Source organism: Papaver somniferum, unplaced genomic scaffold (assembly GCF_003573695.1).
Source record: "Papaver somniferum cultivar HN1 unplaced genomic scaffold, ASM357369v1 unplaced-scaffold_158, whole genome shotgun sequence".
Taxonomy (NCBI): Eukaryota; Viridiplantae; Streptophyta; class Magnoliopsida; order Ranunculales; family Papaveraceae; genus Papaver; species Papaver somniferum.
In genome coordinates, this window is record NW_020625264.1 from 1,100,486 (window position 1) to 1,171,881 (window position 71,396).

At 37.7% G+C, this 71,396-nt stretch overlaps 7 protein-coding genes and 2 pseudogenes across 8 annotated transcripts; 2 read left to right on the top strand and 7 right to left on the bottom strand.

Annotated features, from left to right (window-relative positions):
• The first annotated feature begins 133 nt into the window (after positions 1–133).
• Positions 134–1,836, top strand: LOC113337062. Its single transcript, XM_026582753.1, has 4 exons — positions 134–509; positions 816–927; positions 1,045–1,100; positions 1,754–1,836. The coding sequence occupies exons 1-4, from the start codon at positions 134–136 to the stop codon at positions 1,834–1,836; spliced, it is 627 nt and encodes a 208-aa protein (XP_026438538.1).
• A 12,403-nt stretch (positions 1,837–14,239) lies between these two features.
• On the top strand, positions 14,240–17,857 carry LOC113337064. Its single transcript, XM_026582754.1, has 5 exons — positions 14,240–14,536; positions 14,790–14,885; positions 15,069–15,214; positions 15,430–16,735; positions 17,174–17,857. Exons 1-5 carry the CDS (start codon positions 14,240–14,242, stop codon positions 17,855–17,857), a joined length of 2,529 nt encoding a protein of 842 aa, XP_026438539.1.
• A 5,681-nt stretch (positions 17,858–23,538) lies between these two features.
• LOC113337011 (E3 ubiquitin-protein ligase AIP2-like) lies at positions 23,539–26,214 on the bottom strand. Of its 2 annotated transcripts, none has more exons than XM_026582712.1 (5): positions 26,078–26,214; positions 25,509–25,772; positions 25,037–25,237; positions 24,798–24,917; positions 23,539–24,263 (listed from the first exon to the last, which is right to left on the bottom strand). In XM_026582712.1, exons 2-5 carry the CDS (start codon positions 25,725–25,727, stop codon positions 24,228–24,230), a joined length of 576 nt encoding a protein of 191 aa, XP_026438497.1. In that variant the 5' UTR covers positions 25,728–25,772; positions 26,078–26,214; the 3' UTR covers positions 23,539–24,227. The 2 variants fall into 2 exon arrangements, with proteins under 2 accessions (XP_026438497.1, XP_026438498.1); XM_026582713.1 differs by having other exon boundaries at positions 26,097–26,205.
• A 928-nt stretch (positions 26,215–27,142) lies between these two features.
• Positions 27,143–28,143, bottom strand: LOC113337065 (B3 domain-containing protein Os01g0234100-like). Its single transcript, XM_026582755.1, has 3 exons — positions 27,988–28,143; positions 27,786–27,906; positions 27,143–27,687 (listed from the first exon to the last, which is right to left on the bottom strand). The coding sequence occupies exons 1-3, from the start codon at positions 28,141–28,143 to the stop codon at positions 27,143–27,145; spliced, it is 822 nt and encodes a 273-aa protein (XP_026438540.1).
• A 281-nt stretch (positions 28,144–28,424) lies between these two features.
• On the bottom strand, positions 28,425–34,546 carry LOC113337010 (annotated as a pseudogene).
• Positions 34,547–38,001: 3,455 nt separating this feature from the next.
• LOC113337066 lies at positions 38,002–42,644 on the bottom strand (annotated as a pseudogene).
• A 9,709-nt stretch (positions 42,645–52,353) lies between these two features.
• LOC113336997 (glycine-rich cell wall structural protein 2-like) lies at positions 52,354–53,656 on the bottom strand. The gene has a single exon (XM_026582695.1). The coding sequence runs from the start codon at positions 53,443–53,445 to the stop codon at positions 52,669–52,671; it is 777 nt and encodes a 258-aa protein (XP_026438480.1). The 5' UTR covers positions 53,446–53,656; the 3' UTR covers positions 52,354–52,668.
• Positions 53,657–54,461: 805 nt separating this feature from the next.
• LOC113337239 lies at positions 54,462–58,129 on the bottom strand. The gene is made up of 5 exons (XM_026582947.1): positions 57,992–58,129; positions 56,690–57,655; positions 55,470–55,670; positions 54,989–55,184; positions 54,462–54,882 (listed from the first exon to the last, which is right to left on the bottom strand). Exons 2-5 carry the CDS (start codon positions 57,638–57,640, stop codon positions 54,701–54,703), a joined length of 1,530 nt encoding a protein of 509 aa, XP_026438732.1. The 5' UTR covers positions 57,641–57,655; positions 57,992–58,129; the 3' UTR covers positions 54,462–54,700.
• An 8,886-nt stretch (positions 58,130–67,015) lies between these two features.
• On the bottom strand, positions 67,016–68,466 carry LOC113336993. The gene is made up of 2 exons (XM_026582689.1): positions 67,833–68,466; positions 67,016–67,738 (listed from the first exon to the last, which is right to left on the bottom strand). The coding sequence occupies exons 1-2, from the start codon at positions 68,241–68,243 to the stop codon at positions 67,238–67,240; spliced, it is 912 nt and encodes a 303-aa protein (XP_026438474.1). The 5' UTR covers positions 68,244–68,466; the 3' UTR covers positions 67,016–67,237.
• Positions 68,467–71,396: the final 2,930 nt, after the last annotated feature.

Genomic DNA, 71,396 nt, shown 5'->3' on the forward strand with positions numbered 1-71,396 from the left:
TTACCTTTCATTATCCAGCTAGCATGAGTAACTCAACAGATTTTTTGTATATCGATATCTCTCATTTAAAGAAGTTGAAAGTCCCAAAGAAAGAAAAAATCTTAAAAGAAAAAAGACTCGCAGAGGGTCTGTAATGGCAGAAGGCATTTGTAGCAGTGATTTACTCCAAGTTAATACTAGTGTGGGAGATAATCAGTGTTCTTCTGAAATGAGTTTTTGTGAGATATGTACCGAATCTAAAGCAAAGAATGAAACAAGGAACAGTACTAGCAAATGCTCTCATATTTATTGTTCTGAATGCATCACCAAACTCATCGAAGCTAAGATACAAGAAAACATCAGCATGATTACATGCCCAGGGACCAATTGTAAGGAGACATTAGAACCTTATTTATGCAGAGATATCATATCAGTTCAGGTGTTAGATCGGTGGGAAAATGCCTTATGCGAGTCTTCAGTTATTACTTTGCAGAAAATTTACTGCCCATTCAAGGACTGCTCGGGTGATCGTAAGGTCCTCAGAGTGCCCGTTCTGCAATAGGCTGTTCTGCGCACAGTGTAAGGTCCCGTGGCATTCTGAATTGACATGTGACGAGTTTCAGGAGACAAAAAGAGGAGAGAAAGAAGACATGTTGCTGATTAACCTAGCTAAGGATAAAAAGTGGACAAGATGTCCGAGTTGCAGGTATTACGTTGAAAGGACGACTGGTTGTCCACATATAACCTGCAGGTATGTAACAATTACTATTGGTGCAGATTAGCTTGTCTAATTCTGATAGCTAACTTATGTGTTCTATGGAAATGTTATGTCACAGGTGTTCAAATCAATTTTGCTATAAATGTGGAAACTCATGGACTCGTTGTCAGGGAGGCTGTTAGAGAGTATGAGATTGCAATGTCTGCGGTCGAGAAATGGTTGGACTTCGGGTATTTTAACGGGTTATTTTTTATGTAATGCATTTAGTTATAGTATATGTTTTTCACTGCTAAATCTCGGCTATATGCAATAAAATTTTGATGTTTAAAGTAAGTTTTAATTTTCAGAATGTATTCCTTCTTCATGCATCATTTTGTTCACTGCAAAGAGATTACAGAAGGATGTGCTTAGAATAGGACTCAACAGATATCCAATCTTAAGATTTTATATACATAAGAGTATAAAAACTCTGATAGTAAGACCACTCTTGGTTCTGCTATAGCTATCGACTATTGTATTTGCATTTTAAAATTCAGTAAATTGCTATACAAAGATCTAAGTTAAAGCTAATTGAGTCTCAACATACAGAATTTAGCCTCTTTTTCACTCTCTTTCCAGCTTTCATACGCTTGATTATCTGTTGGAAGTTCTGTTAGACTTTCATCATGCTTATTAAATTAAAACAATTCCATCATGAACCATGATCTAGGCTATTCATGAAAGCTACATATCAATCAAATAGACGGAAAAAAATTATAGATGCATTAAGTTACATACCTTACAGTTTAATTGCTTGTATTCTTTATAAGTTCTTTTCTCACAAGACCAGGGATGATTTTTGAAAATCTCATTCACTGTCAAGGATGAATTTTATACTTTTATGCTAAACTAGGTGATTTCCTTTTCAAGTTCTAGTTTACATGATTTCTGTTTTTCAGTCTTGGTGTTGTTTTAGGAATCATTGAAGCCTATAAATAATAACAAGGTCTAGCTTTGTAGAAATGCACATCCACCAAATTTCTACTTCCTGAAACTGTTTTTAATTTTTGTTATTAGTTCAAGGATCATCAATGGAGTCTCTTCCCTCAGATATCGTACAAGATATCCTTTCTCGTGTTCCAGCTGAATCTGTTTTGTAGTGCAAATTAGTTTGTAAGAAATGGGTGACACTCATCCAGGGGGAGTAACTTTTCTAATATGCACCTCAGTCACCAGCTTAACCATATGTACAGTGGCGACGACGACAATGAAAATCTGGCTGCTAATATGGAGTCATGTTTCGTTCTTGCGTGTTGGACTGACGACCCTGACGTCTACAGAGCTTTACTTTTCTATGGAGGACGAATCGGTGATAGGATTAGCCTTGAGGAGAAATACATTTACAATCAAAATCTGAAAAGGATATATCATCCTCCTATGCACAATGAATCTTTATATAATTTCTTAGTTGGCTCATGCAACGGTTTGGTTTGTGCATTTCAATGCCACCATTTAGTTATACGTCCCATCTACGTATGTAATCCCCTTACCAGAGAATATGCTTATCTTCCTGAACTAGTTCTAAAACAAGAAGACTTTGATCCTGAAATTATCGAGGAAGGAAAGATTAACATGTATAATCGTATAGCATCTGGATTTGGGTATGTTAGGTTAACCAATGAGTACAAGGTTGTTAGAATCCATTACCTCAAATACGGGTACCCTGAAGGAAACGTTGAAGTATATACACTTGGCAATGGTGGAGGGTGGAGAGGGATAGGTGGAGTTTCTCTTCGACTGAAGCATACGGGTACCTATTGCAAATGATGCAATTTGTTGGACTTCGGGGAACAAAGTCGTGGCCTTCACTTGGTAGATAGAGAGTTTGGGTTTCTGTCTGTCCCTCCTTGTATGCAAAACTTTCTGCATGGAAATAGACGTGGACTTGTTGCACTTGGAAGGCATTTGTGTATTTATATAGATAACAAAGTACGTGTGGAGATCTGGTCCTTGATGAAAAGTAGCGACTTGAAGGAAACCTGGCGTATGGAGTTTAAAATAGATTACGAAGCCTTAGTAGGTTCTCGTTCTCCTGAAGGCAGCTTTAAGCCTATTTTACTTTTGAAGAACGGACAAATCATATTTTTATATGATTATTCTGTTCTATATAGTTATGATACGAAAACAACATTATTGAAGTTGATTTCCAACGAGGCATCAACAGATTGTTTCGAAGGTGTTGAAGCAATTGCTCACGTAAATAGCTTAGCAGCGTTGGAAGCAATGGGATACACGGTTCGTGCCCGCAGAATTCGTACCCCATGGGATGATGTTATTGATGAGTTAGATCGAGTTGGTCTGGGTGAGAATTTTGATACGACACGTTTCAGGCTCAGGTGATCATAAATTCATAATGACTCATCCTCTCATCTGCCTGGGTAAGATGATATGACGCATCTCTTCGTGCTTTTTCAGGATCTTTCTCACTCTCTTTCCATCTTTCATACACTTGATTATTTGTTGGAACTTCATGTCTGCAAACCAGGCATGAGTTTACGCTTGTCCTGTTGCCCGTTTTTGTTTATTTTTTTCTGTATCCTTACTGCATAAGTGACATCTGGAAACTAATTGTATCCCTTTTTCCTGCATTTTTTCATCTGTTGCATATACTCCTTTCACTAGTTTCCAAATATGACTAGAAGTGTTAGGATGTAAACAAGAATTCCATACCTTTTTATGCCATGCAACCTCTGAGTAGTGCTTACTGATCAGATGATAAGCTGATTTTACAGTAAAAACTCCAGCCATAGAGCCATCCTAATACTACGACTGGAGTAAAGATTTAAAATGATAAGCTGATTTTATCCCAAACATCTAACAACTAAACTTCACACCACATAAAGATTTAAAATCATTAACCCATAATTAAACGAGAGTAATTTTTCCATTGAAGAAAATATTTGCATAAGGGGTTTTTAAATTTACTTCAAAATGGCCATATTTTCTTTCTTTTGCTTGTTTTTGGGGCAAAACTTGACCAAGGGTTTGAGCCTAGTCGTGAGCGGTAGCACATGTCGCCTTGCCTCATGCCCAACTCAGCCTATCTAAGTTATTTAGGTTTGTTAATGAAAGGATGGTGACCGCGTTGTCTTGATTGCTATGTTTTACACATGAATAAGGTACCTAACATGTTTTTAATGTGACACAAAAACAACGTTAATGTTTCTACCACACCAACCAAAAATGGAATAAAAATTCTAATCTTGCCACCACATAAAACAGGAGAAGATATTTACTAATAGTAACCCAAAACGAATAGACCAAATACAGCCATTTACATGCAACCCTATATTTACTACTGGTAGAAATATTTTTTTTTTTGAGGCAGTAGGTCCCACGCTAAATGACATATACTATACTAATAGTTATTGCCGCGATAAACTGAAATTTAGCTTTATTTTTGATGTAAAAATTGACGTTTAAATGAGTCAATTCTTATACGAACCATTTAGTCCAAAACGCTTTTTCTTCCATGTCAAAAATGACCTTCCTATAAAATTCCACTAGTACAATAAGGGGTTTTAGTCACGGTTTTATGTAAACACGTGACCAAAATTGAGTTCGTCTCGGGGATATAAAGGTCCGGGACTATTCACGATATCTTTAGTCCCGGCATTCATTTTAGCCGAGACACTAGATTTCTAGATACTTAATAGACCCGGTTTTACAACCGTACTTATCTCCAGAGACGTGTAAATTGGGCACGTATTTAATTGATAGCCGAGACAGTAAATTGGACACGTATTTATCTCCAGAGACGTGTTGTGGATTTAGGACCTTGGTTTCGATACAAACGAAATTCACAAACGGGGAGAGAAGGTTCTAGCCTGGAAGATGAAGAACAACTCCCGTTTCTAAACCTAATTTCTCCCCTGTTATCAATCCCATTCTCCCCTGTTGCCAAATTTCAATTCGAAATCAAAACCCATTCTCCCCTGTTATCAATCCCTAACTAATTTGTCCATTCAGCTAATTCTACCGAAGATTTTATTGATCGATGAGATCTCACGGAGATTTTTTATTGGACACGGCTTACATTAAATCGTGTCTGATGCAACTGTTTAATACCCGCGCCTATGATGTACCCATTTTAAATTTACTGCCAATTTTGGTATCCCACGATCAACACCACTCAACTCCCTATTTTCTCTCCATCATTTCCTTGTTTGAAACTGCAGCAGTTTTGAAGAGATTACGTGAAGCCAACTGCAAGTTGTTTTCTCTATCTGATGTTAATCAAGCAAAATCCTTCCATTTCCCTGAAACTAATATATTGAAAGGTGAAAGCGTAAACAGTTGATTACAAGGTATTCCCCTCCTAAAATCAAATCTTTCTCTTATATTTGTCTTGGGATCATTCTCCGAATTCGGTATCTTATACTACTCCGATCAATGGGCCATGCATACAAGGTGCTTGGTGAAATGTCAAATAATGGGATACTGCCTGATTCTCACACTTTCAGTATTTTAGAAAGAAAAGATTAAGTGTTGTTACCTTTGGTTTTGCGTTTCTGTATTTGTTGTCTTTTATATCCGTTGCATCTCTTTCCTTTTAGTTGTTTTTATAGGATTTGAATAAGTTAACTAAGGGGTTAGTGATATCAGGTGTTAGGGAGACCTCTGCATTGACCACAATTAAAGAAGAAAAGGAAGACAGGGTATGTAGTGCATACTCTAAGCTGTTGCAGGACGTGAATTTCGTACCAGTTTAAGTTGAATTCTTCATTTGATTGCTAAATGGCTTTAATGGTTATGATATTTGGTATAGTGAAAGTGCTTCATTTTAACAAATACTAGCCGGTCTCTCATTGGTTAACCACATTTTTTCATGCTAAAATTGAATAGAAATCTATTTTCATTAGTAATAGCAAATACTAGCCGATCTCTCATTAGTAATAGCACCTTGGATATGTTTGTAATTTTTTATTATTGTCTTTACTAGTAATCTCGAACTTCAGATATTATCTGTTCTTGGATATGTTTGTAATTTTTTGCTCCTAACAGCTTATATATTATCTATTCTTGCAGCTCATTTCATGGATACTTCAGACACGGAGTCTGATGGCGGGCTTCAAGAGTATTCAGATTCCCACAGCGAACAGCAGTCAGTTTCCCACAGCGAACAATTAGGTTTGTTGTTTAACTGTTTTCTTGCAGTATACATGGTTGATTGGACCAAAAAAAATTGACAATATAAAGCTCCTTAAGGTTGTACCGCGCCAAACACTTATTAATTCGTTTTTCTTTTCTGTTTTGTTTGATCTCAAGTTTCAACTGTATAACGTGGATGCAAATAAAGGAAAGCGGGGTAAGACAAGATTACCAAAGCTTTTAAGGGATACTAATGGTGAAAGGCGGACTGTTACTTATGATGAAGCCAACCAAGCAACTGGTAAAAATGGTTGCTTGCTCTCAAGTTACATAGGCAGCGAAGTTGGTCCAAGTCTTGGACTGAAGTATACTTGTTGGAAAGAAGTTCCACCTGTAGTGAAGAAAAAGTTATGGGAGGACGTAACGGTATGTATTAATTAATGAAATGCCCAATGGTAAAATCCCTACCAATGTTTTATATATGTATATACCACTTAGTCGATGTTTATTTACCTCCAGTTTAAGTTTGATCTCAACGAATCAAAGAGGAAAGATGTATTGAGACAATTTTCTGACTTGTGGCAAGGATGGAGGAAACGAACTGCTGCAAAGCATGTTACCCCATTCGAAAAAAGCCGAAAAAAGCTTAAGAATGTTCCTTTAGATTTAAGAGGTTTTGTAGAACAAGAAGAATGGAAAGAGTTCGTAAAATGGAGATTGAGCGAGAAAGGCAAGGTATGTCAATTGAGCTAAACAAAATTGGGTCGAGAATAATCTTGTTACTATATAGAACCAATACATTTTTAATTTTCAGGAGTTGTCTGAAATTGGCAAAAAGGTACAAGCTCACCACAAATATCCGCATAGGATGGGACGAAGGACCTATGCTGGATTAAAGGACAAACTGGTTTGCATTCATAAGCTTTTTTTTTTTTTTTTCTAATTTGTGAAGTTAAATGTTGAAATTAATTCCTGAGAGAGCTCGTGTATACATTCTCATTTTTTTTCTTCTGTTTTTTACTTGAGTTCGCTATTTGCTTCCAAAGTTTCTAACTTCAATTTTGTTGTGTTCTGTTGACATAAGCTTTTAGATCAAATATAGTGTTATACAACATAAGCATCAAACTGATATTAATGTATTTGCTGTACAGAAAAGAGGCGGAAAGTGGACAAGTGATGCACCCCCTCCACGAGAATTATTATGGATACTTGCACGCCAAAATGAAAATGGGGAGTATAAGACCGATGAGATCGGTGAAGTTGCTGCTCAAATTGTAAGATACACAACTTCAATTTAATTATACACAGATTCTATTTTAAAATAAGTAGCTATCCAGTTTAACTCTTTATGTGTGCAAAATTTTGGCTTTGTAACAGGATGACTGCTCAAAAAAGATCAAAGAGGGTGCAATTGTCTGTGAACGTAAGACAGATGCCCTTGTAAAGATTTTGGGCGAAGAACATGGTGGAAGAGTAAGGGCTGCAGGTACAAGAGTGACCCATAGTCAGTATTTTGACACTCCTCGACAGCGTGGATCATCAAATAAAGATAATCTGAATAAAATCAGAGAACTGGAAGAGCAACTAAGAGCGAAAGATGGGCAAGCAAGAATAAGTGAAGAGAACTTGAGAAAAGAATTCCAACAACAATTGGAGGAACAATCACTAGACACAGAGAGAAAATTGCAGCAACAATTCCTTCAGTTCAAAGAATTATTGAGCAAATCCCAATCTGATACGATTCAGCCACCTATGATGTCCTCAGAAAATGTCCCTGCCTTAGTGAGTTGTTTTTTTAGTTCATATTTCTAATTAAGTAGAAATGTAAATAGTATGCTGAACATAGAAAGTTATGAAGAAGTAAATACAAGTTAATGTTTGTTATGATGAAGTTAATTATGGTATCTTGAACCCGGATGGATTGGGTTAATCTGGTTTGATATTTTTTGAACACCTTAATGGAAATGGCATTGCAAATTTTTCAGGGTGCTGAGGTTAAGGACTTAGCTGAAACCTGGGGGGAAGCTGTTCACGATCCGAAAGGAAAGGCCCAAAATATTCGGGTTTGTCAAAATTTGAACTTTAGACATATACTTATTGTTCTTGTGTACGACGTACCTTTGTCGTAATCGAGTTGCAGTAAGTAATCAGGATATATTGAGATTGATGAAATTTTTTTCGTTGGATATCAATTTTTAGAGACATAATGGGGCCAAAAGCTCTAAACTGGATGCTAGAAAGACCTCTCAAGAATTGAACAGTACATCTGTCCCGGCCTCTCTTCAAGTGCCAGCCCAAGTGAGTGTTTTATTCGGTTTCTTTTCTACATTTGTTATCCTCAAATGTTTGGAATCTTGTACCTAATTATGATATGGTGATAAATCATAGTTAATTTTGTTGATCCTGATTTTGTTACTCATTTAATTTATCTAGGTACCTAATTCGATGCAGTCCTCAAAAAAAGTGGTTGCACAGGTGAGTTGTTTAATTTGTTAGAAATCAAACCAGATTAATTGATTATGCAGGACATTCATATGTTATTATATGGCGCCTGCAGCCACCAACAGGACCACCTCATCCACCTTCTAACAGGGTAAGTTTCTTAATCTAAAGACCCCCTACTAATGGCGTTCTCATCTGAAACTAGATAACTCCAAATATAATTTTAATATTTGTCATGTAGAGCCACCCGTGTGAATTGTACGACAAAATCAGCAGGGTTGTTGCGCTGGGACATGTTATTCACAGCGACTCAAAAATGATCCATAGAAAAAAAATGCGTGATGATTGTTTGCGTGTGTCGGTGGATCTTGTGGAGATAAAAACTGCAATACTTCCATATCCATCTGGTGATATTGTTACTGTGTATGATGCCCGTGAAAGTGTTGTTCAATGGCCAAAACACTTGGTGGTCCTTGTCGGAAATGTATTCTAATCTCATTATTTCTTTTCAATTATACAATCATTTACAGCATAGTTTAATATCTCTTTTAGGTGTTGGTCGTCTTGTACTTGAACTTATTTATTGGAGGAGCGAACGATATTGGACGCATTTGATGAATTTCTTAAGAGAGCAAAAGAAGTGTTCAGAAGCAGGGCTATGATCGAAGTTGAGTTGCATCGCAATGTGTTTGGTCAAACTGTAGATGTGCCTATACATATGGCACTAGAAGATATTGAGTTTGTTTGCACGTCTCAGAAACTTACGAACAATGCTATAGTCTTATTCATCGGGCAAGTCTTTGTTGATTGTTGCTTTCATAAATAATTGCTTCTTGTTGACTAGCTAAGGGTATTCTATTGGAACTCGTGTTTTTATTTGTTCCCAGATTTTTGTATGAAAAATTGGATTGCGATGCACGGAAAACCAAGTTCGTATTTATGAATCCAGCGGCAGTTTATTTTTCAGTCAATAAAACAGAATTCGTGAAAAATGTATTAAATAGATTGAAAGATTCTGTGTCGAGTCGAAAATACATATTTATTCCTTGTAATACAGGGTAAGCGGAAAATGCATTACATTATTCATCTCGAATTTAGATATATTTTTTTCTTCTGATTTTAACCTTAATTTGCATATCAAGTAAAAAAAACCATTAGAGTTAGGGTTGTTTTCTTTTTTTTGAAGCATAGTTAAGGTATTCTGTGATATCATCTGGTGTTGCTGACATTGCTTTTGCATATCTTGCATATACTAACTTATTCTCTGTTCACTTTGTAGAATTCATTGGGTACTAATTGTATTTTCCGATGGGGTATTTTATTACTTAAATTCGTTGGATGAGAAGTGTAGATACAAACTAGAGGAGCAAATGAGCATGTAAGTTGATTTTGGGTTTGAACTTTTTTGTATGCATAAAAGGTAAAATGCTTGAACTCATGGCAGTTCCATTAAAGGATTTATGAAACTAGTATCCAGTTTTTAATAAAATACATCTCTTTGTTCTTCACCAGTGTTTCAAAAGCTTTAAGAAAATTAGGTGTCAAGCGAACTGCAGACAAATTATTCTGGGTGGACCTGAAGGTAAGAAAAAGGAACTTAAGATTAATACCGTTATTTTACCATTATTTTGTCAACTCTTAAAGAGTATGTTTGAAATACGTAGAATTGATACATGCAGCACAACCCTAAACAAAAAGGAGATTGGGAGTGTGGATTTTTTGTGATGCTATATATGAAGCACATTATAGAAAGTCATGACACTTCAATGAGGAACCCTATAGAGGTAGTGATTCAACTTTTTCATGCAGCTCAATATGTTTCCGTGATGTTACAGTAACAATGTTTTTAACAGAGCTTACATGTGTTTCAACTCTTTGACTGCAGATGTTTATGTCCGGGATGAACTATGGTACGACAGAAATTGATGAAATCAAAAGAGAGTGGATGGATTATATTTCACCAATTCTTGAGAAGTATGAGAAAACAATTTGATGTTTTTTCACCAATTCTTGAGAAGTATTGAGAACAAAAATTGTTGTTTAGCTTGAATTAATTAATTTAATGACGTTTTAAATATTGTCTTCCTAGCTCCTTATTTTAGTTTGAACTTTATAAGATTGGTGCAACTATGATGCAAATGGTGTTCCTAAGTCTTAACTGTCTGATTAGGTTTTTCTTCTCTCTTCTTTCTGTTTTAATTTTAATTTAAATTTATAATGCAAATGGTGCTCATAATTCATTTTGAATAGGACATATCTTCCCTGCTGGGGATCTGTGTGAAGGAACACTTAACAGGTTTCCGTGATTACTTGAACCAAAGATAGTCTTATTTAGGTGCCCTTAGGATTTTACGAGGCATGTACTTTTTTGAGTGGGAATGCCCAAATTTTGGGGGAAGTTTAATTGAGTGGGAATTTTTTTGGTCAAAGTGCTCAATTTTGGGACCATGGAACAGAGTGTGGGTCATTGCTAAATGAGTAAAAAAAAACAAAGATACAGACTAGACAATCAACATACTTCAATTCATCCAAATCAAAATAGTGATTACATATTCGCTTACAAGAATAACAAAAACATCAAAATACAAGATAATCAAAACCCTAATATAAATAAGGACATCTATAAGTATATCGCGAAGAGAAACAACGATAAACCGCAAAGATATCCAAACCCAGGGTCATGAAGAAAGTCTAGATTAGACTTTCTACTTTACCCCCATTTAGTCATGTCATCTTTCTACATGACTTTCATCCTTGCATTGGATATGAAAATTTGGTGAATATTAAATTCTTTATGTCATACTTTTTTAAAATCTTGACCCGTTGCATTGGAGTTTCTCTAGCAAAGTTTATGTTTTGGGTTATATTGCCCAGTTTTTGAATCACTTGATGACTTTGGGTGAATAACCATACCTCTGGTCTTGTGAGAGGTTTCATGTCACAATGTCGTATTTTGAACGTAGGTTTTGGGTTATGAGGAAATGCTTGAGACAGAAAGTGGATTTTGGGTCACATTACTCAAAATTTCTATTGCGTGGATGATTTTGGGTCACAAATTTCGAGTCTGTATAGGTTTCGAAGGACTTCTTCCTTCTTCTTTTTTTTCGTGAGAAATACACCTTAGATTTAACGAAGCAGAGGGTTCATTAAGGGTTCGTTAAGATTTCTTCCGGTTAAGGGTTCCTTTCTAACAAGACTATCCAGAAAAGAAGGAAAGGAGACCCAAATATCCTTGACACAGTATTTTCTAGCCTGACGTGCAAGCCGGTCTGCTAGATTGTGTTTTAACACGCTTTATAATTATATACACAATTTTAAAAGAATGACAACTAGAAAGCAAATTCTGACAGCCTTCAAGAAGATCACTGCTTCTCCACGCAAAATTTTTATTGTCTTCATTCACAAAATCCACCAACTGAAGAAAATAACTAACAAAGATGACTTTAGAAAGATTCATCACTTTAGCCCACGAGATTGCCAAAATTAGAGCAGACGATTCAACACCAACTGCATCTGGATTCATCCCAAAGTCTGAACGAGTTCTTCTTATTTTGCTTGCAATACCACACCAAATAATACCCAATCCCATATTAAAATTATAGAAGGAACATCTATGAACATAAAGTGCTCCACATCTGCTCTAAGAATTTTAACATCTCTATTCACTTTTTTAATCAATAAAGGGGGAGCAATATAAGTGTTAATCATTCTTCTAGCATCAATAATACCTTTTTTCAAATCTATAGTAATACTCTTGAAGATTACATCATAGTTTAACTTCCAAATGAACCACATAAAAATAACACCTATACTTGGCCAGCTAATAGCAAAAGGGGATATGCCAAGGGTATGATCATGCCAGTACAGAAATAACTCATCAATCTAATCCAGATCAGTAATAACTAGATGTTGCAGAGAAACCCCGAAAATATGAGATGCAATGGGACACTTAACTAATAAATAAATGCATAACAAACTCTTCCTCATTTTAGCATAAAGGACATTTATCATCCACGTAAGGCTTATAGAACTTAAGCAAGGAATTAGCAGGTCGCATATGAGCAAAGATTTTTCATCGAAGAACTTTATTTTCGGAAGACAATCAATTAACCAAACTTTCCTCCATAAACAAGAATCTTCCAAAGTACTATTCTCATTCATATAAATCCTATAAGTTGATTTAATCCCATTTTTCTCTTCCTGATTACTTTCAATTGTGATCCAAATCTATCGGATTTTATCTGATTTTTTCAGATCTTCCAGATTGATCTGGGTATAACCATTATTTACTAGTATTATTAAATAAATCATCGTTTTCTCAAACGATTTTAGGGTGTAAATATGATTATGGTATTTGTATTTTGTTATTAATTGATTTCATATCTAATAGCTCTTATATGCCAATTAAAGATTATATTATCCGTAATGTGGAATTTTAAAGGTGGAATTTATGGGTCTATGGGATTTGGTAGAATTACGTTTCCCGCTCTATGTTTGGTTACCCGAATCCTTGGAATCATGTTTCCTACGGGATTCAGTTTTCCAGCAAATCCTCCACATGGAGTCAGACCCTCCCCCTAAGATTTGTTGGGAAACTTATCAAGGGATTTATGGACCCACTTTTTTTTAACTGTAAATCTTATATACAGACTTGAAAGTAATGCCAAACGATATAAAGACTTTAACACAAAAAAACTCTATAAATTCTAGGAATTTTTATTGAGTTACCAAACACACGAGGAATTTACACGAATCCTGGAATTTGTAATCCCATGAAATTATAAATTACTGTAAACGGTGTATTATGCATACAAACCAACCATAAATTTGTGGTTGTTCCTAAAGACCTTCTTTACTCTTCTACTAAAATTTATGCCTTAATATTTTGGATTACACGTGGGATTTTGTGCTTGGTGTGAGAATTTTTATTTTTGCCAAAATGTCCCATAACATATTTATACACTTGCTCGTTCTAATGTATAATTGTCTTAAACTGCAAACTATTTATTTCTCTTTCCATTTTTTTATTTTATTAATTTTATTAGGAGAGAATACACCGTGGTGACTAATGTATTCTTAATCCTCCCCGATCGAAGAATCTAGAAGGCACCTCCCCCGGTTTCCCCATTAATTTTTTTTTTCCGGTTTCCCAAAAAGAAGTTTTCCTTCGTTCTTCTTTCCCCACCACCAATTTCATCCTTGTTTCGAGTACTCGAATTCGAGTAAGATTTAGTTTTCCTTCCTTCTTCTTTCTCCTTGTTTCGAGTACTCGAATTACTCGAATTCGTATGTTGATAGTGTTGGGTTTTTTAATTTTACAGTGAAATCATCTCCATTATAACTTCCGTCAACAAGGTTAGCTCTAAATCTTCAATCTAACTCATCTTTTCTTTTATATATGATTCATTTCTAACCCTTTATTAGATTTACTTTTCTTAAATTTTAAATTTGATTTTTTGCTTATCTAATTTCGTGTTTTTGTTTACTCATTGTTAGGGTTTTTCTTCTTTATTGTATTGTCGTGAATCCCCTTAACTGTGCTCGAGAAGAAGAGGCATAAGCTCTTAATCATTCCCTTAACTCATCATTTTTTTAAGGTATGCGTTCATAACTTGTTTTTTTTTCTTTTTTTTACTATTTAAATTTTGAAATTAATGTTGAGAGAGCTTGTGTATACATGATTCTCATTTTTTTTCTGTTTTTTACTTGAGTTTGGTATCTGCTTCACAGTGTCTTTTTGCTGATGCTTATTTTCGATTGCATGTCTGATTTGAGCAGTGACTTCAGTACAGCATATGAGTTATATAGTTTTACTTTTCTAAAATTTTAATATTTGTGTTTTTGTTTATCTAATTTGGGTGTTTGTTTGGTGATTGTTAGGATCTGTCATACAACATTCATTTACACAGAATCCACGAGAATAAACTTGATAAGAAGGGGCATTAGCTCAAGCATTCAATTTGGATGAGAATGGATAGATTATCACCCGAATACAGAGCAGGAGTTAACAATTTTATCAAAGTTGCTACCCAGGATGCACGGAGAAGGAAACTAAAGAAAATCTTGTGTCCATGTGAAATATGTGTTAACCATTGTCGTAAAACTGAAAGCCAAGTAAGATATGATTTGTTCCGCTATGGTATTGACCAGAGCTATACTTGTTGGACTAAACATGGAGAGAATGTTGATGCTCTTCATGATAGTAGTTGTACTATTAATTTTGAAACTCAGACTTCTACAGAACATGAGTTTGAAAAGGGTCATAAGGTGATATTCCAGACAGTACTATAGATGATTCTCCAGACTATGTTGCAGAGGCAACAAAGATGGTCGACGCGATACTAGAGGACTTTCCAGGTGATCGTAGAAAGTTTGAGAAGTTAATAGAGGATGCTAAGAAGCCGTTATTTCCAGGAGACTCGAAACTTACCAAATTGTCGGCAATAATCAAGATGTACAACTTGAAAGCGAAGCATGGAGTATCAGACAAATTTTCAGTGAGCTTTTAGATTTGTTGAAGAACGAGATGCTTCCTGATGGTAATGAAATTCCTTCTTCTACATATGAAGCTAAGAAATCCATTAATCCGTTAGGGTTGAACTATGTGAAGATACATGTATGTCCTAATGATTGCATACTATATAGGAAAGAGCATTAAAAGAATGAAGTATGTCCAACATGTGGGGAATCAAGATGGAAAAAGGATAAGATAACATTGAAGGAGCGCAAGGGGGTGCCTGTAAAGGTTTTGTGGTATTTCCCGATCATTTCACGACTGAAACGTTTATTTTTGGTGAAGTACATAGCAAGAAAATTGATATGGCATGATCGTGATAGAAACAAAAATGGGTTGCTGCGTCATCCAGCAGATGTTGAAGCATGGAAGGCGATTGATGAAAGATACCCTGATTTTGCTAAGGATCCTAGAAATATTCGCTTAGGAGTGTCAGCTGATGGAGTGAATCCATTTCGTGGTAATAAGAAAAATAATAGTTGCTAGCTTATCTTAACAGTGGTTTACAACCTTCCTCCATCGTTATGCATGAAGAGAAAATTCATGATGCTCAGAATGTTAATTCAAGGACCAAAAGAACCAGGTAATGACATCGACGTTTTTTTAGATCCGTTTATTGATGATCTGAAATTTTTGTTTGGTGAAGCGTCGAAGCATATGATGCCTACAAACAAGAAAGGTTTACATTAAGGGATGTAGTTTTGTGGACAATAAGTGACTATCCTGCACTCGGTAATTTGAGTGGTTGTACTGTTGGTGGATATCATGCTTGTGCAACTTGTGGTGTGCATACACACTCCACATGGCTCAAGTACTCTAGAAAACTTTCATACACTGGTCATAGAAAATGGTTACCATCTGGCCATCGTTACAGATATCAAATGAATCCATTTGATGGCCATCAAGATTTCGGTTTGGCTCCTGAACCAGTGAGTGGGTTACAAAGATTTGAAGAGGCGAAGTCAAATGAAAATTCATGGGGAAAGAAAGGTAATGGCGGTACAACATTGGGAAAATCAACAAGGTCGGAGTTTGAGGACGAGGATTCAGCTAATCTGAAGAAATTGTCAATTTGGGCAAAAGAGCTTGAATACTTCAAATACAATCTTGTCCAACATAATTTTGATCTAATGCATATAGAGAAGAATGTGTGCGAGAGTTTAGTAGGGACATTGCTTAATGATCCTAAAAAAACTAAAGATGGTTATAAAGCTCGCATGGACTTGAATGATCTGAAGATAAGGCCTGAGTTAGAACCTGTTGTTGCAGGAAGAAGGATGTATCTTCCGCCTGCCTGTTACACATTGACGAAAGATGAGAAGGTGAAGTTTTGCAAAACATTGTACGAGTTGAAGGTTCCACAAGGGTACAGTTCTAATTTTAGCAGTCTCGTGTCGCTGAAAGATCGCAAGTTAATTGGTCTCAAATCACATGACTATCATGTTTTTATGCAGCAATTCTTGCCACTTGCGGTTAGATCGATTCTTCCGAAGAATGTAAGAAATACCATCATTAGATTGTCATCCTTCTTTAAGTCAATATGCAAAAAAGATATTGATATTGCTGAATTGGATAATATACAAAAGGACCTGGTGGAGACATTATGCTTACTTGAGAATTATTTTCTACCGTCATTCTTTACCATCATGATTCATCTCACGGTGCATCTAGTCAGAGAAGTGAAACTGTGTGGACCAGTCTTTACTCGATGGATGTATCCATTTGAGAGGTACATGAAGATTTTGAAGGGATACATTCGAAATAAAAATCGTGTTGAAGGTTGTATTGTAAATTGTAGCGAGTTAGAGGAATTTTTTGAGTTTGCTGCCGATTGGTTGTCTGGCGTGGAAACAATTGGTATTCCTCCTTTAAAGTGTACTGGAAATAGTGCTTCGGAGGGTTCAAGTATATTGTCAGATGGAAAACCAATACAAGGTGCTCATGAGGATGAGGTAGATGGCGTATTATTGTCCCAAGCCCGCCTCGTTGTGTTACACAATACTGAAGAAGTAAAACCCTATATAGAGTATGTCCTCCTCTTTTTCATTTGATACTAGTTTATTAACTCAAGTCGGTGGAACTAACGACTTCTTTCTCACTGCCAGCCAACACATGTCCGAATTAAAGCAACAGTGCGGCAAAAAAAACTAGAAATGATGTATGGCTGCAAAATGAACACAACAAAACGTTTCGTCGATGGTTGCACAAAAAGGTAATCATTTCATTTAATTTTCAGTGGTTTTACGAATATTCCATTTTCGTAACATCTTTGTGCAGTTTAACTATGTTCTAATCAATTGGGCATCTCTTTCTATCCCTGATTAGTACCTACAGCTATTTGCATTATAACAGTGTTCCACGATATCCAATCTAAAATATTAACTATGTAGGTCGAGAAGGAGTTGGACGACGAAGATGACACCATGGCAGAGGAGAAACGAATCTCTAAATATCTTAGGTGGATATCACAGGGCCCGCATCATATAGTTGTAAAGTACAATGGATATGATATAAATGGATGTCGGTATCGCACTAAAAGGCATGATGTAGGCGTAAACCAAAACTGTGGGGTTAGCCTAGAGGCGTCAGGAATGCACATTGCTAGTGCGAAGGACAGTAACCCAAAGATTGCTACATCGCGCTATTATGGAGTGATAAAAGAGATTTGGGTTCTTGATTACAAGTGCGTAAAGATACCCGTTTTCTTGTGTGATTGGGTACACAGTGGTTATGGTGTCAAAACTGATGAACTTGGTTACACACTGGTCGTCCTCAACAGATTAGGGCATAAAAAGGATCCTTTCATTTTAGCTGTGCAAGCTAATCAAGTTTTTTATGTAGAAGATCAAGGAGATCCAAGGTGGTCTGTTGTTACATCATGCCCTTTAAATGACTATATTGATGACGATGATGTCGATGAAAATGCTGAGGATGAGCTAATGTTTGAGAATCGTCGGCCAGAAGATAATATGGCAGTAGATATGAGCTCACTTTATGTGAACGACGATTCCGACACTTCTTATTTTCGCGATGATGGTCAGGGGATATATGTTGATCCCAGCTTTGAACAATAAAATGGTAGTGATAGCTGGTAAGAGACCCACTAGTTTCAGTATGTTAACTGTACAGTTTCGAAGAAGCTAAATTTGTTTTCAGTTTGTAATTTCACAAGATGGTAATGTGCCCATAAATCTGATTATCTTTCATCCATGCTTCATTCATGCAGGTAACTCCTCTTGCTTGTTATTATGAAGGGAGGATGGATTTTGTGTGTAGTTGTCGTGCTACGGCAGATTCAAAATCATTTACTTCCATATTTGCATTCTATTTGCACATATATTTAAGTTCTTATCTTGTTTTACTTGTTAATTATGTTTTGTAATCCGTTGTACTGCCTTGGCAAGAATATCTTACTAGCTTGAATTACCAGCAGAATTTTGATGCTAGATAAGGGTTTCCTTGAAATGAATAGAAAGTGTTCATCAATATTCTGTCATATTCTCCCAGTGATGTTCCATTTTTTTCAGTGTTTTCTTATTGATTTTTTGATTCTACAGTTAAGACTATGATTGAAGTTCAATCTTCGCTTCTTGTTTAGTGTGTTATGGCAGTGACACTCTGTCTATACAACGGACATCATAGACTTACGATGTTGACCTTTACTATAATTTCTGCAACGTACATAAGCATCAAGAATCAAGGGCAATGAAGGTCATGTGCTAGCAGCCAGCTGGGGGTATGGCAACCCCTGGTAAGTCTTTTTTTTCTTTTCATTTACCTTTCCATTATCTATGTTGGATATTTTCATGTATGGCTTCACCATTAAATTCTTAAAACCTATTGAAACAAACCAAAATTACTTTTTGCGAGGTAAAGAAAAGCAATGAAGATTTTTTCAGTTAACGGCAAGTACTGTTTTAAGTGGCTTGGAAAATATTATGCTTAACATGTCGGATGCTTCTTCTGTTAATATTAACCACCATCCAAGGTCAGTTTATCTTCTACTTCTGAAAACTTACCAAGATGTGGAGAATTACTTATATCTCGTGATTTAGAATTTTGCACCTCAGAATTTAGGATCTTCCGACACATGCTATTTACATTTCTACTACCCCAGCTAATAGGAAATGGGTCTCTGAGGAGTTGGGTGTTGTTACCGAGTCTATGGAGGTGGCTGGGATTTCATCACTGGGGTTTTTGATCAGGTAATTTTTATTATAATGTACTATTTTGATTTTTCTTTGTTCTTCGTTTGTTTTTCTAATCCCTGTTTATCAGGTGAATATGTTGCTTGTAATATGAGAAGTTTGGAGTCTTGGTCACTGATTATATCATGCTAGCCATTATATTATTTCTGAATGTGAATGTAGAATATCTTTGGGAAGTTAATTCAATTCAGATGCACCCTTTGTCTCTTAGATGTATTATAAATATCGAATCTACTTAATTTTATCAATTCAGATTGATTATAATTCTAATTGATTTGGCTGAATTGATATTCCTCCTGCATTACTGTTTTGAGTTTCACTGGAGAGTTTATTGCGATTGCTTCGGCGAGGTACAACTAAACTAGATTGGAGGTGTACATTATGATGGATTGTCACTATTAGTATGGCATATACATTGTGACGTCAAAGTTTTTTTATCACGTTCAGGCATATTGCTTTTTACTAGAAGCGAAACAGATACATATGTGCTCCCTTTGTGATTTATTTGGAGAGATGGATTGAATTGAAGGATTTTACCTATGCAGACGAACATACTTCTTGACAGCGATGGAATAGTGAAGCTTTGAGATATCGGTGTTTCAGCTTGTGTATTTGACAAGGGTGACAGCCAACGCTCTTTTGTAGGAACTGCATGCTCATCAGTTTTTTCCTCCTTTCTAACAAGCTTTTTCTGAATGCAAATCTAATATTTCTTCCTTATTTTTTTCCTTTCATCATTGTTGTACACAATTTGAATTTAGAAACGTTCCCATGTTTTACTTTTACAGGATGGCTTAGAAGTTTTGCAGCTGGGAAGTGGATACGATTTCAAGTGAGTGGTTGATTCCTATCTCTTACTGTACTGTATAACAGTTTTTACTCGGCAGGTCTAACTACTGATACATAGAGAACCACTATCTACTCTTGTGAAGTTTCTTTGTTTATACATCTTGCAAAGCTGATATCTTGTCATTTGGGATAAACTGCTTTAGAGTTTGCCCATGGTCATGCTCCCTTCTCGAAGTACCCTCCGATAAAGGTAAAACAGTATTTTGAATGCTTCTCTAAAACTATTTCAGTATTTCGGAAGATCTTTTGACTTGTGTCTCTCCTAGTGGTCTTTGTTGAATATATTGCATCAAAATACCTTCATAATATATATTGTATGGATCAGCTTCTTCTTGACGGCTGTAGTTCCCTTTGGTTGAATTGATTATAGCCACCTACATGTGACCAGAGAATAAAGAAAACAGTCAACTTGGTTACTCAAGTATGGTGTCTTGGGTAGATTTAGCTTAAACAAATTAGAGTCAAAATAATTTTGCTACTTCCTCAGGTGATTGGAGCTGCAGAAGTGGTGAACGGTTGACTACCTGACTTAGACCTACAACAGTTATCCGCAGTGAAAAGCAGTTCGCTCAGGTTATATTCTGATCATTAATTTTATAAACTGAACTTACGACATACAAATTGTTTCTTTCATTATATCGTTGATATATCAGACCAAGAACTTTAGTTGTAGTGTTTGATCTAGAAATATGATAAAATGGTGAACCACACAAATTTGGTACATTTCAGGAATTTCTGGTAAAGTGTAAAGATATGCAGAGGCAGCATGCCATTCGATTCCAGGCACACCAAGCTGCTAATGGAGATGCCACATATAGGATGTCAGAGACTTAAACACACTAACTAAATTCATTTAAAGCATTTCATTAATCTATTCCTATGATCTCACTGAGGTCTTTTTGGATAAAGAAACCACACCATTGAAGCTGTGATCACTTCAATAAATGATCTCAGTAAGGCTGACATGGAAGTGTCAGGCATTATGTTGGGAGTGAGTGTGTGCACAACTATCACTTCCGTGATTAGATTCCCATTGGATAATAGTCATTATAAGTAATATCAGTATTGTAAATAGGGATTTCATCTTTCGTTTCTTGTTTAGTCTTTGTTAACAGTAAGCATCATCTGTATATATGCTTATGGAAATTCATGTCAAGGATAATGTTGTTTGATTAATAATTAATAAAAATCCAATTTAGTGTTGGTTACCACTTTGGAGATTTTTCTGGGAACGATATTAATAATAAAAACTGTGCGCGACTTCATGGAGATGCTTGATTTGGACACGGTAGTTTTACAAATCCGTGACCATTACACAGATTGGTCACGGAGGGAAATATATTCCGAGACCAATGAGCAAATTTGGACACGGTGAATCTAAATGTTTCGTGTCCAAAACACAAACTTGTCACGGGTGAAATAAAATGACGAGACTAAAGAAGCAGTTGTCACGGTGAACTATATTAAATAGTCACGGGATTTATCCGTGACCAAATGACATACTTTTGGCCTCGCAGCCTTTGGACACGGTTTCTTAAAAATGAATTACCGTGACCATAGACCTTTGGTCACGGTAAACTACCGTGATGAAAAGCCATTTTTGTACTAGTGTTCGCATACCTTTGTTCACGAATCATTTCTTCACTTCGATCCATCATTCGGCACTGCTGTGCATCGATGTGCACATTTTTGTACAGCTGCTATTGTTAGCGTGTACATAAATGTACACCTGATATTGTTAACGTGTACATAAATGTACACTTGTTGATTTTAATGTGTATATAGTTGTACATATTTTGATTGGTAATGTTTTTGAATTCTTAACGTCCACACAGTGGTACACATAATTCTTAATGTGTACATAATTGTAAATATGTTGTACATGTGTTTCATTGGTGTTGTGCATGTTTTACAGGAGTGTACATATTGGTACACCTGTGTAAATCTTATGAAAAAATACAATTTCTTTGTTTTAAAATGGTGTATTTATTGGTGCACCTTTGGGAATATATAATAAATCAGAGGGAATATCATGTTGTGTGCATTTTGAAGTTGTATTTCTCAGATTTGTAGTGTATATGTACAGGTTTGTACACCAGTATGATATTACAGTTGATTTATGGCATGTAGTGTGTGTTTTGCAGTTGAGAAAAGGAAAACGACCCTTGCAATATACCTATGGTTGGTTGTACAGCTTTGTGTAGGTTCTGCATTTTCTTCTTCTTCAGGAAGAACACTTGAATCAATATCCATGACACAAAAACCTGAACAATGTCTCATTCTTGAATCTCTGCATTGAGAAAAGGTTTATCATTCTCATTCAAACCTTTGAAACCAGATTACCTGACCCTTCATTACCTAGCATGAGAAACTCAATAGATTGTTTATATTTATTAGTATAAATAAGCCTTTAACATCAAAAAAAAATAAAAAAAAAGATAAATATGTACAAAACGACGATATAAAAAAAAAAAATAATAATAAGTCTGTCAATTTTTTCTTCAGATAGAGTTCATCCTGGAGGAGGGCAAGAAGGCATGCTTCTGATTCAACTGGCTGATAAGACTAACTGGAGAACATGACCTTGATAACATGCCTAGATTACAGCTGCAAAGAGACATCAGAACCCATTTACGCAGAGATATCATATCAGGTCAGGTGTAAGATCGCTGGGAGAATGCCTTGCGTGAATCTGCATTTTTTCCTTCAGAAAAAATTCAGCATAGAGGAGACTGCAGGGGATGAAGAATACTTGCTACTGATTCAACTTGCTGAGAAGAATAAATGGAGAAGATCTCGAGGTTGCAAATAATACGTGGAAAAGACGATAACTTGCAGGTATGTAAGATGATCAACCATTGCTTAATTAGGGGTTTTCTAGTTCTAACTTCTATGAATTAACTCCTTTGCTAATGTTAATTTTGCTCGGAGCTGTAGATCTGAATTTTGCTATGGCTGTGGAGCCGACTGGAGTGACACTCATGAAGCTATCTGTGAGAGATTCTAAGATTCCCAATGTCAAAATTGGTTGGACTATAAGTGCTTTAGTGTCTCTGCTGTTGAAGAGAACTATGTCAATAGATTAGTTGTTTATGTTATCCTGAAATTTACATTTTAAGAGATATCTGATTGTAAGAGTATTTTAGGTCTCCTATCAGCTATTGTAATAGGTTTCCAAAATTCAATAGACTAACTGCTATACAAAAAAAATTATGATACAACCTACAATAAGAACGATAAGAGCAAGCAAATGTAAAATTCAGTATTTGTTAACGAAGTGCGACTCCATGCCAAAATAGTCATTGGTGCAGTAACAATAACAATGGCAGTCCAACCTGCAGGATTAACATAGACTGCTACCCAAGGTTGTTCCCACAAATTCGCAGATGTAGGACAAATTCTGCTACCAAACAATGCAAATGAATGATGGATGGCAATCAGCATCATTCTCCACTGTCAGATAGTCTAGTAACTGTAGTCTGGCTGTATTAAGTCAGTGAGATTCACATTGTGAGAGTGAAAGTAAAAGTCCTTGTCATGAATATTCTAGTAGGTAGACAGAATTTAAGCATTTTCTTCTCCTTAAATAAATTCTAAACATTTTCTTCCTAGATCTCTGCATTGGGAAAAGGTTTCTTAATTAATCCAGTTTTCCTTCCCAAAAAATTCAATTAAATATAAATTGCATACAATGAATCTTGTACAGATGACCTTTCATTATCCAGCAGGGTAACTCAACAGATTGGTTCTCATTGTGTCTTTTCAGTATATAAAGATGTCTCAGTTTAAAGAAGTTATAACCCAAAACAAAGAAAAAACTTACAGGGTCTGTAATGGCAGAAGGCAGCAGCAGTAGTGATGATGATCAGTGTTCTTCTGGAATGAGCTTTTGTGATATTTGTATCGAATCTAAAGCAAAGTGTGAGACAAGGCACAGTACTAGCAAATGTTCAAACATTTATTGTTCTGTATGCATCACCAAACACATCACAGCTAAGATACAAGAAAACATCAGCATGATTACATGCCCAGATTCCACCGGCAACGAGACATTAGAACCTCATTTATGCAGAGATATCATATCAGGTCAGGTGTTAGATCGCTGGGAAAATGCATTATGCGAGGCTTCAGTTCTTGCTTCGCAGAAAATTTACTGCCCATTCAAGGACTGTTCAGTGATGCTGGTGAACGATGATGATGGGGTGATTGTAAGGTCGACAGAGTGTCCTCACTGCAATAGGCTGTTCTGTGCACACTGTCAAGTCCCATGGCATTCTGATTTGACATGTGATGACTTTCAGGAGATAAAAAGAGGAGGGAAAGATGCAATACTGTTGATTAACCTAGCTAAGGATCAAAAGTGGACAAGATGTCCAAGTTGCAGGTTTTACGTTGAAAAGGTGGAGGGTTGTCCACATATAACCTGCAGGTATGAAACAATTATTATTGCAGAGTAATGCTACAATAAAGCTTCTCTAGTTCTGATAACTAACTTAAGCGTTTTTGGAATGCTCTGTTCACAGGTGTCCATTTCAATTTTGCTATAAATGTGGACGGAGGCTGTTAGTTAGGAGTCTGAGATTGCAATGTCTGAAGGTCGTAAAAAAAATAGTACGGCTAAAGGGATTTTAATGGGTTATTTATGTAATGCGTTAACTTATGCTTTTTCTGCTAAATCTTTGTATAAACCAAATTTTGATGCTCAACGGAAGTTTAAATTTAAGAGGGTGTTGGTTTTTGATGCATCATTTTGTTCACAGTGCAAAGAGAACAGAAAAAGATGTACTTAAATTGGGAAAGGCTCATAAGTTATGCAATCTTAAGATTTTATGTAAATAAGAGTAATCTCCGAGACTAACACCATTCTTTGCTCTGCTACATCTATTGTAATTGCTTTCGAAAAATTCAGTAAACTTCTATACAAAGATCATCTAAAGTTAATTGAGTCTCAACATACAGAATTTGCAGCATCCCTTCGTGCTTTTTCAGCCTCTTTCTCACTCTTTTTCCAGCTCTCATATGCTTCATTATCCGTAGGAAGTTCGTGTCTGCAAATCGGGCATGAGTTATGTTTGTCCTGTAGCCATTGCACGAAAGTAGATCTTAGATTCTGGTAAACCACCAAAGTACTGAAAACTTCAAAATTTACAAGAGGATCAAGTAAAGTTCATAATGTGATTAAAGGGTAGTAATTACCAGCCATGGCATCAAACAGAGAGGGTGAAACAAGTGCTTGCAAGGCAATTCCTGCATCTTATCATTTATAACCAAGTTCTCGCTGCAAACAGCACATTCTGCACACCTCATTAACGTTTCTTCTGTCACGATGATTGTTGGAAGGTTCGCGACCACTTCCTTACTTGCTGGTGGCACTCTCAGAGGACGAGAACCGAGACTCTATATCATCAGACAAAATAACAAGGTTACATAAGAAACCTCCAAATATATTGACACAGGTCAACAATGCAGTGCAGATTAAGCTCCTTATCCTACACCACTGAATTAGCTTAACCTGCACTGCACCTTCAGACCAACTTAGACATAAGAAACTCAAACCAAACCAATTCCTAGTCTGTTAAAGACGAAGGGAATTACTTCCATCAATTTCAAATCCATATCAACGAAACACAAAAGAGAGAAACATTTCAGCAAGAGATCAATACAATACCTGCAATGAAGCTTCTACAGCTTGATTAAGTTCTTGCAAGCGAGGGAATCCTTCTATGTCACGAACAAACTCATCCAACAATTGAGATGCTCTCTCCGACACACTTCTATTCTGACCAGTTGGTGCTAAACGCAAGAGAGTATCAAGAAGCTCTTGTGCGTTAAGCAATGATTGTCGTACTTCAGAAATCCGAATTGAACTATTATCAATATCCTCCATGACACGAAAACCCTAACAATGTATTCAGAATTTTGTTTTGGGTACCTGTAAAAGCACAGAATCAGACACACAATTAGGTTTTTCTTTCAAAAGAATAAATTGATTGTACAAAAAAGAAGAGGTGGGCATAAAACAATGAAACAACTACAGTCCACAGAAAACCCTTAAAACCTAAGAAATCGAAGATCAAAGCAAAGCCCCAGATATCAAAATTAAATTGGAAGGAGAAATTTTGTTTTTTCTTAATGTGGGTTTCTAGAATTAGATGAGAATTAATAATCAAATGCTCTAAACAACAATAAACCCAGTATCAAATTCAGCAAAAATCAAAATCATAATTGAAAACTTACCGAAATTGAGACCACTTACAGAGATCAGAGCTGATCAGAGAACGTAAGATGAGAGAGGGGTTTTGTGTTGTTTTAAAAACCCTAGAGGAATTGCAAAATCTCTTGTTTGATTCTCAGAGTAAGAGCTGAAAAAGAAATTTTTTTTATAGAAGAAGAAGAGGAGTAGAAATATAGAAACTCCTTCTTAAAAAGAAAAACCTGTCGGTTCCCTAAATCCGGCCAACATGTACCTGTCGATTCTTCGTATCCGACAACTGGGACCATACTGGAGAATTGTACTGTGTAGTTTGCAGCCCTACAGATGAAAATAGAAACTAGGAAGGTGATTAATTCTCTGGTTTCTCACACTGGCTTGGTTGAGTGCATTGGACTTTCAGCTTCTAGGTTTTGTTTAGTTGCAACGTCTGGCCTTGATGAGACGCTCATCATTTGGGACCTGACATATTGAACTGCGCGCTTCACTTGTGAGCATGACGGTGGCGTAACCTGCTTGGTATGGCTGGGTGAGTCTCCTTATGTAGTTACGACATTGAGCTGCCATCGCGATGTCATTCAGTCTGAAATAGCTAGCTTGCTAGGAAAAGATTGTAACAATTGCATGCACAGACAATGTACAACTGATTTTAGACATATGTATGCTTCAAGTATTATTAATGGCAACAGAATCGATTTAATGGTTATTTTTTGTTAATGATGATATGAATTCATGTTACTAGTTCAAGTTTTTGACAGTCAGCGTTGCGCTACTAAATTTCTACAGAAGTTGGCTAATTTACAGGTGCATGAGTTCTGTAATCTATGTTGTGTGAGGTGCTAGGCGAGGCGCCAAGCCCGTGACCTCGCCTCACCTAGGCTCGCAGAAGACAAAAAAAAATGTAATAATGACTCACACTGTGCGCCTTGGGCATTTTATTTTATTTTGCCAGGCTAGCCTTTCCCTTGCATTGCTCTGTCTAAAGCACAAAATTTACGCCTTCTGGTCAAGAAACAAAGGTTTACCATGTGGAGTCATTTCAAGTATTTTATCAAACATCAAAAAGTCTTGCAATACAGGGAAGAAAAAGATCAAACAAACATGTAAGCTACAAAATTGCATCGTTCCTGGTAAATTTGCTGATATGGAAGCCTTCTCACTGCCCTTTCGGATAGTTTCTGAAGTTCGTTTAATCTGGGAAATACAAAACCCACGCTCATGCCAAGCTTCTCAGAGGCTTCCAATTTATGTCTCCACACTGTCAACTCACCATTGAAAGTGTTCCAGAGTTTGCAAGACCTAATGCCATGAACAATTTCGACAGTTTCGATAATCATACCCGCAACTAAATTAGAATTGTGGCCGGGACGAATATTTGTATGAAGGAACGAGTTATGGGTGCAGCAGAGCTCGTAATATTTAGCCATTACGTCCTCGGGCATTTCAGAATCTCCAACTAAATCGCCAACGATTTTCGTGAAACTCTCAAAATCTGCAACCACTGAATCTACCACATCACCATTGTCATCAGGTTGCTGCTGACTTCCATTTTCATCCCGAACAACAGCTGGAGGAACACGCCTTTGGCGTTTCGCTGCAGGATTTTCCTCCGGCTTCAGATTCTTACCAGCATCGCCTAGTTCAAACACCAGCAAAAAATTGCGCGTCAGTACACTAAATTAAGAAAATTTAATTTTCAGCACCAAGATTTTTCATTGGACTTAAAATTCGTACCGAAGCATCGAGCATCAACCGAAGGAATACGCTTTTGGCGCTTCGCAACCATTTTTCTCTCCCGCTTCAAATTATTATCAGCATCGCCTAGTTTAAACATCGCACCACAAGGCGTAAGTAACTAAACTCCAAGGCACCACAATCTAAATCTAATGCACTACACAAACTGAAAAACGGAATGCAAAAAATCTGACAAAAATACCTTGAGTACTTTCTGCGCCTGCGCTTTCAGTTCCAGAAGGCTTATATCACCATCAGTGTCTGCTCCGCCATTAGTGTCAGCTACACCATTTTCCCTTACAATAAAAACCTTAAATGTCTTAAGGTTAACCAGTTGGAATAGCACTGCATCTCCCATTCTTAAATTGTGATCCTCAGCAAACCCTTTCCATCCACCACTCAGGGCTGTACGTTCAGCAATGTAAGTTACGTTATACTTCTCCTTTTTGATCCACCAGTGTCATTGAAATCTTAGCTTTCGACAGAAAAGATGTACTGAAATCCTTCGGAATCCCCTGTTAACGAAGTAAAGTAAATAACAATTAACGCGAGAAAACTATTAAATTTAAAAAACACATAAAAATCAGACTCAAACTTACCAGCCAGAAACATCCACTAACATTCGAACGCTTCATAAGATTTTTCTAGATCTAAAAGTTTATAACTAGTTTTTTTTTTTTTTTGAAATATAAATAAGATTTCCATTTTTGTAGTGGCATGAATGCACGATATCCTGGTTCATATACGGGTGATTGTGGGATGTATACCACTATCTTCGTGTACCATATCTCAAGTACTGGCCTTAAAATGTGTGGGTTGACTGGTTTCTCCCAGGATCTCCACTGGTTAAATTTGTTTACAGTCTCACCACCGGCTTTCTCAATTCGAGCTCTTGCTGTCTCTGTAAACCTCAGAGCAGCAACCTTCATTGCAGGTACCTCATAAACCCGTGTATCATCAGTAATTGTACCAAGAAGTACGGCAATCTTATCACCCTATAAAAAAAACAAGCCATCATTATCAGCACATAGAATCTAGAGAAGAAATCCAGATAATTAGGTCTATCAATAAAGATCTTGGCCTAGCACTACTATTAGGCATTCGCACATTTCGCATCCACCAGACATCAAATTGATAACAAAGCAAATAGTCCAAGTGCTATAAAGCCAAAAGAAAAACAATATTTGCGTATCAACAACACAACACATTGTTGGAAGATATTAAAGATTACATTTATCTTTTACGTCTTAAGGTTTTCTCTGAGTCGTGTTTAACGTGTGTATGGATAGTGGCAGAATGCCTAATTACTCTGTAGGATGTTAGCAAACACACGCTAACCCACTCAAACTAAGCTCTAGGAAACAACAACTAAGCTTACAACACTCCCAACTCTAGCGAAAACCATTTTGCTGTTACAAATAATGAGAACATTTTACATCACACTGGTTTCAAGAAATGCAATACCATATATTAGTTTGAGCCAAAATTCTGGATCCAAGACCTCAATTGCCATTCTTCGACGGTTAGTGGGTACCAAGGTCAAGAGATTCAAGATAAATTCAGAACTTTCTATCATAAGTTCTTTACAACTCCAAGGAAAAAAATACAGTGGTCCTAGAAAGACAATAGAAAAAACACCACCAAAACCGATTCCCATCGGGAAATGGGGAACTCTTTTTGGGTGTGGTGAGTCCTACCTGAACAGCCATGAAATCCACTATTCCATGTGAGAGTGGGTTTTGGTGATGTTTTTTCCATTGTTTGTTAGGAATTATTGAAAGAATTAAAAAAATATTCCCCAAAAGAACTTTTAAATGGACATACTAGATCCAACCCCTATGACCCATGGGCATTCACACCCTCTAGGGTTAATCAAGTTCAGAGTTTCCTCAAATGGTTGGTCAACCTTAGAAGGTACTAATGTCACATGTCATAGGGATAAGTCCTGGCTGACCCAACCAAAGCTTTCACAAATTAAATATGCAAGGCACCTAACCACTACAGTTAACGGCAAAACTAACAATCATGGGAAGCACATAAACAGAATTTGTCTGTTAATATTATCACCCTGTTTAAAAACAATGAGGCATCATTTATCAACCCACAGAGTCTACCGAAAAACTGAGAATAATTAGGTGTTCATAATAAAGATCCTAGACAAGCAATAAGAATATCACATTTCTCACCCACTGTAGACCAAATAATCTGAGCGCAATATAAGCTACAAAAACAACATTTGCGAAGCAGTCAAACAACATATGGACTAATACAAATCCCAATCCACGTTTACAACTAGTGTCATAATAGTTCATTACTAAGTACATAACAAGGATTCATGAACATTTTTCTATTTGACCAAGTTTCTTTTTTCGAAAAAAAGGTTAAAATGATAACACTGCTAAGAAAGCACAAAGAACTTGTGAACTTGTGATGCTATTTTAGTTTAAGCTAAAAATCAATTCTACTGACTTGCACGAGAATAGCTATCCAAGAAGACAACCCAGAATGCAAACCTACCTGCAAGCAAGCTGAACTGACTCCTACGTAGAAGCCCTAAATCTAGGAAATGGTGAACCCTTTCAAACTTCATGAAAATAATCCAATGAAACTGCTTTATTCCCCTTTAGATTTTCCATTAACGTTAAAAGAATCCACCATTCCCCAGATTTTAGACCTATACACAGGACACGAGCAACCCAGAACAGCTGTAACTTGCAAGTTGACCTTCATAATGGCTCACTACAAATACTAAGTACTTAATCTATCTTCTTCAAAATTGCGTGACACTATATCCGCTGACTAATTCCTTTTGCTTTGTGTAATGTAAGCTTTAGCTCAAGATTCTCACTTCGCAAATAGATAATTCAGTCCTCTTGATTAAAAATCATATCAACAGCTTATATGTATTATTATCAAATCAAATGTTACCTTGTTGTCCATGAAAAGAATCAATCGAGAGAGTGACAATAGTGCACAAGGTAATTCTTCGATGGTTATCCAGAACTTCTTACCGGAAATTCTTTAAAACTCAAAAAGAAAACATTCCTAGAAAAGCTTTCTGAATGCACAAGAACCAACCATTGACCAATGGCATTCACATCCTATAGGGTTAATCAAGTTTAGAGTGTCCTCAAATTGTTAGGCCTTAGTCACCAGATTCGTAAAAGCCTCGCAAATTTCCCTGAGACTTGCGAATTTGCATAAAGCGCGCTCCTAACTAGTGAGAAACGCATTCCTAACAAGGGAGTACAACTTCCAAGTTCTGTATTAATGTCTTTTGTTTGCAGAAAACAAATTTTGACTTCTGTTAATCAACCTAGAAGTTTTAAAGACATCTAAAACTCTATGTATATGACCCATCAAAAGTTCACGTGCATCTCAAACTAGAAAGTAGTCATTTTATTAAGATTTTCTATATCTATTTTGTTCATTTATTATGAAGATGACTTTCTAAAATGAAATATGAGACGGGCAAAAATAACAGTCATGGTAAGCACATAAACCGCATTTGGCGGCTAATATTATCCAATGATTCTAGACTCACCGAGAAAAAATCCCGTAAAATTTGCCGAGTGAGAGAAAAAAGTGTCCCCACCCCACGTGATTAGTAGGGTGTGTTTTAAATGCGAGTGGGCCCACTTTTTTCTCTCACTCCCGAGGGATTTCTGTTCAGTGAGTTTAGAATTATTAAATATTATTACCCTGTTTAAAATGTGCCATCATTTATCAACCTACAGAAGCCTACGAAAAAAACTAAGATAGAGATCGTAGCTCAGCAATAAGCAAATCACATTTCTGATCCACAAACATCAAATTGATGACCGGGCACATAATCTCAGAGCAATAGAACCTAAAAACAATATATGTGAAGCAGTCAAAAAACTACATTTGGAATTTCGGATTGACACAACTCCCATTTCTCATTGACAACAAGTGTCATAAATCTTTCATTACTAAGTACATAACAAGGATTCATGAACTTGTGTCACTTTTTATTAGTTAAAGCTAAAACTCAGTTTCAATGACTTGCACGAAAACACAGATATCCAAAAAGACAACTTCTGTTCACTATATTTATATCACAAGTTCAATCAATGGTTAGTCCAAACCTAACTGCAAGCAATCTGAACTAACTCCTATGTAGAAGCCCTAAATCTAGGGAATGGTGAACCCTTTTGGGCTTAATGAAAATAATCCAATGAAACTGCTTGGCAAACTTGTTGCTAGCAAGCGGACGCGGCAACCTGATGCTGTATTCATCTTTATAATTTCCATTAACGTCACAAGAATCCAACACTCCACAGATTTAAGGCCAATACATAATAGAGGCAACCCCATGACAGCTGTAACTTGCGCGTTAACTTCCATGTTGGCTCACTATTAAATCAAAATACTTCATATATCTTCTCCAAATAAGCAATAAGGCAAATCAAGTGACAATAGTGCTCAAGGACAGTCTACGACGGCTAGTGGGCACAACGTCAAGATACATCCAGAACCTTCTCGCAGAAGTTCTTTATAATTCCAAAATAAACATTCCCGAGAAAGCTTTTTTAATGGACACACAAGAACCGACCCATATGACTCACACCATATAGAGTTGATCAAGTTCAGAGTTTCCTCAAATGGTTGGTCAACCTTAGAAGACGCTCACATGTCATAGGATAGGTCCTAGCTGACCCAACCAAAAACACTCTCAAATCAAATATGCTAGGCACCTAACCACTACAGTTGACAGGCTAAACCAACTAACAGTCATGGTAAGCACATAAACCGAATTTGATGCCCAATATTATTCCCTGTTTAAAAACAATGTGACATCATCTACCAACCTACAGAATCCTACAAAAAACTAAGATAATTAGGTGTTCATAGTAAGGAATGTAGCTCGGGAATAAGGAAATCACCCAACATCAAATTGATGAACCGAGCAAATAATCTTAAAGCAACAGAAGCTAACACAACAATATATGTGAAGTAGTCAATGTGAAGTAGTCAGAAAACAACATATGGACTGACACAATTCCCATTCCGGAAAGACTGATGATTCTTTCATTACTGAGTACATAAGGACTGATGAACTTGCACGAAAACATCTATATCCGAAAACACAACTTCTCTTCACTATAATCATATCAAGAGTTAAATCAATGGTTGGACTAACTCCTGCGTAGAAGCCATAAATCTGAGGAAGGATAAACCCTTTTGGGCTTAATGAAAATAATCAAATGAAACTGCTTAGCACACTTGTTGCTAGCGAGCTCACAGCGATATTGATACTTCAATTATCTTTAGATTTTCCATTAACATCAAAAGAGCTCAGTATTCCCAAGATTTAAGGCCAATATATAGGAGCAACCCAGCACAGCTGTAACTTGCAAATTAACTTCCATGTTGGCTCACTATTAAATCTAAGATATTTCATTGGTCTTCATCAAACGAGCGATAAGACAAAAATTGTGAACATAGTTCAAGATTATCCCTTAAATTACTCATTCCTCATTTACAACTACTGTCATATATCTTTCATTACTGAGCACGTAACAAGGATTCATGAACTTGCGCCACTTTTATTAGTTTAAGCTAAAACTCAGTTCAAATCATATCCACAGTTAAATTAATGGTGAATGCAAACGTAACTGCAAGCAAGCTGAACTGACTCCTACGTAGAAACCATAGAACTAGGGAATGGTGAACTCTTTTGGGCTTAATGAAAAGTAATCCAATGAAACTGCTCCGCAAACTTGTTGCTAGTGAGCTGAAGCGGCAACATTGATACTTAAGTATCTTTAGATTTTACATTAACGTCAAAAGAACTCACCACTCCCTAGACTTAAGGATAATATTTAGGAGCAACCACAGCACAGCTGTAACTTGCAAGTTAAATTCCATATTGGCTCACTATTAAATCTAAATACTTCATTTATATTCTTCTAACAAGCAATAAGGAAAATTACGTCAACATCCGGAACGTGACAATATACCCATCAACTGATTCCTTTTGTTTTGCATAATGGTAAGCTTCAGTCTAGATTATTGCATCCCAAACAGAAATAAGCACATGCATAGTTCAATCCTCATAAATTTTGATCAAAAATCATATTCATAGCTCATAAGTGTAAATGCTCAAGAATTAAGAGGCTATTACTGTCAAATCATAAGTTACCTTGTTCTCCATGAAACGAATCAATCGAGAGAGTGACAATGGTGCCTTGTTAACCTTACTCATAAACAATCTCTTCAATATAACTGCACTAAATTACTCCCAGTCCTCCTCACCAAAAACCTATATAGCTGAATCCAAATACACAACAATCATTAAAATAGACCAAAATTCAATACACACAACAAGGTCACTACCAGTAAAACCAGGCGATTCAATTCATGAGTCAAATCGTCCGATTCAATCAGAAAATGCATCGTCAGAGATCATCAATCAATCAATTAATCAACCAACCATAATAGCTAACCTTGACGAGAAGCTTGAGATAGATATCATCTGATTTAGGAGCTGTTCTCTTTGTTTTCTTGCTCTTGCCTGCAGCAATTAGATATATGCCCTGCAAAATAAAATCACAATTTCAGAAACAAAATTAACAATCAACCAATAGAAATCTAGAAAACGAATGAAGTGTATTTGGGTTTGCTTACCATTTTGGACTACTTCTTCTCTGAGAATGAGAAAATGCTAGGGCTTTTTTATCAAGGAGGCAGAAAAGGAGAAGAAGAAGCAAACTGGTAAAGGAAAGTGTAAATATAAAAGACAACGCTAGGGTTTTGCCACACGTGTGGTACTTTGATATGTGCTAGATAAAAAAATCAGTGGGTACAGTTGTTACGGGGCAATTGCCCCCAAACCTCCATCGGCCATGAGCTTAGGCGCTTAGGTGGTGTTTGTTTGCAGCTGACTCATCTAGGGGTGCACATATCCTACCCATAACCGCCAATCCTACCCTATCCGTCATGGTTTTAATCGTTTTTTATACTACCTACTATTTAGCGGGTAGTATAACGGGTAAAAATTTCTTAACCGCCGTTAGATGGGTAGGGTGACGGGTAAAGCTCGAAATTATCCTACCCTGCCCGCTTACCCGCCTATTTATATAACAATTAATAATAACCGTGGATCTTTTTATTATTGATCATATCTATCGTTGGTTTTTTATTAATCAAATCAACCTAGAACCTAAATTCATTTTAGTTTTCGTTTCTCTCTTCATACTTCTCCTCTCTACACAGAAACTCGCAGGACCCTAGATTGAAAATTTTCATAGTCCACCTCTTTTTAATAATTCCTATGGTGGTGGTTCCTTCTAATCCTTCCGATGGTGGTGGTGGTGGAAGTGGGTTCAGTGGTGGTGCTGGATTTAAACCAATGGGTGGTTTTGCAAGTAGCTTTAACGGCGGTGAGAGTCATGGGATGCCAATTTCTGGTCAGAAAAGAGGGTTTCCTTTTTCTCCCAGAGGAGGGTCTCCACCAGGTAAACTATTTTTTTCAATTTGGTGTTTGGGGGAATTTAAAGTTTGGATTTTTATGCTAATTGAGTTTTCCACAAATCTAGTTACTTGAAATTGGTTAGTTGATATGAAGCTTAGATTACTTGATGGGGATTTATTAACATCAGTCTCATGACTTCAGCTCTAAATCCCAATCGAGAAGATTTTTTTCTTCTCCTCCTCCTTTACTTCCCTGAGCTTCTGTTACTGTGAGGATAGAGATGGAATTTGAGATCGAGAAATGTCATACTCAGACAATGAGGAAGAAACCGTGTTGCTTGGAAGATGATGTTGGTTCTGTTGATTTCAATAGGTGATCGAATTTTCAGCGGGGGTTCTGCTGGTGACTGAAATTAGAGAAGGGAAAAAGTGGTTCGAGTTTATGTGGCAATTGGTAGTCTGAGATGTGAATTTAGGGTCTTGAGCTATACAGGCTGATGCAGCTGTTCGAATTGATGGCCGGAAAATGAGAAACACAGATAAAGAAGAAATTGAAGGGTCTGTGATTGATGAGAAAAGGGGATCGACAGCTGTGATTAATGGAGGTTCGACAGTTGAAAACAAATTGAAGAATGGGTTTGATGTTACCAGTGAGAAGTGTGTGAAGGGGATCTGTGGTACATTTGAGTTTGCAGCAAGTGTAAGAGAGTGGGTTAGCCGGAAACAGATAAAGAAATAGTGACTAATGTTGGTGATTCAGAATGGTTTAAGCTGGAGGAAGTAATATTGATGCTGCAGGGGAGAATTTGAGGCACAACTGAGGAACATGGTGCAGTTAATGGAATCAGAAATGGAGTAATGGGTGTGAACCAACTTCAAGTTTACTGAGTAATGGTGGTGTTGTTTTAAGGGTGTTGTCTGTGTGGTGTTTGCCACTGAGAATGATTACAACTAATGGAAATGAGAGAATGGAGAAGCTGCAACATTGAGGTTGGGAATGTTGAGCTAGAATGATGCAGTCGAGATTTTCATGGGTTAAGCTGTTGTGGCTTTGAGCTGAAATGCAAAGTGGTGGCAGAGAATTGAAATTCTGAAGCTCAAATGGGATGCGTTTGAGGTGATGAGATTATGGAATTGAAATGATTGCAGCTGCAGGTGGACTGGTTGGCTTGAGATGCAGTGTGCAAGTGATGTTGCTGGACTAGGATTGTGACCGCAGGAATGGGCTGTAATGGGTGAGTTGTTACTGCAATGGCTAGGCAAGACAATGAACTGAGAAGTCGCATGTGGTGCTTCAGGTACTGAATATGAGTACAAGTTGCAGCTGAAGTAAAGTGTGGTGGTTGAATATGCAGGTGCATTGGTAGTTGTTGCAGGAAATGGTGTTGATAGTATGAGCTGAAGTTGCAAGGAACTGAGTTGAAATGGTGGTTGCAGCTGCAGAATGGTTTGCAGTGTGGGATTGTGTTGTTGCAATGGTGATGGCTAGAATAAAGTTGGTATTGCTGTTGCAGTCAAGAGCAGAGATTAGATGGCTCAGGTGGTGAAGCTGTTGGTTAATGAGCAGATGGTTATGGACTTAAGCTGAAATTGGAATGAACTGAAGCAGTGATGAATGGCTAGGAAGAGTGGATGGAAATGGATGTTGCAGCTGAAGTGATGTGGTTCGAGCTGGCGAGAATGGGTACTGCGGTTGCAGTACGTCATGAATGAGAATTCTGAATGAAGTAGATGAATGTTAGGAACCAAAATGTACAGGGGAGATGGCCGGCAAATGCTTGCTTTGTCATGAGAATATAAGACATTATTAAAAAAAAAAAAAAACGGTTATACCCGCCACCCTATCCTACCCGACCCGCCAGTTAACGGATCGGGTAGGATATTACCCGTTTAATGGCGGGTAGGGTGGCAGGTAAAAAATTTCTTATCCACCAGTTAGCGGGTAGGGTGGCGAAATGGGTCATATCCTACGCACCCTAATGTCAACAAATTTATAGTCTAATGTCCACATATTTTATGAATAGTGTTTGATGTCTAGACTTTGAAACATGGATGTCAACACTTATCCAACATAATATTATGCATGGATATTGCATGTCTACATATATTTACATATAATGTAACACATCCACGTGGCATCAGTAAAAAATGATGGGGTCTCAGTGAAAAATAAACTTATTACAATATTATAAAAAAGAAAAAGTAATAGTAAAAAATCTGATGTCTACACATTTACGGACATAATAGGGTATTTCTAAAAAGTTAGGGGCATATATGTCCCAAACGATACCTACCTCTACTTTTGGAACAATTTTGAAATTGACCATTTTTGGAAGATCTTGGGAAATCAATACCATCCCGGGTAAAGATCCCGTTACACCCTGAATTTGCTTCAAAACACGGATGTTAGGAATAAGGCCGCGGTGGTGATAGACGAGCAACTAGAAATGCTTCTCAAAACATCAGCAAGAAAAAAAAAACACATCATTGTATTTTTAACTTTTGTTTGGACAAGCAAGGATATCATTCTAATACAAGCATCTAACCGGCCGGTGCATACACACAGATATTTCGCAAATGGAACTTAAAAAAACTTTAACTAGATGACCGCTGTCGCGGTGGGACGGCCGACTGAAAAAATTGACACAAAACTAAATTTTACTCACAATTTAATTCCGCCATGACAACATGGAGTCGTATTTGACTACTTATTTTTCTAGACTCGATTGTTTATAAAATTTGACTTCTTAATGGCATCAGTTGTAGGCTCAGAACAGGTTTATTGAGAATTTGGTGGACGATTGTTTGCATAAAAAACTCTTGAACCCAATTCCAGCAACTCTTTGCTAGTATCAACTTTGTAAACTACAATCTCAATGAAACACAAGTAACCCTTCTTAACTTCAGTCGCAGTATCAATCGCTTCCACTAGCTCTTCCTCACATTGAACCTTTAGTCTCACACAGACATTGAAGTTAATAAGTTTGTACCCTTACAAGTTACAACAACCGTACAATCTCAATCTCAACACAAGCAAACTATAAAGTCCCAAATGGGAAGCCAGTAATACCTTGGTGGTCAACATTTTCCATCACCGTTATGAATAGCATCAACTAAGGAAGTATTGTAGTTCCAGTTCTTAATAACATTGTAAGGTCCATCATGGATCTCAACTTTGATGGTGTACCCACCATTATTTATCCAGAAGATGATGGTGTTCTGCTCAAACCTCAACATTGTTGATATATCTTGTGCAGTTACCTTGGAAACTTCCATCACCAATACAAGAACTCACTCGCTTATCCTTTGCAGCTTGAGCATCCCCAAGTGTTGCAACAACTGACCAACCAATAGACCCATGCCGCATTTGGAATTCATACCTGCAACAACAACACTTACAAATATATATTTTTATGTAAATTCTAAAACCGCTAAAATAAACAAGAACAGATTACAATAATATGATGTTGATGCAAGTAATTTCAATATCTGGCAGTTAAACCACGAATCACCCGTTTCAGTAATCACGGCACTGTCACCTGATAGCATCTTTTAAATGTGTTTGAACAATATGTTAACCCTGGATGGCTCTTTCGGGTCACATTGAGGAGGAAGCCCTTCTGGGACATAAATCCTGTGGTAATTCTCATAAGCAGATGTATTTTGCTGGAGTTTCTTAGCCAATGCTGTTAAGAATTCCTTCATCAAAACACATCCAAAATCTCCTTCTCCTTCTTGAGAAGTAGTGGTACCCTACAGAGTTGTAGTCTTTGAATATTAGTCCCGCAAATATGTAAGCATCAGCTGATTCGACAATCTCAGCACAGAAAGCCCTGATTACTGCACCTCAATAAATCCTAATAAAATGTAAATGAGTCTCCTTCATTAGTCCTTTGGCTGATGGAACCACAGAAACTTGATAATCGCAAGCATCTGCCAATTCAAGAAACGCACTGCAAGCCTTGGGAACCCTTAGTTTTGGCCCTGCCACCATAACTGTCTTTACCGCCTTATTCAAGAACTCTATTGCAGCATCCGCTGCTGCTTCCAACCCCAAACGATTACTCTAACCTGCATTCCCACAATAAACACTCAAAATAAACACCTAGCAAAACCAACAGTCCAATATTGAAAAACACCAGTGACTAAGAGATTGATATAAACAGATCTCGATTAATGTAGGATGCAGTATCAGTATGACAGACAAATTGCAGAATAGCTAGATATTCGAATGCAGTATCAAGGATTAACTACATCTTGAGGTAGTCTTGGCTAGTCATCCAGTTTTATTTTTTTTTTGTATATGTGGTTAATCCTTGCTTTCGAATATCTAGCTATTTGTCAAGTTTTGCTTTTCAATTGATGCAGGCAGAGTATAAATTCCCCATGGCAGTTTCAATTGTGTTGTCCGGGCAATATGAGGATGATGAAGATAATTCTGATGTGATTACTTATACTGGTCAAGGGGGTATATAATTTACTTTACATCTTGTAAAATACTCAACTTAAATGGGAACTTAACTTAAAGCCAGTGCAATACTCCTTTTAGCATTGCGGAATAATATGAAGAATAAAATTCGAAATGTACTGGTAGTGAAGGGTGTTTACTTGTGATGATCTATACAGGGTGTGGGAGGATATATATATTCTCCCAATACATGTTGCTAAATAAGAAGACAAGTCGAGAAAAATTTGATCCACAAGCAAAAATGCAGAAGCCAAGCTACATCTAAGAAAAAATGCATGGATGAAAATCGTGCTTACTTATTACTTGAAGTAAACCTATTATGTGCGTCTATTTATTGTTCTTTCTTTTTTCTGTTAATGAATTTTAACCTTGCTGGCAAAACACACAAGCCTTCTTAAAAGGATTTTACCGAAACCTATCGACCTTATCGAGGAAGTAACTACAGGTCTAACCATTGGTTGAGGAATGTAGATGTCATTGCTTAATAGATGTCATCACAAAATAAATTTCAGATATAAATTATGCCAAATTAATTTTTGGTTATTGAAAAGGAAAGTAACATAACAAACTATTTTGTGTGAATAAACTAATCAAGATTTGAAGGAAATAATAAGCCATTGTACTATTTAGCTTGGCTTGTCTAGTAATAAATAATAAATTGTCTTGTGCAGAATCAATCAGTTAATTCCATTGGCAATTCTCAAGACACCCCTCCTGGTGTTTATAACAAAAATCATCCGAACCAGTCTGACAACACCAACAATCTCTGTAAAATTTGCGATAACTAAAACACTTTATGCATGGAGTGATTTTTAACTTCCGATCTCCAGCTATTGCAGTACTTACAACATCTGCAGCTAGTGCTGGAGCCGGTGCTGATGCATCTGCCATGATGCTGCTTCCTGTTGTCAAATTTATAAACATAAAAAAACAACTAGTCATTACACAAAACAAAAAAAATCCATAAATGACTAGTAATATTTCTTCGTACCTTGGTGGAGGGAGAACATAGTAGTGAAAATGAGAAAGAGAAGAACCAATCTTGTGGCGTTAGAATCAGCCATGACTTCCTCGAACTACTGCTTAGCCTAATTACTTGTTGGGGAAGAGATGTGCTTGATTTGGTTGAGCCATCATATCATAGGATGTCTATTTATTTATAGTATATGTTTAGGTGGAGAACCAAAATTAATATATTTGGAAATCTGTGTATATTATACATAGAAAGTGTTCTTAATATAGCAGAAAATAAAAGATTTTCCATTAAAATGTCATCTATGATTTCTTTCTTTCTTTAAATATCAACTTTCAATAACTAAAATACGTGCTCGTAATTAATAGACTACCTAACTGGGAAACATGGTCGATTTTTGCAATGCTGTTAAATTTTTGATTATTTTAAGGTAGAAATGGAAGGATTTTTTTTATTAAAGTACTACTACCACTTTTCTTGAGATGAGGTAGCGTTAACTTCTAACAGTAGTTCTACATGGATTGCCCTTAAAAACTAAATGAAAATTATAGCCGCGGTTTTAGTTCTGTTTTTCTTTCACGGTATGTTTAGAATTTTTGATTAGGAAATGTCTACCATGAATTGAGATGTGAACAGCGGTTTAAGCAAAGGCGTGGATTCGAATCTCTGCCCTTGACAAAACAAAGGCGTGGGATTCGTTACATACTTGTCCTCAAATTTGGATTAAGCATTTTGGTCGGCTCAAGCCTTTTCTTCTGCAACTGAAGTGGTTGCCGCAGCGATCGAGTGATACTCTGCCGCCTTCGTTTCAATCAAATTAGTAACATCATTAATCTTCTCTTTTAATTCATCTGGTAAAAAGAAATGCTTAATTAGCATTCCAGTGATGTGGTGATAGAATACGACTACATGACCTAACGATTGCAATGATCACGGTGGTTTAACTCACTACTTGATGCATCACGCTGGAACTCCTATATTAGCTTGGTAGGATAACTATATGACCTAACCTACATGAATTGGAAGATAGATGCTTTCCTAATATCTGTCCATAATCGTCATGGTCATATGTGGGTTTTTGAATGATACCAGTCGTGCTCATGTTCGGCTTCTTGTTATCCTGGGTTTCTTTAAAGATTATTCTGCTGCTGCTACAATCATATTACTTCCCGTGGATGTTGATATGTAACATGGCTACTGCACAAAGGAAGCGCCAGTTTGGAGTTCTTAACCTTAAACTGGTTTTCTAGATGCGCTGGAAGGGATTCCACTTATTTTTTCTTTTTGCTTTATTTGTAATTTTATTCGTGCAAATATGCGAGATATTCAGAAAAGGTCTCAGAATCACACCTGGTGTATGATCAAGTAGCTAGGCAGCTTGGGAGTTTTGATGATATATAGAACGTAGATGTAAATGCTCAAACGTTTTCATCATCACAAAAGAAAAGTAAATAAACTTGAGATATAAAATTTGCACAATAAATAATTGAAAGAAAAATAAAATAACAGCTTATGCTAATAAACTAAACTTAAAAGAATTAACTAGATAAAACTATTGTAATACTATTGAGCTTAATAATAATATTCTTGATCCGCTGAATCAGTTAATTCCATTTGCATACAGCAAGACAGTCTGCATGGTTTTCATAACAATAGACGTCTTTGGATGGTCTGGTCTGACAACACCAACAATCTCCGTAAATTATATGACTAGGACACCTTATGCATGGACTAATTTTTAACTTTCGATCCCCAGTAATGGCACTGCCTACAACCTCGGGAGGTGATGCATCTGCTGCCATGACGCTGCTGCTTCCTGTAGTCAAATTTTAAAACCATTAAAACAAAAAAACAGAAAAAAAAACAAGAAAATTCCAAATCCATGAGTACTAGTTTTTCTTTCTTTACCTTGGGGAAGGGAGAACATAGCAGTGACAACGAGAAAGAGAAGAACCAATCTTACGGTGATAGAACCAGCCATGACTTCCTTAATGAGTTAATGAGATGTGCTTGAGCAATTACAAGACGTCTATTTATAGATTCATATGTCGGGAACCAAAATTAATATATTTGGTAACGTGGGTATCTACATATATAGAAAGCGTTCTTAATATAGCAGTCGGGATATCATCTAGGATTTCTTTCTCATAAATATCAAACTTTCAATAATTAAAATGGGTCGAGATCGTCTGTGCCATTGCTTGTGTGTGCCCTATGTGCCACACCAATAGAAACACGCCACATCATTCATCTCATTAACCATGACTAACTAAATAGATTTTCTATTTATACAACACTAATCGATTAGGAAAGATAATTAATTAGTTAAAGAAGATATTACAAATCCAAGAGAAAATACCGTGTTTCTATTGGTGTGGCACATAGGGCACACCCAAGCAGTGGCACAGACGATTTGGACCCAATTAAAATACTTGCTCGTCAATCGTAATTAATAGCGGGTCCAGATCGTCTGTGCCACTGCTTGGGTGTGCCCTATGTGCCACACCAATAGAAACACGGTATTTTCTCTTGGATTTGTAATATCTTCTTTAACTAATTAATTATCTTTCCTAATCGATTAGTGTTGTATAAATAGAAAATCTATTTAGTTAGTCATGGTTAATGAGAGGAATGATGTGGCGTGTTTCTATTGGTATGGCACATAGGACACACACAAGCAGTGGCACAGACGATCTCGACCCATTAATAGCATACCTAATTGGGAAACAAAGATTTGTCTGTTTAAGGAGAATTAAAGGTGAAACATGGAGAGATAAGAGGAAGAAGAAGAACAATATTATTGTGAGAGTCTTGTAGAATAGTTACATAGTTTCCCTTATATACAACCCTATGAATCTAGTTGGACCGCACATCCATGGGCCGTAGGCCCTGTAACACTCCCCCTTGTGCGGTTCAATAACAAAACTTTATACATAATGTTTTACATATAGTTCTTCAAATGTCGTTCTCCTTGATGACTTGTGTCGGATTCCATTGCCTCATTAAAACTTTGATAAGGAAAAAACTCAGTGGGGCAAAACCTTGGTACAACTCTTCACATGTAATACTTCACATGTTGTCTCGCATTTTACATGTAGTTCATCACATGCAATACGATCCTTAAAGATCGACTAGTCTAAGTTAATTGCCTCGTTAAGACTTTGTTAGGCTAACCCAGAGGGACAACACCTAAACTAAAGAAAAATAGTACAATATTAAGAAAACTTAGAACATAGTTAGATGTGTATATGTTGCCTCATTAAAACCTTGATAAGGAAAAACCCAGTGGGACATAACCTTGACGAAGGGAAAAGAGTACAACGTGGAAGATGCAAATAAGGTGATCTGTTGCAGATGATCACTTTGCTTTGCTGAAGTTGACTAATTTCTTCATAACTCCTAAGACATAAAAACCTCGTGGAAAAGAAAATAGCCTTAGCTGGGAAATTACATTCCGGTTTTTGTTGTTGTCTCATTGAAAACCTTATCGAGTAACAAAACCCTGTGGGAAAAAGTAACCCCGGTGAAGGAAAAGAGTTCAACACACCATTAGATGCCCCCTTGATGTCAGACAATTTTCATTAGTCTCATGCAGTCAATAAGAGTTTATCACACGTTACTTTGGTGTCTTGAATGTTTATAAGACCATGTTGTTGATTCTGGAAGTTACATTGCTTAACAGACTATCGCGTTTCGTTTCTTTGATTCAGATATTTTCAGTAATAGTAACGACGATCTTTATGTCTTCAATGTTCAACATACTTGATGTTTTTAGTGTTGTCTCGCTAAAAACCTTGTCGATAACAAAACCCTTTGGGAAAAAATATTATCGATCGAAGGAAAAAAGAGTACAACACGGCTTAAATTTCGAAGTAAAATATGTCGACATCATATCCTTGGATCCTCCCCTTGATGTCGGCATATCCCCTGATTACTTTCAGAATTGTTCCAGACAGTTCCTTTAGTCATATATTTTTCAAAACTGAATATTGGTAATGACTTAGAAAATAATCTACCATATCTCCCTCTGATTACTTTAGTCGGAGAAGAGATTATTGTTCCTTCATAATCAACAACTTTTGGGTTTCACTTTCATTAGCATTCCTTTTAATGTCTTTGTAGGGATAAAACAAACTCATGTCAACGGTTACTTTTAAGTATATGATTACTTGCGTTATACCATTCCAATGACGTTGCGTTGGCGCTGAGCTATATCTAGATAACAAGTTCCCTGAGGATGTAAAATTTAATCGAGTACATTATTATACTAAGTACAACAATGCGTCTATTGTACTTAGATATGGGAATTTCATCTCCAAACACATCTTCGTCATATCCTTTTGAACGAAATGGTTACTTACTTACATTTGAACCTCGACTAATCATGGGAGTGCTATCAGGATGCATGTATTTTTTAAATTTCCAGACAACTTTAGACACATGCAAACTGGTGGAATAATATACCACAAGCTCGGTATTCGATCGAGCTTTCCCTAGATTTTTCATTTCAAATTCGGATTTTAAATAGCTTTTAAGGTCTCTTATTACATCAAGAGTGCACATCATGTATGTAGCATCAACATAGATAGATACAATTCCGAATCGCGAACTTTCTTATGAATACGCAAGGAAAAATAACTTACTTGTTTATCCCCACCAAATCAAATAGCCATTTAGGCGGGTATACCACATCCGCCTGATCGCTTGAATCTATAGGTGAGCGTTCTATCTAACTGTAAACGCACTATGTGGTTTAGAGTCATTTGATTTCGTCAACAAAAGTCTATCAAGTAATTTTGTAAATATCTTATATCTCTTGATTCTTTTAGAGATACGTAACAAGCACATACATATGCTTCATTTCAAGTGATTTTGAAATTACCAAGCTAACTAAGTAGCGGAACTCTATAACGTTCATTACAAGAGAACAATTACAGGGATTTCTGAGAAACCTCGCGCCACAAGGCGAGTCTTTGTACTTCAAATTCAATGAGGATTAATGGTGTGTGGCAATACGTTGACCTCCCGGAAGGGTGCTAGGCTATTGGAAACAAATGGGTTTTCAAAGTCAAACGCAATGCGTATGGTTTAGATGAAAGATATAGGGCTCGCCTTGTGGCGAAATGCTACAACCAACAGGAGGGTTTTGACTACGAGGAAACTTTCTCCCCGGTGGTGAGAATTTCCTCGATACGCCTTATGCTAGATATTGTCGCACATATGGATTTGGAACTTCATCAAATGGATGATAAGACTGCATTTCTTAATGGAGAATTAGATGAGGAATTTACATGGACCAACCAGAGGGCTTCATGATTAAAGGTCAAGAGCGCAAAGTTTGCAAGCTCCAAAAATCTAATTATGGCATAAAACAATCATCTAGACAATGGTATTTAATATTTGATCGAGCCATTGTTTCCAATGGGTTTACGATTATAGAGGAAGACCATTGTGTGTACGTTAAACGGTCTGATAAAGGTTTCCTTATCCTTTCCTTATATGTTGATGATATCCTTATAGCTGGAAGTAACATGGAAATTGTTGTTGCCACAAAAAAGTGGTTGTCCTCAACTTTTGAGATGAAGGACATGGGAGAAGCAAGTTATGTGCTCGGGATTAAGATCCTTAGAGGTCGTTCAAATAGAATTTTGGGTATGTCACAAGAGTCATACATTAAAAAGGTTATTCAGCTTGAGCGATTTCACATGAAAGATTGCAATCCCATAGACACACCAATTGCTAAAGGTCAGAACTTAAGCCTTGAGATGTGCCCTAATACCCCTGAAGAGAAAGACAATATGTCGCGATTACCGTATTCCGACGCAATTGGGAGCTTGATGTATGATATGATGTGTACTCGACTTGATATATGCTATGCTATTGGATTAGTTAGTTGGTACCAGTCGAATCCCGGTTTTGAGCACTGGAAAACAATCAAGAGGATACTGAGGTATCTCAAAGGGACAAGCGACCTCATGCTATGCTACAACGATTCAGATCTACGTCTTAGTGGTTATTGTGATGCTAACTGAAATGGAGAAATGGGAGATCAAAAATGCACATCAGGGTATGCTTTCTTGCTAAATGGCGGGGCCATCACATGGAGTAGTAAGAAACAGTCAATTGTCGCTATGTCATCAATGGAATCTGAGTTTATAGCTGGTCAAGCTGTAGTACAAGAATCTAATTGGTTAAGGAGGTTCTTTGAGAGCTTTGAATTTGTCACTTACACTACTGATGCGGTGAAAATTCACATTGATATCACATCAACGATTTCTTATGCAAAATACCCAAAGTACCATGGAAAGACTAAGCACATTGATAGGAGGTGTTGCTTTATTAGAGATGCTCTTGCGAAGAAAGAAATAGTTTTGGAGTACATGCCTACAGAGTTGATGATAGTTGATCCCCTTACTAAACCTATACCAAGAAATGTTTTCTTGTCTCATGTTAGAGCGTTAGGTTTACGTAGGTGGTAATGGATGTCTCTATATTTATTTCATTTTTTTAAGACATGATGATCGTAGATGCATATGTTTTATGGATATTTATTAATAATCAATACAATTTGATAATGAATCATTGTTGTGATTAATCATTTACTTATGGTCAAGGATATACACGCTAACATTGGTGCATAAAGAATGCATTATGTCAAAACTTGATTGATATGTCACCAGGTATAGACTGGCTTACTCACATAAGCAGTCACCTTTTGGCGCTAAGGAGAGCGAGCAAAGATGAGATGATGCATCGCCTTTGCAATACCAAGATCAGATCACTATAGTGAAGATCGATGATGAATGTACCTACTGTTCATCATACCTTAAATGATAGCCAAATGAGAAATCTCTTTCATAGCGCTTGTTGAAATCGAGCAGTTAGAAATTTCGGATTAGGTGCAAGAGTTGCGACTAAGTCAAGATTTGTAGAGTGTAATAGTTTGTGACATATACTTGTATAGACAAGTAAAACTCCACTCTAGCACATTTTAATATTATGCGTGCTTGCGACCACTACGGATGTGTGAAAATGGTTCCCTGCTTTTCTCACCATGTGAGTCCTATGATAATTAGATTATACACAAGTAACCTTATGACTTTTGACTTTTTTATTAAGTAAAGATTCGATGATTGCTACCTTAGTATGTGTCTTATGGCCATGGATGATCCGGCTTAAAAAGGTACATATTAGAGCTGGCAAACAAGCTGAAACCCGCGGATTAACCCGTACCCGGCCCGTGAAAACCCGAGCCCAGCTTGGCTTGGTCTTAAACAAGCCGGGCGCGGGTTGGAGAAATATCGTCTTGTGAGAAAACGGGTTTATCCGTCCCGGCCCGTAAACCCTCGGGTTAAACCCGTCAACCCGTCTACAACACCTAATTAATAAGTTATATTTAATCCCTACCGTCAGATTATTCTAGGGTTAATCTTATCCATACGTTTAAGGTATAAAAGGATAAACCTAAACCTAAATGAAGAGATATCATTCTCTTTTCTTATCTCTTTTCTTCTTCTGCTCCTTCTCTTCTCCCCCGTTCTTCGGCAGCCGAATCTTCAAATTTGGATACGTAATCTTCAAAGCAATTCATACTCTTAACCTTCTTGACGTGTTTTTGATCTTCTAATTTGAAACTCTTTGCCATTAAATGGTCGATATTTACAGAAGCCCCTTTAACCTAGTAATCGATTTGTTAGATGAAACAAGGATTTGTTGGCTATTGATCATATAGAATTGGTAAGTCTCTCTCTGTTCTATTTCAAAGATTATTCTTCTTGAATAGATTTTGATTGCCTTGATTTTGAATCTGAAATTGATTTTGAATCTAAGTTCGATTTTGAATTGGTTTTTTATTTTTTGTGATATACTAATTGTTCTTCTTTCTTGGAAGTTATTTGTGAAATACCATACACCAACCTTGTGCAGCGATGTTAGATAGGTATTTTTCTCAGTGTTCTACATTTTTCTTTTATTCTGTGACGTCACCGGTATGTAAATCTAATTAATCCCCATGCTAAAACCAAACAAGCCGAAGAATTATATGCAATCTTGTTTAATTATACTAATCAAAATTTAGATTTTTGGTATTAAAGTAAAGAAATATATACAGACCCATTCAATTGATTAGTTATCCCTCCTTTGGTTGTTTTGTTCTAGTTAATGTTGATGCACATAACCTATTCAATTGATTAGTTTTTGTATTAACCTAGTAATTGATTATATAGACTTGTGATTTTGGTGAAGTATTCTTTGAAATTGGGCAGTCAGTGATGTTGTTTTGTATAAAAATGTAAGTTACAATGGCAAAAGCCTATCTCATTTTTGCCAACACTAAGAATTTTAGCTTGAATTAGAGAAAAAGAAATGAAAAGACATATTCCACTCTTTCAGTTGGTATGAATAATTTAGGTGTGCATGTCAGTTATATGAAACGAGTATTTGGATTCCTATAAAATGGTAATTTTGTTTATAGGTACACAATAATATTATTGGGATTGTATTGTCAGCTTTATGTAACTGACAAGTTGACAAGCTAGATTGTTTATCCAGGTAAGTGGAACTGGTGGCTGTTTGGTTGGTTAAGTAAAATGTTGGGTGGAAATATTTGTCGCTATTTTGAACTTCAGAGAATGTTATATATCTTGGCTTGTGGGGTGAATCTTTTTGTTCTTTGTTCTTTTTATAACATATAGTAGACTAGTGGTTTCGGCTTTCAAGGATTTTGTGAAAAGATGGGCTTGGACTTGTTGAGCAATTTCAGCTAGTGTCATTTGTGCCGCATTTGGTTCTGAATTTATTTGGCATGTATATGCTTATTAAAAATGGAAGTTTCCTTGTCGCTGACTTATTATCATTCCCCTTTTCTTGCTTTCGTTTACAGTCAGGTGGGACAGACCTTCGACGTTCTGCCAGGAAGAGGAAGCGTTTACAGTCAGTTAAGGAGTCATTCACTAGGAAGCGCTTATAGTCAGTTAGGAAGCGTGAACCTTTTTAATAAATTCTTGGCTTGTTTTGACCCCTTAATTAGTGATGGTGTATGACATTGTTTTCCATTTTTTAGCTTCTTTCATATGGTGGTGTTGTACTGATGTTCTTCTTTTCTTTCTCCTTCTGCAATTGTTGTTGTTGCTATTGAAGTAGAGATTGTAGCAGTGTGTAATGTAGCAGTGTGTAATGTCTTGATCTTGAATGTGCGAGTGCAGTGAATGAGTTAGATGAATGTTAGGTTGCAGGTAAAGTGCTTTAGATGGCCTGAATGTGGCCGAAAATAAACCAGGAAACTGAGGAAACTCTGTCAAATCGGTTTCTGGCGAGTTGACTCACCATAAACGGGTTAACCCGTGAACCCGCAGGTTTAACCCGTTACGGGTGCGGGTTGAAGAAATGACCACCCGTGAAGAATATCCACCCGCGGGTTTTGACCAGTGTTAACCCGAACCCGTGTAACCCGTAACAAGCCAGCCCCGGCCCGCCCGTTTGCCAGCTCTAGTACATATCTAGGAAAGCAGTTGATTCTGAAACTTCATGACAATAGGGCGAGAGGAAGGTCATCAAACTCATAAAATGTTTTATATTCACAGTCGACAACTTGAGTTCCCTTGTTGGAGTTGCAACACAAGTGTGAATGTATCTACAAGAAGCTAGCATGAGGGTTATACTAGCTCTACGAGGGATTTTTGTTAAAGGGTTGGAGTCTGTATGCTGAGTCATATCGAGCTGCTAGTATGGAGCTCCCAAAATGCAGGTATCTCGACAATCGCACGGGCTATTTACTAATATGAACTTTTCTTTCTTCTGGTACAATGCACACACACTATGTGCGAGTGGGAGATGTTAGATATTCGGGTTGGACCCGAATATGGTCGCCCATATGTATGTGGCAAGTCCGATAGGGTTCCATATACCTTTAGGTTTTGGACCCTATATAAGCATCTCTAACTTATGTGTAGATGTTACGTGATTCCACCAATATCACATAGAAGTTTTACCAATAGAAAAGTGGTAACTGTAATGACTCGTCCCTCCACCGATATTGTCCCCATTTAGCCACTGCGGTTATCCGGCAGTGTGGGGTTTTCAACGGGCATCGCTGCGGTAATCCAGCGGAAACTTCCCGGATGGTCACCCATCCCTGGACTACTCCCGCCCGAGCACACGCTTAACTGCAGAGTTTTCTGCCAACTCTGGAGCTAATTGTGCTGAAAAGGCCTCGGTGATAGGAAAGGACGAACCATTACTTATATTCCGTTCGCCCAACCACTGCCGATTACAATACCACCACCTTAAATTGGAGTCGTCCTCGGCTCCTGAATATATTCTCAAGCCCAGATCTCCGACGTTCCCCGCCCCTCATGAGAAGCACCTGTACAAACCCCGTCCAGCGTACATTCCCACCCTCGGCAGGTGAACCGTCGTCGGCTCTGATAACATTTGTAATGACTCGTCCCTCCACCGATACTGTCCCCACTTAGCCACTGCGGTTATCTGGCAGTGTGGGGTTTTCAACGGGCATCGCTGCGGTAATCCAGCAGAAACTTCCCGGATGGTCACCCATCCCTGGACTACTCCCGCCCGAGCACGCTTAACTGCAGAGTTTTCTGCCAACTCTGGAGCTAATTGTGTTGAAAAGGCCTCGGTGATAGGAAAGGACGAACCATTACTTATATTCCGTTCGGCCAACCACTGCCGAAATCGGGGTATTACAATATTTGTAATGACTCGTCCGTCCACCGATACTGCGGTTATCCGGCATTATCCGGCAGTGTGGGATTTTCAACGGGCATCGCTGCGGTAATCCAGCAGAAACTTCCCGGATGGTCACCCATCCCTGGATTGCTCCCCCCGAGCACGCTTAACTGCAGAGTTTTCTGCCAACTCTTGAGCCAATTGTGCTGAAAAGGCCTCGGTGTTAGCGAATGACAAATCATTACTTATATTCCATTCGGCCAACCACTGCCGAATATCGGGGTATTACAATACCACCACCTTAAATTGGAGCCGTCCTCGGCTCCAGAATATATTCGCAAGCTCAGATCTCCGACGTTCTCTGCCTCTCATGAGAAGCACCTGGAGTAACCCCGTCCAGCGTACCTTCCCACCCTCGGCAGGTGGCCCGTCGTCGACTCTGATACCATTTGTAATGACCCGTCCCTCCACCGATACTGTCCCCACTTAGCCACTGCGGTTATCCGGCACTGTGGGGTTTTCAACGGGCATCGCTGCGGTAATCCAGCAGAAACTTGCCGGATGGTCACCCATCCCTGGATTGCTCCCGCCCGAGCACGCTTAACTGCAGAGTTTTCTGCTAACTTTGGAGCCAATTGCGCTGAAAAGGCCTCGGTGTTCGGGAAGGACAAATCATTACTTGTATTCCATTCGGCCAACTACTGCCGAATATCGGGGTATTACAGTAACTCTAACCTTAAAAAGAGTTACCATAAGAAGATAAAGGTTTCAAGTTCTTAGTCTGTGAATCAAGTTTGTGGTCATCTTTGGTGATTGTAGCACCTGCTGATCGTCGAGTTAAAAACGTTGTTGCTGCTGCTGCTACTTCTGTTCCTTGTTCTTGCTAATCGGAGTTCAACAACAAAGTATTTACCGATACCCGTTTCCGCTCAATCGTATAAATCTATAATAAGATATGTTTACTTGACGAAACTGACCATTGATACATTATTTTCCCTAGATTCTTAAAATAAAACACGTTATCGGCTTCTTCGTATAGTTTCCAACTGAATGTTGGGTGGAGTACATTCAGGTTGAAACATTCAGTCCAAAAATCCTCCCATAACAATGCATGTACTAGTAGGCTATATGTGATCAAGTTTTATTCTAATTGCAACTAAGCATATATGAGTACAAGGCAAGCTGAGCTTTGATTTCAAATACAATATGTGTAGAGTAAAATGTAGAGAATTTAGAGACAAAAATAAGACGACACTGGAATAAGAATAAGCTCAATAACTCGAGTATAGCTGCTTATTAACTAATTACCATAATGTCACTTAAGGGGATTCATGATGTCCCCCACGACCATGTCCCGATCCATAGCCTGATCCACTTCCATAACCCGAACCGCTAACAGATCCTCCACCACCACCACCGCCGCCGCCACCACCACCACCACCGCCTCCTTTCCCGTATCCAGACCCACCTCCACTGCCAGACCCATATCCAGATCCGTAGACGCTTCCATTCCCACCTCCGGAACCTCCTCCACTACCTCCACCACCACCCCCTCCACTACCTCCACCGCCACCACCAGCAGATCCTCCTCCAGACCCGTAACCTGACCCGTAACCACTACCAGAACCGTATCCCGATCCTCTGCCAGAAGCCCCAGTTCCATATCCAGACCCACTACCTCCTCCTCCACCTCCACCACTTCCATAACCCTCTCCTCCTTCACCACCACCACCATAACCTTCTCCACCACCTTTTCCATAACCAGAACCATACCCTGATGCACCACCTCCCACCGCACTACCACCACCACCTCCACTTCCCCCACCCCCACCTCCACCTATTCCATAACCTTCTCCTCCTTCCCCACCACCACCATAACCTTCTCCACCTCCTTTTCCATAACCAGAACCATACCCTGATGCACCACCATCTCCTACCCCACTACCACCTCCACCTCCACTTCCTCCACCACCTCCACCACCATGACTACCATGAGAATTAGGACCTTTATTCTTAACATATGATCTTGCAGCAAAAGTAAGTTCCATACATAGCAATACAATAAACACAACCGCTACCAATCTCGATCTCGCCATTGCTAACAAAAGAATTCAAAATTCAGGGTTCAGAAGAATGTGTTTATTCAGTATATGATGAGACTTTGAGATATGGACTAAAAGCAATGCAATGTGCAGGGTTTATATAACTTTAGAAACCTCACCAACAATTCTATATGAGATCATTTTAGAATCCAGATTCGTAAACTAGCAAATGTGCAACTTCACTTTTCCCATGGACCATGTCAGTGGGATTTTGCCATTGATGGTATTGCATCATGGGTGGAAGTACTGGTGGGATTGTTCTAGTGGTTGAGGGAAAGAAAATTCCCCATACTTTTTGACTTCTTTTCATCAAATCTCAAAGACCGATGGTGGTACTTTGATTTGACTCTTTTCTTACAATTCTTCTTTCTTAATGTTCACAAATCCTGCATAATAATGCAACACTTGGCAGACAAATAGGCTGATCAGTGTCATGTCAAAAGCCAATTGTTTGGTCCCAACCACTCCACCAATGTTCCCACAGAGAATAATCAGCTATCAGTCTCATATCTCCACACTCTTGAGTGCATTACAGAGTGTTTTTGTTTCACAGTTTTGTTACACCTGGCATAACCCCTATGGATTCTAGATGAAAACTTTATCGACATGCTTTGATGAAGTGATGATATTGAAAAGCAATGAACTTGATGAGTCTAAAAATCCAAAGATATACATGAAACAGAAATTAGGTTTGGATACCAGAAACAGAATAAGTCAAAGCAACAACACTTTGCTTTACGAAAAGTTTATCTTTTTACTTTTAAAGTCATTCTGAAATTACGTAGTTTATCTTTTTACTTTTAAAGTCATTCTGAAATTACGTTCTCAAACCGCCTTTCTAAATTTCAAAAGACAAATTCTACAAGCAAAGAAGTAATCTCTTGAATTGTGAAAACTACTTCTACCAAACAGGCTATAAATGACTTGCAGATGGTTAGGTTAATAAATGTGCACCGAGCTACTAGTTTTTACAGAACTCACTACATGCGTTTTCAACCACCCATGACAAATAAAATAAAAAATAAATCCTTGGATTAACTAATACACTGTACAGACATTTTGAGGAAGAGCATTTTTAAGTAGGCAGCAGGGATGGTCGAGAAGGCCATCACCCACAATTTGAACATGATGGTATTTACAGTTACTGGGAGAAAACATAGAGTTAAGTTTGGAGGAAAGACTAAAATATGTACATTAAGAGAAGACCAGAAAAAGTTTATGTTCTATATAAAAGCGTATTTCAATGTAGCTACCATAGCTTCGAGAAGAGATTGTCGAGGGCAGAGTACAGAGGCTCTGCAGCCCTGGGTCTCTCTACTGTCCCATGAAGAATATCAGTCGTGGTGAGATAGGGATCACCGTAAAACTCTAGGTTGGTATCCATTCTTGTCGTGATTATATTCCCTTCAAGTGAAACTCCTAAGAAAGCACCTGTTTCGTTTTACAACACAGTATCAGATAAAAATGACATATCACTTTGGAAAAACCAATCAATTCATCTGGCAAGAAAATGAAACTTAGTAAGATTGGGTCTTACCCTTGCTGCAACTATAAGTATAGCACATGCCAGATCCTCTATCTCCAGCTCGAAGATCAGCTTCAAGCACTCTCCCTACAGGTCCTGCTGCAGCACTACAACCAGCTCCAAGAGCAAAATGCATGCGGCTACAAAACGCATTCACAGCCTTGTGATCATGGAGAACGATAATAAAATCTGTGAGCTCACCACCGGCCTGTTTCACATTGCAGTTTAAAAGTCAATAATCTAGGATGTTTGGAGTTCCAACAATCCTAGTGGGCATAAGAAATATGAATACACAATGTGACAATATCACACCAACAACCACTCAAGGCTCGTAGGTTCAAAACCATCATAGGTCGCTGTCCCTCAAACATTTGGGTTTTAAACCCTTACCCTGAGTAGATGTGTGGAGTATCTTTACTTGTCAACCAGAAACGTGCAGGTTAATGGAACCTTGGATTAGACAAACAGTAAATATGCAAGAAAAGTTTGTTACCTGAACACCCCACCCTAAACCAACAGATGCTATAGCAGAAGGTGCAGACCATGATCCATCCACTCTCCGAGCAACTACCAAACCGGTACCAATTTTGTACGTAAGAAGCATGCCAGCTTTTGCAACAGTTAAAATCGCTAAGCCTTTAGCACCTCTAAGGACTGCTGAAGGCATTGATCTCTCAGGTTTCAATCTAGCAGCCTGTATATTTTAAGAGTAGTTTATTAAACTCAAATAGCCAGATAAGATGCAACTAGAACTATTTTCGACAATTGATAAAATAGTGTTCAGCATATGCATCCTGAGAACATAACATTATCTCACTAATTCATGTGATAAAACAACTCAATATGGTGGTATGGTGAAATCCTTGCGAACTTAATAGCACCTTTAAGAACTGCTTAAGGAATGAATTTCTCAGGTTTCAATCTAGCATCCTGTCCATTTCAAGAGTAATTCAACAAACTCAAATGGCCAAATAAGGTTCGAATTGCGTGGATGTAACTAGATATGTTTAAGAAAATCGTTACAACAGCGTTAAGCCAGACAACATAAAGTTGTCTCAGTACTTCATGTGAAGTAAGGAACTTCATCATGGTGGTATAATGAAGTCGCTGCTAGCTTAATTCCTAAATCAAGGCATTCCCATGAACAGGAAGAATCGCATTAGAGTTATGAATTTAGATAGCCGCATCAGTTTAGAATTGCGTGGATTTAAGTTGAACTATTTTACAGAATTGTTAAATTATTGTTAAGCATATGCATACAGAAAACATAACATTATCTCACTACTTCACATGAAAAACAGGTGATATGTATAATGAAGTCGGTGCGAACTTAGTTCCTAAATGGCTAAGCCATTAGCACCTTTAAGGACTGCTGAAGGCATCGATCTCTCAAGTTTCAACCTAGCATCCTGTCTATTTCAAGAATAATTCAATAAACTCAAATGACCACATAAGGTTTGAATTGCGTGGATGTAACTAGATATGCTTAATAAAATTATTACAATAGTGTTAAGCAGATGCATGTGGTTTCCAGAGTCCAGACAACATAAAGTTGTCTCACTACTTCATGTGAAGTAAATAACTTCATCATGGTGGTATAATGAAGTCGCTGCTAACTTAATTACTAAATTCAGGCGTTCCCATGAACAGGAAAAGTCACATTGAAACTATGAAATAAAATATCATCCGTAACTAGGAAGTTATGATGGGTACCTGGCAGTAACTCTTCAGAGTATTACAGGACTTGTAAATATCATATTCCATGGAAAGACCAATGGGCATATTCAACCACCCTCTTGTGCAAGTCCAATCCGTCACGTCATGCTTAGCGATCTGGGACGCGTTGCTTATGGTGTTTACCCAAAAGATTTGTAGAGGTTCGAGTTTCTCAAAGCAAGTGTCGCACACCCTCTGGGGACTCCTCTCCCTGAACTTAATAGGCAACAAGCACCTCCCCTTGGAGCATGCTCTACAAAATATCCCTCCACAAAAACGACAATGATGCCTGCCACGAGTAAGCGCTGTAAAGGGACAATCACACTTCATGCATTTAGTAGCAGCACTGTCTGGAACCCACTCTGGTGGTTCTGCATCCAACATTTCTTTACAAGCAGCTAGAGGATTAAGAAGTGGAGGCGCACTTGGAGAGAATACATTCTGGTAAACACTATCACAAATATCCTTAACAATAGGATACTTTATAGGCGAACTGCTGTCTGACTGATCTCCAACTTCAACAAAACCATCACCAATATTTTTATCACTTTGAACCTTATTCTGACCAGTTATTATCGCAACTATCCCACCCAACACATTCTTCAAATTCACCTCTGGTTGGATTTTCTGCATCTGCAACGAGTTATAACGATACCGATCATCCTTCGCATTATCATACCCTGTATCAACAAAATCTTCTTCTTCTTCAACATCTTTCTCAGCAGGCTCATCGTCCGCATATTCATATTCATAATTTTTTTTTGCAGCCGAACTTGTGGTACTTAAAGGACTAGAATTCTTCCTCTCTTCTTCATACCCAATATTCCAAAAATCATTCAAACCACCATCTTCATCATCTTCCTCACCAAACTGAAACTTTTTATTTCCTTTGTTATCCATAGTTGACAACGATGAATATGAAACACCTTTTCCCTCAAATGTAGCCATCCACCATCAACCCACCTAAAACAACAACAACTACACAATCACAAATCCAACAATCCACACAAACTAATGAAAAAACCACTGAAGAAACTAAAGATAAATTCACCTGAATCAACGTAAACTGAAGACGAATAACTTACCCTAAAAACAAAACCCCCAAATTCCCTTAAACAGAAATCTCAATTCACGAAAGACGAATTCAATTCAATTATTCAATCTCTGTACAGTTTCTACAATACATAGATGATCAATTCCATGATCTATTTATAAGACAAAATCAAAACCCTAGAGAAAAATCAATAGAAATTTATGTTTATAGGTGTACCGAATAGAGAAGTCTAGATTTACTGTTACCTTAACTACAGTGACCTTGTTCTGATCGGAATCGGAATCGGAATCCTCTTCTTGAACTACTTCTATTTCTGAAGAAGATGATCAAACAAAATTTAGTGTTCGTGTTTTTTTTATGTGGCGTGAAGGAAGGAAAGAAGAAGATATACTGATTTTGAGACGAAAATGGAAGAGTATAAGGCAAGGGCAAACAGTCTCCAAAATTACCATAATACCCTTGAGTACAGGATCCGAGTCCGACCCGGGAAACACCAGTCAACTGTTTTGACCCAAGTTAAAGTTCCATAAACAGCTAACGTTGAATTTGAGCAGGCTGTACAAGCAAACTCTGTTTTTTTCTTAAGAGATGATACATAACTCGAATAAATCAGACCAAAATTCACTTCAATTCGAAACAAAACTACTCAAGAAAATCCTCAAATTTTTTCAATAGAAATCAAGTTCACTCTTTGTAGTGACAAATCAAACCGGTTGAAGCTACAAAAATGGTGAGTACAGTAATATTTTTTAAGACATTTTGACTCACATTAGAGCACAAGATTTGAACTCAAGAGCCATGACCACCTAATATAGTGCTCAACCATTGATCTGAACGGTAGATTGTGTTATGTGTTCTTCATTATTCATATCTATAATACTAATAACATATATTTAATATATGTATTTAGAGATTCATCATGAATCTTCGATTTATGATTCAACATAAGATTCAATTCTCACCAGCAACCACCGGGGCAGGATGGGGGACAAACAGCATACCCTTTTTCTTGAGACAATCCATTATGGCATCCTCACCCTCAAACGACAGCGAATGAGGGAAATCCTCGGCAGGCGAGTCAACCACAGACTTCCCCTTTGCTGATATTTCCCCATCGGCACAAGTTTCGGCATTAACATGCGCATTGCGATCATCCGCGCCCTCATTCTGAACAGCAGCGTCTTCCTTACCAGAACCCCCGAGCACATCCCAATCATCATTGGGGGAAAGCAAAGAAAAATCTTCAGGAAAATCGAGAGCATCGTCAAAGAGTTCCCCTACGGAATAAATCATGTCAAAGGAGAACTCTTGAGAAGTGGTGGGGAGAGTTTCCGCAGCCTCACCAGCAGGAGCATACATATCAGCGATAACACTGCCGCCAACTACCGCGGTATTATTTCTCACTACAACACCATCACAACTCGCACCAATCTCTTCCTCGAAATTAGGTTTGGAAGTATCAGTGCGTTCTTCCCCATCAGACATTTCCTCATCCTCGGCAAACTCTTCGTTCACCGGACTGGTAACTTCTTCATAAACCTCAGCCCCACCCGTCACAATGGTAGAAGACTGCTTCGGCCCAATCTTTTTCTTCTTTGACACCTGCAAACCAACACACGGTTCCACAAAAAGAGTTATTTTTTTTACACAGTTTGATTTTCAAAAAAGGAGGGGTGCGTCCAGAATCTGCAAAAACCATACCTTGGCAGTAGTGGCACTCTTCGGTATAAGTATAGCACCAGAACCTTCCTCCTCGTCTCCTTCAACGACGTCGAGGGAATAAGGAAAGTTCATGCCTTCGAAATTTAAACGCCAGGGACAGAAATCTCCATAACGAGCAGGAGGAGATTCACGTGGCCTGCTACTTTCAGAAGGACGCCAACCGCGCGGACCGGGGATCCAACCGTACGCCCAAGGACCCACAATTTCAATAACAGTGGTGTGCCACTCATAATCATGGTCACGCTTGATCCTTTCACGCGCGGGAAAAAGTTTCCGCTGACTAGACCCCTCGGTGCCTGGAACATACTTCAGTTTGGCATCGCTCACCTCACTTAACAGACGAATTTCGCGCTGAGGAGCAGCGAGGTTCCGAAGGCTAACACTCCACGGTTTACGGTTCCTACTATTGACATAATCACCAAAGGAGTTGTTGAAGTTTTCAGGAGTATACCATTCCCTATCAGCGGGATTTGGAACGTAACACGTCATCGTCGTCTCCCCCTTATCCGCAGATAACATTCCCTTAGTGCACGGAGATAATTCCCCGATAATTGCGACACGGAATGACTGTGAGTATTGGTGGAAGAACCTTCACGACCAGCCAGCACATCGTAATAAAAGGAATCACCAGACTTGTACAACGACAGCATAAGACCCGCCTCGAAGGCTCCAACCGTAGTCAACAGGTGAAACTCATCAAACTGATACTTCGAGATGAGCTCGTAAGTAATATCATCCTCAGGGGCATAGAAACGTACCTCGAAGGCTTGAAGCTCATGCTTTTCCTTGAAAACTTCAAGGTCAATGTGCTTGAACGTGACTTTCCTCTTGCTGACCGAAACGCTGCGTATCACCGGGGCAGCGCCATCCTCTTCCGCGGGATCGGACGAACCCACAAAAGCCTCGGAAGCTCTTCTTTTCAAAGAAGGATTCTTAGACGATTCAGCCCTCGGGACACCACCTTTGGATTTCTTCCCTTTGAAAGAAAATACTGGAGGCGGCGGCAGAGGGTGCTGCACAGGCACTACAGAACGAAGAGGAGGAACATCGAAGGCGCCACCACGAGGAGCTGTCTGCGTACACCTAGAATCATCACGAGGACGAGAAACCGCACGATCGGCAGCGTATCGAGACCCGGAAGGATTTTTCGAAGGATCCCCTTTCCTAGGAGGAGAGGCCTTCGTCCCAGAAGAAGAAACTTTAATACCACGGGGATCCATTTGAGACGATCTAGAGAGATCTCCCCCAGGCGGATATGTATCAGACTCTCTGCGCGGAGGGGATCTCGGTAGACTGGAAACCGGAGTTTGATAAGGAAGCCGCGGACGGTCAGACATGGCTGCGAAGAGGTACAACAAAAACAAGTTAGAAGCAAACACGAGGGCATCACCAAAGATCAAAAAACAACAAAATTACCAGTCCATTTTCACATAGCACAGAAACCCTAAAACTAGCATACATGCTTGAATCCCCTAAAACCCTAAACTAAAAGGTTCAATCAATACAAGTAAAGCAATGGCCTCCTTGACTTGAGACGAAAAACAGGGGCAAACTAGCATACAGGCATCAAAAGATGTTCTTCATCACAAACAAGGGACGACAGCAGCAGAAGTGGGAGGCTCCGATACGATCACCAGCAGAAAATTTACAATCAACACAACTTAAGACAACAGAAACAAAGAAAAGAAACCTTACCACCACAAACGAAATCCCGAAAGAAGACAGCAAATTAGAAACAAAGAAGAAACGAGCGTGATAAATGGTAAGACAAAGAATTTAATGGTTGAAGAACAAAGAATGAAGACTGACAGGGAGAATGAAATTAATTTCCAAGGAGAATGAAATTAATTTTTCTCCCCTCCTTAATATACTCGAAAGAAAGAGAAGTTAATGGAGGAATGGGAAACGTGCCCATTAAATGAGCAGTTAATGCACGAATAATAAACATGCCCAAGTATCTAGGAGAAGTTATTAGGAGAGAGGAAGAATATGTAACGACTGTTTTCTTCAATGCTCCCACTAAACACTCAATCCCGAAGAAAAGGGGCAAATTGTGTGTACATATCTCATCATAAAACACGTGTATATAGGAAGATACGTGGAAAGCATGCGGACAAAGTCATCAAAACATGATGACACACGCCCATAGCCAAGAATCACATCCCGTCGACGTCGGATCCTTGCCCGAACAAATCTAAGGGCAGAAGTTAAAAGATGTACCGAAAACACGATGCACTGCGGGGCACCAAATAACTCCCGAAGAGTTACTTTATCTCATCCCTAAAAGAAGCCAAGATCAACGGTGGAAAGAAGGTGAACTGACATGGACGTGACAGGGGCAGAAGACACTTGTCTGACACGAGCAGCGCCTCAACTACCCGCATTAAACACTCTGAGCAGTGTACGTCTCGATCAGCCCGTGGAACGAACGAGGATAACTCTGCGTGATCAAGCAATGAAAGAAGACCTCCGCGTGATGGACACAAAGCACAAGAAGATAAGGTTCCAACGGTCCTCAGAAATGGGTCCCACACTCTAACCCTATAAATACCCCCTCTCCACCAAGAGTGGGGGGATCGGAAAAATCAGGGAGAGAAGGAGAGAGAAGGATTGTGAGTGTAAGTTTGTCCTTTACAATATACAGACCTATGTAAACTCCAAAGTCATTCGACTATCTCTGTAAACATCAAGTACATAGTGAAACAACAACCCCGTGGATGTAGGCCTTAGTGCTGAACCACGTAAATCCCAGTCTTATTTACATTTCAGCACTTTATATTCGCTCCATGAGTTTTATTTTTATGCTTCGTTTTCTTTATCTTCCCCTGCGTAAACGCCCCTAGCAATGTTATTAGATGAGGCTATGATAAACCCGAAGATTTTGAGCCAAGGATTCAATACAATTGTATTATCAGTGTGAGTCTGTACCTAGGATGCGAACATTGTTTGTGAACATATTAATGCCTGTGTGATTTATTTGTTCACACAAATGTTTTGTGTTTTGGTTAATTTTGTCGCAGGATGATTCTGATTCAGATGGAGGAGGTTTTGATTGGGGTAGTAATACTGGTGTAGGATGTTCAGCTGCCGCTGGTCCAAGCAGACACCAATACGAGGTAAAATAAAAAAATCAACTTTTTAAGCGATTCATTATGTGTATATATGGGCACCGGGAAGTTCCCTTACTTTGAGGGTCAAAATGCATGTCAATTGAAAAGGAACAAGCCTAATATCTTTATTCCTAACACCAATGGATTATGCCATTTATCTTTGGTCGCGTTATGTGTCGGATCACAACAACTCATGTCATATCTCCTCAGTTTTAACGTGAGCAAGAGAATTTTGAGCATTTACCCTTCTTAACCGTTAGATCTCCCAACATTAAATTTTAGCCGTCAAATCTAAAAATATTCTATAAAAGATTCCCCTCAATCACAAATTATCATCTTTGGCCGTTGGACCATTAGGGCAACTCCAATGGTCCGTATTTAATTTGATTGTTTACATGTGTGCATGAATGGCCACACTAAAATTCTCACGGTGGTCAATACACAAATTTAAGTAGGGGACCCACTTTATTATGTTAGAACATAGTTTTTAAAATCTTACAATTTACGATTAGAATTTTGGGATTCGTTTTAAAAATTTCCAAATTGATTAAAATTTCAACTATGAATCGATTGGACTGTGAATATAACATTTCACATTTGCACCGATTCATAAGTCAGACAAATCTAAATCTGTTCTTTCCATGTGATTTTTATTAAAAACAAATTTTTTAAGACATTTTGACTCACATTAGAGCATAAGATTTGAACTCAAGAGTCATGTCCACCTAATATAGTGCTCAACCATTGATCTGAACGCTAGATTGTGTTATGTGTTCTTCATTATTCATATCTATAATACTAATAACATATATTTAATATATGTATTTAGAGATTTACCATGAATCTTCGACTTATGATTCAACATACGATTCAATTCTTAAAAATGAAAAACGAATCACGATGAGATTCACGAGTTAACATCCTTGCACTAGAACACCCTGCCAGGGTGAGGAGGGCCAACCGAGAAAAATGAAGCAAATATCCATTTCCGCCGGGTAGGCATATACTACCTCCGTTTCAGGAAAGTGATATTTTCACAGTTTTATTTTTTCATAATTATGTAATAAAAAACAACAATTAATTTTCAGATGAAAAGCATTAACTCTAGTTTAAGAAAAGCGATACTTTCATATTTGGGGGCAAAAGTCAAAAGACAAAAATATCACTATTTCTGAAACGAAAGGAGTATAACATATGGTGTTGAAGCATCACCAAATTATATGCAAAGTATGTAAACATAACATAGCCGATGTGCAAAGCACGTACTCGCTCACTACTTGTGTGTATAATTGGTTCTTGTGTTTTGCTAATTTTGAAGAAAATAATGCATTTGGAAGAAAATTTTAGCACAACCCATTTATTTCTATAATAATGAAAATTTGCTTCTGAATTTTCATAATACCTACACACATGTAAAAAGCTATTACGCGATCAATTGTTTCATGCGTATAAAACTTATGAACTGAATTTGGTGACCTCGTCTAACTTTGATTGTGTTTTTCTTTTCTCAGGCAAGTTCATCTGGGGGGCCTTCCTCGCGATTCATTTCAAAGTTCGTTGCAATGGGCTTTTCTAGAAATATGGTTATAAGGGCAATTGATATCAATGGTAAGAATTTGCTAGTGTAATATTTGGTTGGGTAGCATATATAGTATGGAACTTGCACTCGCGACTTTTTCTTAAATGATGTAGGAGAAAAAGATGAAGATGCAATAGTGAATAGCCTATTAACTTACCAAGTAAGTTAGCATGCCCTAATTAGACCCTGAAAATTATAGTCTTTCGCAGTTCAGCGATTGAAATTATTTTCTCCGTCAAAAGGATATTTTGTTGCATATAAAATAATTCGGTTTTGGTCCTGAACATTGAAAATTTGTCATCAGAAAGGGAACCTGTTCCTTGCAAACCAGAATGTGCTATTTCATACTTGAGTTCTTCTGAAAGTCTAGGAGATTTTCTAGATGATTTCTCGGACGAGGATAATGAAGAACACATAACACAATGTGTGAAAGGGTTTTATATGCACCTGTGAAGTTATCTTCCAAATAATGCAGATTACTGTGTTGTCATAGTTAAGGTTCATTTAAGCAATATATTTGTTGTCCTAAATTATAGATATGTTTTCTGACGAATGCTTTGCCAAAGGATAATGAGGGAGACTTGACTGAAAATGCGATGAAGACGATAAAACAACTAAAGGATATGGGTTACTCTTTTTCTGATACTTCAGCAGCGCTGGAACAATTAAGCTGCTTATACTATAAAAGTGAAGTTGCAATCGTTATTTTTCTTCAAATGTGTCAAATTGGACCCAGACCCAGATATAACGAGTCCAGTTCCGGGTAGTAATATTGGAACCCTTAATAGGTTTATTACCCTACAGGAAAATCCAGTTAGGAACCGGTTGATATCAGGTCCTAAACAGATACACCCAACGGGTACTCACGGGTTTCGGGTACCCAGTTAAATTTGGTACAATGCCATTATTGTAGACATGCACTTATAAATCATCCTTCCCTGCCTCTCTCATTTTTCTTGGTTGCTATAATATCATTTTTATTTTTATTTTTCTTTCGTATGTTTATTTTTTCAATCTTTTCATTTTTCTAGTTTTATTCAACAACAATAAGATGTTGTTGTTTAAACTTCTACTGTGGACCGAATAGACTCACTTCAATAATTATAAACCACACTTAATTTTTTTAGAGCATCTCCAATAAAAGGTGAAAGATTTATTTTTTTAATCACACATAAGATATTAGACATTCATTTTAACTAAATCCATCTCCGACGATAAGTCCTACAAAATAGAAGGGGTGAAATACTAATTTTGAAGGTTTCGAAGAAAATCTTATCTTGATTTTCGGAATGACTTCTATGTAATATTTTTCATTTTTAATAATTAATTAAAATATAATTAAACGGTTAAGATTTCATCACATAAAATTTTATAAGGGTCGAACTTCTATATTATTTGAGATAATTTATTAGTTATGGGGTCCTATACTTATTATTTGTGCAAATCCTCTTAAATAAGGGTCTTCATAAAATTTCCAAGCAAAATTTTTAACACCCACTATTGGAAATGCTCTTATATATTAAACAATAAATTGAATTTATTCAAAATTTCAACTGTGGATTTTATTATTGATACCACTAACAGTGGTACTACTGTTACCATGTTATTCGCTAATGGCTCAACTAGTGATATAAGATTCTAAAGCTTAATAGAGCTGCAGAGCTCTTTATGATCACTTGGTTTTAGAAGAATGCAAACATGCTCGCTTGATTTCAAAACATAAAGTAAATACCTTTAAAATACCCGGAACCGGTGGGTATCCGGTTGTTTAATCGGATCCGGTTCAGGGTACTCTAGTTTAGGAATCAGACCAGAAACCGGTAAGAATAATCAGGTCTTGTTCCTGGTAGCATGATACCCACGCGGAACCGGATCCATTGATGATCCTGGTGTCAATGCTTCAAGTTATTAGTTGTTGTTTATGTAATCCAAAATCTTGATTGTTGTCTCTTAGTCACACCAATACATTATTTGATAGCTTATGCATGTTGTTTTTAGATTTAATTTAAGGATCCCATGTAATAATCTTAGTGGTAGTAACAGGGCAACCAGAACCGGTCTTCAGGGTGATCGGTCTTGCTTATTCTTTGAGTACTGTCGTATTCTGAAGAAAGTCAAAACTACCATGGGTGGCATTTCAAGGGCATCGATCTAGCTACCAGAATCTAATATTCAACTTCTTCATCTTACTTATTCTTCTTGGTGTCGCGGCATATGCAGTTACAGTTGTGTGTTAAGCTTCAATATCTTGTGATGTTGTAACTATCAGTTTCATTTGTACCAAACTTTTTGTTTTCTGAATTCTAAGTTTCAGCATGCTTTATGTTCTTAAATTGTAGCTTCACATTATAACTTGTACTAATTGTTATCCACATCAGAGGTCCTCTTTTATTAATTCTTATTGCAATATCTAATCATTTTGCGAGGTTTAGTAGCTCAATATTTAGTGAACCATCTTTTTTTGAACTTCACCCTGACACGAAAGTGAAATTGTTTGTTCATGGAATCCATGTGATACCTATGGTATGTGATCACAGCATGCTTTATGTTCTTCCAGACCTGATTTCACCGTTTTCCGTATCAATAGGAATTATATTGCAATTCAAGGTGGGTTTGCTTTGTAAAGTTGCTTGCAATTCAAGGTGGGTTTGCTTTGCCAAGTTGCTCGTGCGCAATTGAGAATTGCTCTCATCTTGGTAGTCATCAAGCCTGCCATATTACTATCTACCTGCTTCCTAGAAATTTTGACGAAGAGGCAATTTATCTGACCAAGTTAAACATGGATGCTAATTTAGAATTACATGATGCTGCCTGTAATCCATTCCTACAAATGCACGATGACAGAATTGTGGGCTGGCTGAGATAAGAAGTTCTACTTTATTTATATTCAATTCAATCAAGCATTTGTTACATCAATCTTGTATTGCTGTAAAAAATGTATGAAATCATCCAGACAATTACAAACCCAATTTGAGGGTAATAATCAATATCAACTACTCATCTCTAAAGTTGTTCATATCTATGTACATTTCCCCATTCTCCCAACTCCGCGCATCACGGCCTTGTTCTAATTGCGCCATTCAGTGACCAAGTAACCATGAGTACTTGAGCTGTAAATCTGCGCTTTCGCCAAAACACTTAGCTCTAGCCAAGCAGAAGTGAGTGCAGAACCCAAGTGATGACCCAACTCTACATGTTTTCAGAATATAACAAGATGATGCAGATTCAACTCCTCTACCTTGGATAACCACCCCCCATGTCTTTGTGCTGCTACCGCCACTCATATCCGAGGACCCAATTACCTCATCACTTTCATCCTCCTTGCCACCGTCATTCTCCTCCATCTTTAGCTGTTCAACCAGTATGATTCCGTCAGGTACAGGGCTCCCTTCCTCCCATCTCTTTGTAACACCACTCCAACTCTCTGCGTCAGCCTTCGTTTTTTCAAGCACTGGTTCGGCAGCAGCAGTGGCATTAGCTGTAGAAGAAGAAGATCCAATTGATGAGATTCCCCCAACTCCTTTACTTATAGATGAGTAAATGTGCACCAGTAGCGGCGCTTCGCCTATGTTCTTCACAATCTGTTTCAATCAAATCACAAATCACAAACCAAAATTCAATTACCGAATTAATCAATCAACTGAACGAAAAGAAGAAGTCTCGAAGAGATTATACCTCGGGAACTGAAAATGTCATCCATTCATCAAGCTTGTCTGCAGAAATTGGAGCAGAAGGTACCTTCTCCTCCTCTTCATCTCCATACACTCCAACCTTGATTTCTCTGACAGCTGCTGAAACTGCATTATCCTGTATCTGTTGATTCTTCTTCATTTCTGTTCCGAAAACAGTATCTGAGTAAGCTGTTGTTGTTGTAGATGCAGAACAATTACTCAATACTGCTCTTGTATTGTTGTAATCAAGATTCGAAATCGAGCATATGATTCTCTTCTGCTTCTGCTGCTGCTGCTGATTCAATTTGAGATGATGATTCTGGAAATGAAGGCAAGTACAACATGAAGATGAAGATTCAATAGATGATTTCAGAATAGAACCACCACATCTGATTCCTATATAAGAAGAAGCCATTTGATTTGATCGATTTTTTTTCCAGAAATCAATCAATCAATACAGAAAAAAAAAAACCTAACTTCAATTTTTCCAATCTCTGGATTGATTTTATGAAACCCTAAATCTCCACCTTTCTCTTTCGTCTTCTCGATTGAGTCGTTGTGGAATTCTAATGAAGAAGAAGAAGAATTGGGTGATGAAAGGAATTGAAATAATAAGTAGGAGTTGAAATCTTCTTCTTCGGAATTCGTCGTCATCTTCATTTCTTGTCTTGTTTTTGTAGGAGGATTCAGAATTCTGGTGATGTGGCAAGACCATGCCTTGTACACGTTCCGGCACGCGCTTTTCTTGCACTTGTTTCATGTGGTACACGTTTCGGCAATGGCTGCCTTTAAATATAGGAGTGCTGGGAAGTGGCTAAACGTACGTATGGTTTTGTGGGTAAATTATGCGAGGTGAAAGTAAAAAGGGTAGGTAGATACACTCCTTGTGAGGTTGGATCTGGCTTGGGCTTTCAATCGGATCGGGTGTCTGGTTCAAATCGATTATTGGATTGTGTCTGGGCTTTTCCATGTGGGTAAATTACGCGAGGAAATAGTGAAAATCGACTTACATTTTGATTGGTGGAAATTAGGGGGAGACCCAAAAAAAAATAATATTCTCATTTTCAGGACCACAATTAATTTTGTATACCGTAACATCCATAATTATTTCTCTGACACCCAAAATTATTCAAAATTATTAAGAATTAATACATAACTCGTTATGCATACTATTTTTTCAGGCATAACTCGTTATGCAGCCTAATTTTTCAGGAGTATAATTGGCAACGCAACTTGGACATAACATATCTAAAAATCCGCGCCTTAAAATTTTACAAATTTTATATCGTTGGAAATCTTTTTAAAAGAGCTACGCAACGAGTACAAACAAGAATATCAAAATTTTGTTTTTAACGAAAAAATCGGAGGTGATCCTCATTTTAGGGAAATTTTTTGAAAACTTGATACTTAACCATTATGCAGTCACCAAAAACGATGCATAACACCTTCTGCAGACGCATAACGAATTATGAAACCATTTTCTCCACTGCATAACACATTATGCATCTGCATGACAAAGTTATGCATCTATAACAAGTTATGTAGCCATTGTATTAGTGCGTAACTACATAAAAAAATGATGCATAGTGCATTATGCATCTATTTTCTCGATGCATAAAAGATTATGCAACATTTTTTTCGATGCCTAATGCATTATGCAGCCATATTTTCGAATGCATAACAGGTTATGCATCTATTTTCGCGACTGCATAACATGTTATGCAGATATTATTGCAGGTGCATGAAAAGTTATGCAGTCTTTTTTTTGTTGGCTTTAATAGTGACAAAATTTTTGCTGCATAACGTGTTATGCAACCGTTTTCTGGACTGCATAACAAGTTATGCAACAAATTTTGTAAATGCATAATAGGTTATGCATCCATTTTGTAGATGCATAATAAGTTATGCATCCATTTTGTAGATGCATAATAGATTGCACAATTGTAATCCATGCATAATATTAGTGCTTCCACACACAGCTTTTAAGAAAATACGAATGGACCTTCCCAACTGATGCATAATAAGATATAACAAGTCGGTCAAATGAATTACCATAATAAAAGGTCGATATTCATACTTTGCTTCTCTGCATTTTTCTTTTTACTCAATCTGATAGGCTTGCAGATCATCGAGTGTTTCTTGCAGTCCTGGATATGCTACTTTTTATAATCTCATTTCTCACTGTTGACTGCAACAGCTACCAGTACCCAAATCCATGTGCATCTTCCTGGTCACAGACCATCAATCCACAATTCAACCACACTAACTCATCCACTCTTCTTGCGCACAGCCACCACCAACACCTTGCTGCTCCTTCTTCCCATTTCAAACAATTTCAAATCCCCATCGAGACAACACAACAACAACTACTCTCTGTGGCTTTCTCGCCCAACAGTTCACCATACAAACTCCTCCATTAAGAAACTAGTCGCAGTTCATTCAGGACTTGCAAACGTGTGTTGTGTATTGTGTTTGTTATGTAGATATGCCTGCTGGTTTTATCTTGATCATTCCCATACCTCCTTCCCTGCAGTTAATCGTACATTCAAGACAAACCCACATCTCTCGTCACCGACAGTCTCTAAACCAAGCCAAGTACAAATCTAATTCAAACCCAAGTCTTCAATTCTTTGTAAACTCTCGGACCTTGAATATCTCATTCCATCATTCATCGACAAAAGTTAATGGAAGCAGTTCAAAATCCAGATCCTCTTTCTTCATTCAAACAAACTACACAGCACCATACAGACTCGTGCAATTCAGACTCATCTTGATGTTCATCCTTCTTCTCTTGAGTTCATGCTCCAGCTCTATTTCAAGCTGAACTTAAACATATTCATTACCCATCAACGGCATCGATATAAACTGATCGATTCAGTAACGAAATTAAACAAATTCATTACCGAACTTAGAATTTGTTTACTTCGTCGCAAAAATTCCCAATTTCATTCACTTCTCAAGTCTCAGCATTCAAGTTCTCAACTCCACATAACTTCCTCAAACAAAATAAAAGGTCGATATTCATACTTTGCTTCTCTGCATTTTTTTTAACTTAATCTGATAGGCTTGCAGATCATCGAGTGTGTTCTTGCAGTCCTGGATATGCTGGTTAGAAGAACAGAAAAGAACGAAACCTAATTTTAGAAATTCTAGGTGTGAGAGATATTTTACCCTAAAAAATGGGCGCGCGCCTGAGAATTTCTGAGCGTGGGTTTCAAAGTGGGAAGAATCTGTAAAATGGGTCTCCCTGTAGTTTTCACTTTTGATTGCGGAAATGTTAGGTCTACCGAATTTTTTTCCGGACAAAAAATCCCGACTCTAATAGAGATTGGACTCCACTTTATCCCATTTATGATCACAAGGCTAAGAACGCGCCTAGAATCGTTCATTCCCTTTTTGGGACGAAAATCCTAAGAAATACTCGGTGAGTGTATCACTGCCCTTTTGATTGTCCACCACAATTGATTCGTGATCTGAATCTGAGTCAACTCATGATTTATCGCGAGTCAGATGTCTAGCCGTTTATTTATAATTTTAACTTAGATCTGACTCGATTTCCGATTCAGAT

Bases quoted from the DNA above. Each gene is read 5' to 3' on its own strand.
- LOC113337062 (XM_026582753.1), top strand. From the start codon at position 134: ATGGCAGAAGGCATTTGTAGCAGTGATTTACTCCAAGTTAATACTAGT. The intron at 928-1,044 runs GTATTTTAACGG...TTTAATTTTCAG, and splicing joins GAGAAATGGTTGGACTTCGG to AATGTATTCCTTCTTCATGC. The intron at 1,101-1,753 runs GTGCTTAGAATA...TTTTGTTATTAG, and splicing joins CAAAGAGATTACAGAAGGAT to TTCAAGGATCATCAATGGAG.
- LOC113337064 (XM_026582754.1), top strand. From the start codon at position 14,240: ATGGATAGATTATCACCCGAATACAGAGCAGGAGTTAACAATTTTATC. The intron at 14,537-14,789 runs GTGATATTCCAG...GATTTGTTGAAG, and splicing joins AGTTTGAAAAGGGTCATAAG to AACGAGATGCTTCCTGATGG. The intron at 15,215-15,429 runs GTCAGCTGATGG...TGTTTGGTGAAG, and splicing joins AGAAATATTCGCTTAGGAGT to CGTCGAAGCATATGATGCCT.
- LOC113337011 (XM_026582712.1), bottom strand. From the start codon at position 25,727: ATGGAGGATATTGATAATAGTTCAATTCGGATTTCTGAAGTACGACAA. The intron at 25,238-25,508 runs GTATTGTATTGA...CTGATGATATAG, and splicing joins CTGTAGAAGCTTCATTGCAG to AGTCTCGGTTCTCGTCCTCT. The intron at 24,918-25,036 runs GTAATTACTACC...CAATGGCTACAG, and splicing joins TCTGTTTGATGCCATGGCTG to GACAAACATAACTCATGCCC.
- LOC113337065 (XM_026582755.1), bottom strand. From the start codon at position 28,143: ATGGGAGATGCAGTGCTATTCCAACTGGTTAACCTTAAGACATTTAAG. The intron at 27,907-27,987 runs GTATTTTTGTCA...CTTGGAGTTTAG, and splicing joins AGGCGCAGAAAGTACTCAAG to TTACTTACGCCTTGTGGTGC. The intron at 27,688-27,785 runs GTACGAATTTTA...TGTTTGAACTAG, and splicing joins GGTTGATGCTCGATGCTTCG to GCGATGCTGGTAAGAATCTG.
- LOC113336997 (XM_026582695.1), bottom strand. From the start codon at position 53,445: ATGGCGAGATCGAGATTGGTAGCGGTTGTGTTTATTGTATTGCTATGT.
- LOC113337239 (XM_026582947.1), bottom strand. From the start codon at position 57,640: ATGGCTACATTTGAGGGAAAAGGTGTTTCATATTCATCGTTGTCAACT. The intron at 55,671-56,689 runs GTACCCATCATA...TAAAATATACAG, and splicing joins CTCTGAAGAGTTACTGCCAG to GCTGCTAGATTGAAACCTGA. The intron at 54,883-54,988 runs GTAAGACCCAAT...AAAACGAAACAG, and splicing joins TACTTATAGTTGCAGCAAGG to GTGCTTTCTTAGGAGTTTCA.
- LOC113336993 (XM_026582689.1), bottom strand. From the start codon at position 68,243: ATGGCTTCTTCTTATATAGGAATCAGATGTGGTGGTTCTATTCTGAAA. The intron at 67,739-67,832 runs GTATAATCTCTT...TGATTGAAACAG, and splicing joins TGACATTTTCAGTTCCCGAG to ATTGTGAAGAACATAGGCGA.